Source organism: Triticum aestivum, chromosome 1B (assembly GCF_018294505.1).
Source record: "Triticum aestivum cultivar Chinese Spring chromosome 1B, IWGSC CS RefSeq v2.1, whole genome shotgun sequence".
Classification (NCBI taxonomy): Eukaryota; Viridiplantae; Streptophyta; class Magnoliopsida; order Poales; family Poaceae; genus Triticum; species Triticum aestivum.
The window spans coordinates 666,699,036-666,771,124 of record NC_057795.1 but is presented as its reverse complement, the minus strand read 5'-3'; the positions used below and the strand labels follow the sequence as shown (position 1 = coordinate 666,771,124).

General features: G+C 46.7%; 1 protein-coding gene and 6 non-coding genes across 7 annotated transcripts; all 7 read right to left on the bottom strand.

Moving 5' to 3' along the window:
* Nucleotides 1-13,290: 13,290 nt before the first annotated feature.
* LOC123150604 (U2 spliceosomal RNA) lies at nt 13,291-13,481 on the bottom strand. Its single transcript, XR_006475235.1, has one exon. It is a non-coding gene; the product is annotated as a U2 spliceosomal RNA (small nuclear RNA).
* A 3,080-nt stretch (nt 13,482-16,561) lies between these two features.
* On the bottom strand, nt 16,562-16,758 carry LOC123150576 (U2 spliceosomal RNA). Its single transcript, XR_006475222.1, has one exon. It is a non-coding gene; the product is annotated as a U2 spliceosomal RNA (small nuclear RNA).
* A 2,831-nt stretch (nt 16,759-19,589) lies between these two features.
* Nucleotides 19,590-19,786, bottom strand: LOC123150557 (U2 spliceosomal RNA). The gene has a single exon (XR_006475192.1). It is a non-coding gene; the product is annotated as a U2 spliceosomal RNA (small nuclear RNA).
* Nucleotides 19,787-22,260: 2,474 nt separating this feature from the next.
* On the bottom strand, nt 22,261-22,457 carry LOC123150561 (U2 spliceosomal RNA). Its single transcript, XR_006475195.1, has one exon. It is a non-coding gene; the product is annotated as a U2 spliceosomal RNA (small nuclear RNA).
* A 3,062-nt stretch (nt 22,458-25,519) lies between these two features.
* On the bottom strand, nt 25,520-25,716 carry LOC123150567 (U2 spliceosomal RNA). Its single transcript, XR_006475198.1, has one exon. It is a non-coding gene; the product is annotated as a U2 spliceosomal RNA (small nuclear RNA).
* A 2,756-nt stretch (nt 25,717-28,472) lies between these two features.
* On the bottom strand, nt 28,473-28,669 carry LOC123150579 (U2 spliceosomal RNA). Its single transcript, XR_006475230.1, has one exon. It is a non-coding gene; the product is annotated as a U2 spliceosomal RNA (small nuclear RNA).
* Nucleotides 28,670-28,837: 168 nt separating this feature from the next.
* Nucleotides 28,838-33,460, bottom strand: LOC123099360 (sugar transporter ERD6-like 4). Its single transcript, XM_044521534.1, has 17 exons — nt 32,991-33,460; nt 32,786-32,875; nt 32,461-32,520; nt 32,313-32,378; nt 32,003-32,068; nt 31,849-31,924; nt 31,474-31,538; nt 31,296-31,388; nt 31,046-31,126; nt 30,871-30,955; nt 30,388-30,434; nt 30,238-30,300; nt 30,002-30,061; nt 29,773-29,838; nt 29,626-29,685; nt 29,347-29,461; nt 28,838-29,227 (listed from the first exon to the last, which is right to left on the bottom strand). The coding sequence occupies exons 1-17, from the start codon at nt 33,273-33,275 to the stop codon at nt 29,115-29,117; spliced, it is 1,491 nt and encodes a 496-aa protein (XP_044377469.1). The 5' UTR covers nt 33,276-33,460; the 3' UTR covers nt 28,838-29,114.
* Nucleotides 33,461-72,089: the final 38,629 nt, after the last annotated feature.

Below are 72,089 nucleotides of genomic sequence, written 5' to 3'. Positions count from 1 at the left end.
TGGAAGCGGAACTGCCCCAAATACTTAGCAGACAAGAAGGCCTGCAACACTAAAGGTATATTTGATATACATGTAATTGATGTGTACCTTACCAGTACTCGTAGTAACTCCTGGGTATTTGATACCGGTGTCGTTGCTCATATATGTAACTCATAGCAGGAGCTGCGGAATAAATGGAGACTGGCAAAGGACGAGGTGACGATGCGCGTCGGGAATGGTTCCAAGGTCGATGTGATCGCCGTCGGCACGCTACCTCTACATTTACCTACGGGATTAGTTTTAAACCTCAGTAATTGTTATTTAGTACCAAGTTTGAGCATGAACATTGTATCAGAATCTCGTTTAATACGAGATGGCTACTCATTTAAATCTGAGAATAATGGTTGTTCTATTTATATGAGAGAAATGTTTTATGGTCATGCTCCGATGGTCAATGGTTTATTCTTAATGAATCTCGAACGTAATGTTACACATGTTCATACTGTGAATACCAAAAGATGTAAAGTTGATAACGATAGTCCCACGTACTTGTGGCACTGCCGCCTTGGTCACATTGGTGTCAAGCGCATGAAGAAGCTCCATGCTGATGGACTTTTAGAGTCTCTCTATTATGAATCATTTGACACATGCGAACCATGCCTTATGGGCAAAATGACCAAGACTCTGTTCTCCGGAACAATGGAGCGAGCAACCAACTTATTGGAAATCATACATACCGATGTGTGCGGTCCAATGAGTGTTGAGGCTCGCGGAGGATATCGTTATGTTCTCACTCTCACTGATGACTTGAGTAGGTATGGGTATGTCTACTTGATGAAACACAAGTCTGAGACCTTTGAAAAGTTCAAGGAATTTCAGAATGAAGTAGAGAATCAACGTGACCGAAAGATAAAATTCTTGTGATCAGATCGTGGGGGAGAATATTTAAGTCACGACTTTGGTACACACTTAAGGAAATGTGGAATCGTTTCACAACTCACGCCGCCTGGAACACCTCAGCGTAACGGTGTGTCTGAACGTCGTAATCGCACTCTATTGGATATGGTGCGATCTATGATGTCTCTTACTGATTTACCGCTATCATTTTGGGGATACGCTCTAGAGACAGCTACATTCACTTTAAATAGGGCACCGTCTAAATCCGTTGAGACGACACCGTATGAATTATGGTTTGGGAAGAAACCTAAGCTGTCGTTTCTAAAAGTTTGGGGATGTGAAGCTTATGTCAAGAAACTTCAACCTGAAAAGCTCGAACCCAAGTCGGAAAAATGCGTCTTCATAGGATACCCTAAGGAAACCATTGGGTATACCTTCTACCTTAGATCCGAAGGCTAGATCTTTGTTGCCAAGAACGGATCCTTTCTGGAAAAAGAGTTTCTCTCGAAAGGAGTAAGTGGGAGGAAAGTAGAACTCGATGAAGTGCTACCTCTTGAACCGGAAAGTAGTGCAGCTCAGGAAAATGTTCCTGTGGTGCCTACATCGACTGGAGAGGAAATTAATGATGATGATCAAGGTACTTCGGATCAAGTTGCTGCTGAACTTCATAGGTCCACTAGGACACGTTCCGCACCAGAGTGGTACGGCAACCCTGTCTTGGAAATCATGTTGTTAGACAACGGTGAACCTTCGAACTATGAAGAAGCGATGGCGGGCCCAGATTCCAACAAATGGCTTGAAGCCATGCAATCCGAGATAGGATCCATGTATGAAAACAAAGTATGGACTTTGACAGACTTGCCCGATGATCGACGAGTGATAGAAAACAAATGGATCTTTAAGAAGAAGACGGACGCGGATGGTAATGTTACCATCTATAAAGCTGGACTTGTCGCTAAGGGTTATCGACAAGTTCAAGGGATTGACTACGATGAGACTTTTTCTCCGGTAGCGAAGCTTAAGTCCGTCCGAATCATGTTAGCAATTGCCGCATACTATGATTATGAGATATGGCAGATGGACGTCAAAACGGCATTCCTTAACGGTTACCTTAAGGAAGAGCTGTATATGATGCAGCCGGAAGGTTTTGTCGATCCTAAGAATGCTAACAAGGTATGCAAGCTCCAGCGATCCATTTATGGACTGGTGCAAGCATCTCGGAGTTGGAACATTCGCTTTGATGAGATGATCAAAGCGTTTGGGTTTATGCAGACTTATGGAGAAGCCTGTGTTTACAAGAAAGTGAGTGGGACCTCTGTAGCATTTCTCATATTATATGTAGATGACATACTTCTAATGGGAAATGATATAGAACTTTTGGACAGCATTAAGGCATACTTGAATAAGAGTTTTTCAATGAAGGACCTTGGAGAAGCTGCTTACATATTAGGCATCAAAATCTATAGGGACAGATCGAGACGCCTCATAGGTCTTTCACAAAGCACATACCTTGATAAGATTTTGAAGAAGTTCAAAATGGATCAGTCCAAGAAAGGGTTCTTGCCTGTTTTGCAAGGTGTGAAATTGAGCTCAGCTCAATGCCCGACCACGGCAAAAGATAAAGAAGAGATGAGTGTCATCCCCTATGCCTCAGCAATAGGATCTATTATGTATGCCATGCTGTGTACCAGACCTGATGTAAACATTGCCGTAAGTTTGGTAGGAAGGTACCAAAGTAATCCCGGCAAGGAACACTGGACAGCGGTCAAGAATATCCTGAAGTACCTGAAAAGGACAAAGGACATGTTTCTCGTTTATGGAGGTGACGAAGAGCTCGTCGTAAAGGCTTACGTCGATGCTAGCTTCGACACAGATCTGGATGACTCAAAGTCACAAACCGGATACGTGTATATATTGAATGGTGGAGCTGGTGCAGCTGCAAGTAGAGCGTCGTGGCGGGATCTACATGTGAAGCGGAGTACATGGCAGCCTCGGAGGCAGCGCATGAAGCAATTTGGGTGAAGGAGTTCATCACCGACCTAGGAGTCATACCCAATGCGTCGGAGCCGATCAAACTCTTCTGTGACAACACTGGAGCTATTGCACTTGCCAAGGAGCCCATGTTTCACAAGAAGACCAGGCACATCAAGCGTCGCTTCAACTTCATTCGTGAAAATGTTCAAGATGGGGACATAGAAATTTGCAAAGTGCATACGGATCTGAATGTCGCAGATCCTTTGACTAAACCTCTTCTGCGAGCAAAACATGATCAACACCAGAACTCTATGGGTGTTCGATTCATCACAATGTAACTAGATTATTGACTCTAGTGCAAGTGAGAGACTGTTGGAAATATGCCCTAGAGGCAATAATAAAAGTATTATTATTATATTTCCTTGTTCATGATAATTGTCTTTTATTCATGCTATAATTGTATTATCCGGAAATCGTAATACACGTGTGAATACATAGACCATAATATGTCCCTAGTGAGCCTCTAGTTGACTAGCTCGTTGATCAACAGATAGTCATGGTTTCCTGACTATGGACATTGGATGTCATTGATAACGGGATCACATCATTAGGAGAATGATGTGATGGACAAGACCCAATCCTAAGCATAGCACAAGATCGTGTAGTTTGTTTTGCTAGAGCTTTTACAATGTCAAGTATCTCTTCCTTAGACCATGAGATCGTGTAACTCCCGGATACCGTAGGAGTGCTTTGGGTGTACCAAACGTCACAACGTAACTGGGTGACTATAAAGGTGCACTATAGGTATCTCCGAAAGTGTCTGTTGGGTTGACACGGATCGAGACTGGGATTTGTCACTCCGTATGACGGAGAGGTATCACTGGGCCCACTCGGTAGTGCATCATCATAATGAGCTCAAAGTGACCAAGTGTTTGGTCACGGGATCATGCATTACGGTACGAGTAAAGTGACTTGCCGGTAACGAGATTGAACGAGGTATTGGGATACCGACGATCGAATCTCGGGCAAGTAAAATACCGATTGACAAAGGGAATTGTATACGGGGTTGTTTGAATCCTCGACATCGTGGTTCATCCGATGAGATCATCGGGAGCATGTGGGAGCCAACATGGGTATCCAGATTCCGCTATTGGTTATTGCCCGAGAGCCGTCTCGGTCATGTCTGCATGTCTCCCGAACCCGTAGGGTCTACACACTTAAGGTTCGGTGACGCTAGGGTTGTATGAATATGAGTATGCAGCAAACTGAATGTTGTTCGGAGTCCCGGATGAGATCCCGTACGTCACGAGGAGTTCCGGAATGGTCCGGAGGTAAAGATTTATATATGGGAAGTCTTATTTTGGTCGCCGGAAAAGTTTCGGGCATTATCGGTATTGTACCGGGAGTGCCGGAAGGGGTCCGGGGGTCCACCAGGGGGTCCACCAGCCCCGGGGGGGGCCACATGGGCTGTAGGGGGTGCGCCTTGGCCTATATGGGCCAAGGGCACCAGCCCCAAGAGGCCCATGCGCCTAGAGATAAGAGAGAAGGGAGAGTCCTAAAGGGGGAAGGCACCTCCGAGGTGCCTTTGGGAGGATGGACTCTTCCCCCCTCTTGGCCGCACCCTTCCTTGGAGGAAGGGGCAAGGCTGCGCCCTCCCCCTCTCTCTTGCACCTATATAAAGGGAGGGGAGGGAGGGGTGGCCGCACCCTGAAAGCCTGGCGCCCCCTCCTCCCTGCAACACCTCCTCTTCCTCCCGTAGTTGCTTAGCGAAGCCCTGCCGGAGTTCTGCTGCATCCACCACCATGTCGTCGTGCTGCTAGATCATCATCAACCTCTCCTTCCCCCTTGCTGGATCAAGAAGGAGGAGATGTCATCCGCTCCGTACGTGTCTTGAACGCGGAGGTGCTGTCCGTTCGGCACTAGGTCATCAGTGATCTGAATCACAGCGAGTACGACTCCATCATCCCCGTTCCATTGAACGCTTCCGCACGCGATCTACAAGTGGTATGTAGATGCAATCACTCTCCCATGACTCGTTGCTAGATGAACTCATAGATGGATCTTGGTGAAACCGTAGGTAAAATTTTAATTTTCTGCAACGTTCCCCAACAGATAAGGCGTGAGCTCAAGCATTCTGGCCAGTACTGGATCTGTTGAGCCTTCAGGAAGGGGGCCCAAACACCTGATCATCTTTGCCTTTTTTACCCAGTCCTGGTCAAAGAGCGACTTTTCAGAATGATGTTGTGATAAATAAAGAGGCAGCATGTCCGATCGAAGAATTACTTACTTGGGTATCTGGATGATTGCAGCTCAGACGCGCATCCTCGGTGGTGTCCGGAAACTTTATTCTTGATCCGAAGAACAATCTGTACATCTCTTCGAGCGTCACGCTGAAGAATTGTAGAATAGCTCGCGGTCCTTCCGGGTTGAACTCCCACATGCGGAGGGGTCGACGTTTGCAAGGCAGGACTCGACGAACTAGCATGACTTGCATTACCTTGACAAGGCTGACATCTCCCTCGAGGAGATCTCGGATGCGACTCTGCAATGTCGGCACATCATTTACTGGCCCCCAGTCCAGCCCCTTGTTGACCCATGACGCCAGTTGTGGCGGGGGGGGCGAGCGGAAGGCAGGGGGGCTACCCACTTAGTACCTCGGGGAGCTGTGATGTAAAACCACTCACGTTGCCATAAGCTGGACATCTCCGGGAAGGAACCCTTTGGCCATGGAACATTGGCGTCTTTGCTTATTATGGCACCTCCGCTCTCTGCATGTCGCCCATTAATTATCTTCGGCTTCACATTAAAGGTCTTGAGCCATAAGCCGAAGTGTGGGGTGACGTGGAGGAAGGCCTCACACACGACAATGAACGACTAGATGTGAAGGATGGAATCCGGGGCCAGATCGTGGAAATCAAGCCCGTAATAGAACATGAGCCCTCTAACAAAGGGATCTAGACTAAAGCCTAGCCCTCGGAGGAAGTGGGAGACGAATACGACACTCTCGTTGGGCTCGGGAGTGGGGACGACCTGCCCTCGAGTAGGTAGCCTATGTGAGATTTCGGCGGTCAGATACCTGGCTTCTCTTAGCTTCTTGATGTCCTCCTCTGTAACGGAGGAGGGCATCCACCGACCTTGAAGGTTGGATCCGGACATGATTGAAGGTCCTAAGCGCCTAGCCTGGGCCTTGGGTGTTGGAACTCAAGGTGGGGGAAGGATTCGATTGAGTGCGAGAAGAAAAAGACAGGCCTTGGCCCCTTTATAAAGAGGGTGAATATCAAGCGTCCTCCGCGTGGCCGTTTGGAACTTGCCTAAAATCGAGGAGTCATACCAATAGGCACGATTGGGTTACCCATACCCGTATTGATGAGAATCCCGTGATAAGGGGGACACGATCTCTGCTTCGACAAGACGTGCCAATAAAACCGCCTCACGAAACATGCAGTGGCAGGCTGGGAGAAACGATTCGGATAATGACTGGACCGTGGTGTGATGTCACGTTATGAAAAGTTGTCAGCATATTAGATTTGTGGAAATATTATTACCTCTACGGTGGTATGTGGAATTTGTTTTGCAGAGCCGGACACTATCCTTGTGTTCAAAATCTTCTACGGAATATTCGGAGGAGGAACCCTCTTTGCAATGCCGAAGACAATCTGCGCGCCGGACTCATCGTCATTGAAGCCTGGTTCAGGGGCTACTGAGGGAGTCCTGGATTAGGGGGGTCCTCGGACAGCCAGACTATATACTATAGCCGGACTGTTGGACTATGAAGATACAAGATTGAAGACTTCGTCCCGTGTCCGGATGGGACTCTCCTTGGCATGGAAGGCAAGCTTGGGACACTAGTAGAAAAGGGGGCAAAGGTCCAGGCTGGGTCAGCCCATTAGTCCCGGTTCAGTCCAAAACCGGGACCCATGGGGGCATTGGACCCGGTTCGTGAGCCCCGGGGGCCGGCCAGGCCACGTGGGCCATTGGTCCCGGTTCCTCTGGACCTTTTGGTCACGGTTGGTGGGACGAATCGGGACCAATGGGCCTCGCTCCTGGCCCACCACCATTGGTCCCGGTTGGTGGCTTGAACCAGGACCAACTTTTGTTACAAACTTTAATAGCAAAAAGAATTATCATAAAAGAAAATAAATAAGTAATTAGAATTTTGTTCAAAACATTAAAAGCAAAAAGAATTATCATAAAAGAAAATAAATAAGTAATTAGAATTTTGTTACAAACTTTAATAGCAAAAAGAATTATCATAAAAGAAAATAAATAAGTAATTGGAATTCTGTTCAAAACATTAATAGCAAAAAGAATTATCATAAAAGAAAATAAATAAGTAATTAGAATTCTGTTCAAAACATTAAAAGCAAAAAGAATTATCATAAAAGAAAATAAATAAGTAATTAGAATTTTGTTACAAACTTTAATAGCAAAAAGAATTATCATAAAAGAAAATAAATAAGTAATTAGAATTCTGTTCAAAACATTAAAAGAAAAAATAATTATCATCAAAGAAAATAAATAAGTAATTAGAATTTTGTTACAAACTTTATAGCAAAAAGAATTATCATAAAAGAAAGTAAATAAGTAATTAGAATTCTGTTCAAAACATTAAAAGCAAAAAGAATTATCATAAAAGAAAATAAATAAGTAATTTGAATTTTGTTACAAACTTTAATAGCAAAAAGAATTATCATAAAAGAAAATAAATAAGTAATTAGAATTTTGTTACAAACTTTAATAGCAAAAAGAAAATAAATAAGTAACTAGAAACAAAAAAGAAAGCAAAAAAATTGGGAAAAATTAAAAAAAGTGCCACGTACAGGGCCACCACGGCCTGCATACGACTAGAAACCCATTACTAGGGCTAGGATGCAGGCCCGCAGTAGGCCCAATAGGCCCACAAGCACATAGAGTGATTTTAGGCCCGTAAGCCAGCAGTAGAGAGGAGCTCGAAGTGGTTGGTTCGGCAGTGCTTATAAACCACTCCGAGCCCCTCTCGGCTAGCGAGGTGGGACTAAACATAGCACCGCACCGCGCCAGTTCCAGCACACGACCTTTGGTCCCGGTTGGTGGCTAGAACCGGGACTAAAGGGCGCATTGGTCCCGGTTGGTGGCTAGAACCGGGGCAAATGCCCACCTTTAGTCCCGGTTGGTGCCACCAACCGGGACTAAAGGCCTTCGTTTACCGCCCTTTGGGCTCCTGAAAAGAGGTCTTTGGTCCCGGTTGGTGCCACCAACCGGGACTAAAGGGGGGCATTGGTCCCGGTTGGTGGCATGAATCGGGACCACTGCTCTGCCTATATAAGCGGCACTCGTGAAAATTTGGTTCAGTTCCTTCTTCCCCGCCGCCCGACGCGTCCAGGCTGCCCGTTCGTCTCCGCCTCGCCGTCGCCGTCGTCGCCCCGCGCCGTCCCGCACCGTCCCGCGCCGCCCTGACGCCGTCGCCGCCCCCCGCCCCGCGCCCCATGCCCCGCCGGCCCCTGCCCGTCGCCGCCCCGCCGCGGCCCGCGCCGCACCGCCGCCTCACCGTCGACCGTCGCCGTCCCCGACACCGTCGCCGTGAGCAACTAATTTAGATGTGTAGTAATTTTTTTGTAGTTTCATAGATTTTTTTGTTAGATGTGTAGTAATTTAGATGTGTAGTTCATAGATTTTTCTTTCAGATTTTTTTTCAAATTGTGTAATTAATTTGTTCATATTGTGTTAGATTTTTTTTGGTTAATAGATTTTTTTTATGCAAAGATGTTTGTATGTTCATATATATGCATGTTTGTATGTTCATATATATGCAAAGATCGAATATGTCAAATTTTTATGATTTTTTTCTGTTCATAGAATTTTTATGATTTTTTTCTGTTCATAGAATTTTTCTGATTTTTTTCTATTCATAGAATTTTTATGATTTTTTTCTGTTCATAGAATTTTTATGATTTTTTTCTGTTGTAGTTTTGTACATAGAATTTTAATGATTTTTTTGTTCATAGTATTTTCTTTGTCAATTTATTGTGTATGTATAGGAAAATTGTGAATGATAGAAGTCATTTATGAATATGTTCATATTTAGAATAGAGGAAAAAGGAAAAAAATAAGAAGAGAAAGTGTTTAATATAATTAGTTAGAAAAATAATAGAACTATAGTTAAACTAGTTTATTTTTAGTAAGTACTACTTTATTTTATTTGTAGTAAGTGCTTCATATATAGTTGAACTAGCTATAGTTGATTTAATAAACTACTTTGTTTTACTATATATAGAAGTAGTTTGTTTTTAGTAAGTACTACTTTATTTATTTATGGTAAGTGCTTAGTAGTTGAACTAGTTGATTTAATTAATAAAACTACTTTATTTAACTATATATAGAAGTAGTTCCCGCATCGACGTCGGCGATGCCTATCCCGCATCCTCGTCGTCGTCAACTCGGCGGTGGAGGCCTGCTTGATCAGGGCCATGTTCGGGACTGGGCTCCGCCGGGCTGGTATTGGGAGGTGCTACCTTCCGGGGGACGTAGGTTGGTGAGGAGGCAGCCCGTTGTTGACCCGATCCTTGTTTGGTGGCGGTCGCGTGGGCCAGTGACGGTGCCGAGACTTCCGGACACCACGGAGATGGTACGTCACCGTGTCAGCGAGGAGGACGAGCACGTGCGTCGCTACATGGTTGCATTGGAGGGCAGGTTCGACAATACCTGGCAGGTTCTTCAGGGATCTCACTAGAGCTATGATCCTGTGATGGTTCCTTATCTTTGGGTGTCCACCGCCCGCGAGGATACCCGTCGGGCGCTACGGTTCTAGCTGTATTAGTGATGCTATATGTATGATAGTATTCGAGAAGTATTAGTGATAATATTCAACGATGTACGGACACAAGAGATGATGTACTTTTGCTTATAATTGAATGCATGCATGCTAATTTGAATACTACTTTATTTTATGATTTGGTTTTGCTTATTGAATGCTCATATTGGAAAAGTACTCCTACTTTGAATGCTAAAATTGGAGAGAACTATGAAGAAATCTAGGAGCCCCCTCCATCATCCACGCCGTCGTGGGGGTAGCTTCTCCTTCATTCCCGCGTGCTAGACAATTTGGTGTAATAATGCACTCGGGAATGAAAGGAGGAGCTATGTACCATCACCGATAGTCAATCCGTGATTAATAATAATGATCTAATTTAGGTTTTTTAGTACATATATTTAATTCTACAAGTTTAATATTTGAATTATGAACATAGGCCGGAAATGTCGTACTCAGACGACGAAAACCGCCCAGGGGAGTGCGACTGGTGCCACGACGACCGAGGTATGTGCGACAGGTTCATTGAGCTGGACGAAGATCGGCGCTTCAGCATTAAGCTCGAGGAAACCTTCGATGTTCATACGGTATGCAACGACGACAGTAGTTTTTTTTGTAATTAAGCAGGACTTCAACTATTTTAACGTGTATTTTTCATATTTTCCAATTCGACTAGCTTATCCCGTGCTATGCAAGACCCTATGTCTTGGATAGGATGGGTTTTGAAGACCATGAAAGTATGGAAACCAAAAAATTTCTTCTAAGGACCCATCATGGTGTGGATTTTCAAGTAAAGCTGTACAATGCTGAGAGTTTAACCCATTTTGGTTGCAAAAATTGGGAAGCACTTTGCAAGATGCATGGTTTTGATGAGGGTATGCTTGTCACCATGGATCTTGGTGATCCTACAATCGAGCAAGACAATATGGAGATTTGGGTCCTTGTGGATACACCTCCAATTCTTCCCCCATGTGAGCTTAACTTAGTTATTAAGTAATTTATATTGTTTATTTCAAAATAGTTGACAGCTTATTTCCATTGACAGCTTATTTTCATTCTTTAAAGAATGTGCGGAAGATGGTAGACAAAACCCACTACACCGATGGCTCCGAATTAACTTATAAGGAGAAAAATCATCTGATCGCATTTTGTACTGATCTTGAGAATTACAATGTCTACAATCGAACTCCTCAACATTATGGTCAATACATGCCACTAGTGCACGTGTTGAACTACGGTAACTATCATGGAGATACCCTGGTAAGATCTTTTACTATTAAGACATCCGTGCATCTTTTTGTATACTTCTAAAACTAGTACATCATTGCTAACTACGAAGTTATTACTATGTTTTTCAACAGATAATCCCGAATGATTGTGTGCCTCATCTGATGTATACGCACGGTAGCCTTCATGTTTTGAACATACAACCAGGTCGTCCTACGAATCTCAACTGTCCATACCGGATTTCTAAAAGAAGTGAAGACATGACAATCAAAGAATGGAAAAAATGTATGGACAGTCGTAAGGAGCTTCTTGTAAGCAAAAGGAAGCGAAGCGCAAGAATTGGAGACAGGATCTCCATTCTTCATAATGGAGAGTCAGGGTCTATATTGTTTTATGCTATTTTACCTTAAGGGTGTTTAGGTCCTACCTGATACTGATGATCATGTGCTAAGAACAATTATGTATGGTTGGGTTCGATGACTATGAGGATGATGATCGTATGACTTATTATTAATAACGAGTAGAAGTTGTATGATGATGCATGATTAGTAGGACTTGTTATTATATATGATGATGTATGATGCGAGCATGCATGAGTTATTATATATTAGCGGGTGAAATGAACATAGCAGTAGCGTTGGTAAACCAATAAGGACGAAGATATAAGAGAGGACACTTCTCTCTATTAGCTAGCTAATAACAACCTAAAAATAACCCCCAAAACCCCTAAACCAGCCACTTTTTAAAATAAAAAAAACCTCAGCTCCAGCCAGCTGCTGACGCGTGGAAGCCTTTTGGTCCCAGTTTATGTCACCAACCGGGACCAAAGGCCCCCCTGCCTGGGCTGCCCGCAGCGGCCACGTGGATGCCCATCTGTCCCGGTTCGTGTAAGAACCGGGACTAAAGTGGGGAGGTATTAGTAACGACCCATTAGTCCCGGTTCATGAACCGGGACTAAAGGCCCTTACGAACCGTGACTAAAGGCCCTTACGAACCGGGACAAATGCCCTGTTTTCTACTAGTGGCAATACGGATATGTAGATCTCCTTCCTTGTAACCGACTCTGTGTAACCCTAGCCCTCTCCCGTGTCTATATAAACAGGAGGGTTTAGTCCGTAGGACGATAACAATCAGACCATAGGCTAGCTTCTAGGGTTTAGTCTCTACGATCTCGTGGTAGATCAACTCTTGTAATACTCATGTCATCAAGATCAATCAAGCAGGAAGTAGGGTATTACCTCCATCGAGAGGGCCCGAACCTGGGTAAACATCGTGTCCCTCGCCTCCTGTTACCATCCGCCTTAGACGGATAGTTCGGGACCCCCTACCCGAGATCCGCCGGTTTTGACACCGACAGCTTCCCTCTCACTCGTGTGGGCGATGATGGGGTAGCATCAGGTGGCTTGGGGTCGTCCTATGTCGTTGATAGTGGCGACGCCCAGATCCAGATTTGGGAGTCGTGGTTGTCCTAGTGACCTCGTGTGACATGGTTGAGCTACCGAGCGAAAACTTCCCGCTTTGCGCCGACAGCGGTGACGCTTGCGGGCGCCGCTCTCTTTTTTAAGATGGTGTTGTGGTTCTCCTCTCCATGTCAGGGTTCTGTGTGATAGCTCATGTCCACTTTGGACATGTCAGCGGCGACTCTTGACGTTGTCTTCCCTCCTAAGGGCTTTATCATGGAGCTTAGGTGTGCTAGGGCGTAGCATGGTGTTGTACCTAGTCCTCCTTGTGTTCTCCTTCGTAGCGTAGTTGTGTGCGTTCTGCGTGATCCAGTTATCCCGGGATCTGCTTGGTAAGAGGTAGAGGGCTACCTCTCCACCTTGTATTAAAGCGGGGGAAAGCATGTTTCGAGAGTTCGAACTTCGGAGTTAATCATACTTGGTTTGTAATGACCTTGACCCCATCATGAGCCATTTTGGAGGCAGGTAAGTTTGATCATACTCGGTTTGTAATGACCTTGAGCCTATCATGAGCCATTTTGGAGGCAGATAAGATAAAGTTGTGTGTGTTTTTGTGGTGGTTGGGGGGGGGGGGGGGGTGGAACAAAAAAATTCTCGCACATATCAAAATTCAGTCAATTTTTCCTAATTATAAAGGTAACACTTTGTTATGATTTGGTCGAATCCCCCTTATTCCTTAGTAGCTCATTGATCTTGGGCCATTGCCTAGCAACATAAAAAAATCGAAGGGAGGGGGGATGTGGCGAAATTTCACGATCTTTTAAATTGCAACTGATTTGTTTTCAATCCAAAGCAGCAGCAAATTTTGCTCTACGTACCAAAAGTAACATAGCTAACATAGTCCATCCAACTTCCAAGCTATATGTCGGGGTCAAATTTAGCCTGTCACCATAAACACTGATTTCTCAATTCATTTACTTTGAAATTTGAACAGATTTGGAAGTTAAAAGCTTATTTTCGTTTTGGTTGGGGTGCACCACACCCAGGCTATAGTGCAATGCCCGGGGAACACACGAGGACCCAAGTGGCAAGCCAATGAATCCTTCCCCATAAAAATTAATTTAATATCATTGTGGACTTGTAGTCCACGTATCAGATATTAAACTGATAAGAACAGATACTACACTTGATCTTAGCCAAAAGGCCGAGAAAGGTATGAGTTGAAACGGAGCCTTACCCCTGCTCTTATACCCGTCCGACAGGTTCTGCCGAGCTCCGCAAGCGAGGTGGGACTAATCTGACCTTGAGGGTTTGTGTTTGCAGTTTATTAACGTTTTGACGCAGAAGCCCAGCAGTGCGACAGAAAGCCTCAAAGCCCGTAGGTTTAAAAGCCCACCAATACGGCCTTGTAGTTTGTTGCCCTGAAAATTTGTACAGTATTTTTTAGCTTGCGACTTGTGTCTTACAAAAGATAGGATAGAAAGGAAAGAAAAAACATGACTTGGTGGGAATTAGCTTGAACATTCTCAGGGCCAAGATTTCCGGTCTGCGCAAACCAACTCTTGCACACCAATATGCTATGACCAGGCACCGAGGCTCGAAATCCCTCACTGGAACGACCTTCCCTTGGACTCCGGCACCCGAAGCACGGCGAACACGAGGATGAACGCTCTCACGACCATGTAAGACGTGAATCTCCATGCATGCAGAGATTGTTCAAAGAAAGACATGTGAATTTGCTTCAGGTTCCATTGTTCAGAATGAATCTTTCTTGGTCAGGCTGGCGAGAGGGGGGGCACAAGGGCAAGGGCCGAGCAGTCACGTGATAGCTCCATCCTAAACTTCGATTTAACGAAGTCCTTCTGAACTGAAACTCCTGATGCCAACTGGGAGGATCTGAAAATGTTGATTCAGCCAGAGTTGGAACTGACGAATTCAGAGTACATCGCTAATGCATCGGTTGCGTAATTAGAATACTTGCTCTGAAGTTTGAACTATAGCATTATTAACCAGTGGGGAAGGGCTGCAGAACATGTCCAAATTAAGGCCATCATCCACGACATCACGTGTTGCACAGCTATAGAAAATGTGCAGAAAATAAAATTATACTAGGCTGAAAATACTTCAGAAGGATTTCCAGGTCAATAAGAGGAAAACAAAAAACAGAGTGCAAGTGCTTGCCTTTATATCATTCACTTCCGTTGTGATGTCAGTCTCGAAACCCCTCAAAACTTGCAGAGAAGTCTTGAAATCTTCCATCAAGTTCATCTTCCCCTGGAGACGGATGCGTAAAAAGAATGCCATTACAGATTTCAGAATGATGCTCTGTTTCTAATATAGAACTTGAGCATATAACCACCAACCATCTTGGAGGCTCTGGAATAAAGAATATGCCAGGAATCAACAATGTGCAAGGCAAGGTTCCCGAAAGACTCCAGTGGTGGCGCATTCAGGCAGTGGCCGGTGTGCCAGGGCTCCTACGGTGGCACTGCTGTTACGGTTGGTCGCCGGATCTAGGCGGCTAGATCTGGGGCTTTGAAGGCGGTCGAGACAGTGCACAAGTTGTCGGGTGGATGTCTTGGGACGGATCCGAGTGAAAACTTGGTCTTCGGTCGTTGGCCGGAGCCGGTGATGACGATGCCCTTATCATCGTTTCCTTCATGAAGGCATCATCGAGGTACAAATCCCAAACCCACCCAATACCTCCGGGGTAAACCCGGATGACGGCGGCATTCATGTGTCGTTATCCCCTTGGGGGCGGCATTCTTGGAGATGCACTCGGGTTCGAGGGACCAGTGGATGGCTTCTTCGGTGGAGCGGTGTTTCTTTCTACATATTCATGGCGGCGGCCCTTGGCGGCATGGAGCAGCGGAGGCTTAGCGTCAGAATGGATCCATTCTTGGTCAGGCTGGCGAGAGGGGAGGGGAGAGCACAAGGGCCGAGCCGTCACTTGATAGCTGCATCCTAAACTTCAAATGAACGAAGTCCGTTCTGAACTGAAACTCTTGATGCCCACTGGGAGGATCTGAAAATGTTCTTTCAGAGTTGGGAACTGAAGAATTCATAGTACTTCGCTAATGCATCGGTTGCGTATTATTAACAACGGGGGAAGGGCGGCAGAACTTGTCCAAAGTAAGGAAATAAAATTATATTAGCCCCCTTGCTCTCAACTATAGTATTATTAACGACGGGAGAAGGGCTGCATAAATCATAGACAGACAAGGAAATAAAATTATTCAAGGCTGAAAATACTACTTCAGAAGGATTTCCAGGTCAATAAGAGCAAAAGAAAAAACAGAGTGCAAGTGCTTGCCTTTATATCATTCACTTCTTGTGATGCCGGTTTCAAAACCCCTCAAAACTTGCAGAGAAGTTTCGAAATCTTCCATCAAGTTCATCTTTGCCTCGAGACAGATGCATAAAAGAATGTCATTACAGATTTCAGAATGATGCTCTGTTTCATATATCGAACTTGAGCATATACACACTAGCCATCTTGGAGACATTGAGATGAGGAATATACCAGGAATTAACAACGCACGGGCAAGGTTCCTGAAAGACTGGATACCAGAGATTTGCATCAGAAACCGGGTGTCATAAATTAACCGAAAAATCTCACAAAAAAGAGGGAATGAACTGCAAATTGGTAGCGGCAAGAGCAAACTTCAGTAATATGATAGGTGTTTACTTGCATTACCTAGTACTGCCAGCAAGCTCCAAGGAACAGACATGCCTAGCACATAGGCCAAGCGGATACCAAGGGTGACAGATAACTTGCAATCTGCACAAGAGCAATCAAAAAGTTCAAATCACTCCTTCCACATGTGTGTTTCCCGCTAGCGCAACAAGAACCAAGTATTTCTATAGCCGGTAGACCAATGAATTTATTTTATCCGATGCTGATGATTTCCTTTTCCATTCCAAAACATGAAAGTAGGGATATAAACGGCTTGAATTCGAGTGACCTAGACTAAACTTGGCTCAACTTGTATTATGTATTATAAAACCTGTAAGCGAGCTCATTTTGACTTTAGCTAGAGTTCAAGTTGCAAACTTGTATTATGTAACGACCTGGTTGATCTTGGGCCTTTGCCTATAAAAAATCAAAGGGAGGGGGGATGGGGCAAAATTTCACGATCTATTAAAATGCAACTGATTTGTTTACAATCCAACTTCCAAGCTATATGTCGGAGTCAAATTTAGCCTGTCCCTTGCTTAAACACTGATTTAATAATTCATTTAATTTGAAATTTGAACAATAAGATTTAGTCAAGTTAAAAGGTTATTTTAGTTTTGGTTGGGGTGCGCCACACCGGGGCTATAGTGCAACGCCCGGGGAACACGCGAGGACCCGAGTGGCAAGCCACTATGATGAATCCTCCCTCATAAAAAATAAATTTAATATCATTGTGGATATATAGTCCACATATCAGATATTAAACTGATAAGAACAGATACTACACTTGATCTTAGCCAAAAGGCCGAGAAAGGTATGAGTTGTAACACAGCCTTGCCCCTGCTTTTATACCCATCCGACCACCTATGCTGAGCTACGTAAGCCGTGTGGGACTAATCTAACCGGAAGGTTTTCTGTCTAATTTCAACTAGCTTGATTACCGTTTGGGCCCAAAAAGCCATCTATGATAGAAAGCCTCAAAGCCCACAGGTTCAAAGGCCCAACAATACGGCTTCTGCATGGTAGACGACAATTTTGGCATATTTTCTCCTTCATCATGAAAATAGGTTTTAGGTTTCTGCGTATGACGGACCACTGTATCTCCTCCAGGTTGCTCTCATAATCCCATTTGTCTCCGGCACCCGAAGAACCACCACCATGTACGACGTGGTAGTACCTGTAGAAATTATCTGTAAAGATGATGAACATGTGAATTTGCGTCTGGTTTCATGGTTCAGAATTAGTCCTTGGTCAGAAACTCAGAACCTCGACTGAACGAAGTCCTTCTGAACTGAAATCGTACCGAAAGGCCTCCAGCTGAGCGGCAGGTTCACCATCATCGTCTTCGTGAAGGAAGTGGGCATGGTGGCGAGCGTCGCCGTCACGAAGCTCCCCGCGAAACTCTTGATGCAGACAGGAAGGATCTGAAAATGTTTGTTCAGAGTTGGAACTGAATAATTCGGAGTACTTCGCTAATGCATCGGTTGTGTAATTCAAATGCTTGTTCTGAATTATAGTAGTATTATTAACGAGGGGGGAAAGTCTGAAGAAAATGTCCAAATGAAGGCCATCCACGGCATCACGTGCTAGACAGCCATACAAAATGTCCAAAATGTCTTGCGTGACCAGCGATCTGATCAGGCTTAGATGCGGCAACGGCCTGGCGATGACAAGGTCGCTTCATTCCACATGCGCATTGCCTGGTTAGCGCGAGAAGAACCATGTTTTTCTATAAATGGTGGACCATTTTTATACGACGTTGACAATTTATTTTTGTTCATTCCAAAACATGAAAGTAGGGATGCAAACGGGTTGAATTTGATTGACCAATCTAAACTTGGCTCAACTTGTATTATAAAACAAGCGAGCTCAGTTTGACTTGAGCTAGAGTTCGAATGCAAACAGAGAAGGCTTGGAGCTAGGGTTCGTGCTCGGGCGGGACAGATCTATGCCCAAGGCGGATCGGAGCTGGACAGCTGGTGCTTGGGGTAGGTGAGGTTGGGCTCGGCGCGGGATGTGCTCGCGAGTGGCGTCTTCCTCTCGCTGGTGCAGTGGGAGTTGGTGGTGGGTGTGGCATCGCTACTTGTGTTGTCGGATCGCCGCCGAAGGCCAAGGACATGGCGTTGTGCGTGCTCACCTGGGCCAAGGCCGGAGGGCTAGGGTTACGACTTGCTCGACAACGGACATTGGTTGTCCTCGATTCGTGCCTCCTTGTCCACCGGGGCTGGCTGGAGATGCAGGTGTGGGCACTTCCTACGGTGGAGGCGCTAACCCAGAATCGATGGCTGATGCAAGGCTAGGAGTGGATGGAGGTGTCCACTCTTCCAACTGTGGTGGGTGTGCTGTGAAGTGGACGGATGGCGGTGTTTCAGACCTGCAGGTACTATGGCGACGGTGGTGGCTTCCCTCTTGGTCGTGTGGGCGGCGAGGGGGCAGCGTCAGGTGGCTCAGGCTCGTCGTCTGTCGTTGCCAGTGGCGACGCCCAAATCCGGATTTGGGAGTCTGGGATCGTCACAGTTATCGTGGTGTGACACGGTTGAGCTACCGAGCGGAAGCTCCACGCTTTGTGCCGATTGTGGCGACGCTCACGGGCACCACTCTCTTCTTAATTAAAGACGTCGTTGTGGTTCTCCTCTTCGTGTCAGGGTTTCGGGTGAAAGCTCATGTCCGCTTTGGACTCGGCGGCAACGACGCTTCACGCCGTCTTTCCCTCCTGAGGGCTTTGCCGTGGAGCTTAGGTGTGCTGGGGCGTAGCGTGGTGTTGTATCTAGTCCTTCCTATGTTCTCTTCGATAGCGTAGTTGTGTGTGTTCTGTGTGATCAGGTTATCCTGGGGCATGCTTTGTAAGAGGGTTGCCTCTCCATTTTGTCTTGTGTACTTTGTTCGGTTGTTTATTTATATATAAAGCAGGCAAAAGCCTGTTTCAAGAGTTTGAACTCCAGAGTTGGATCATACTCGGTCAGTAACAACCTCGAGCCCATCATGAGTCATTTTCAAGACAAGTAAGATAAACTTGTGTGTGTCTGCGCGGGTATGTGTGTCCGTGTGTGGGGGGAGGGGGAGGGGACAAAAATTCTCGCATGTATAAAAAAGCAACCAAAATTTTCCTAAATACAAAGGCAACATATTGTTATGATTTGGTCCAATCCCCCCCTTATTCCTCAGTAGCTCATTATTTGTACTGAAGATAACATACTACCTACGATGCTAGCTTAACCTATATGTAGTCAAAATTGAGCAAGCTAGACTTGGAGCACCCTCCCTCGGCTCATATTTCAACCGAGATACAAAAAGGAAGTTTGTACCAACTCATTTCTTTTTGAACCAAACCAAAAAAATGAGTCGACCTTATTGGGCGCAAACTTTGAACGGAGCCCTACTCCTTGATAATGTTTCTACAAGTAGGCGCCAGACTTCAAAATGAGTGAATTCTGGATTCTCGAAAAGAAAAGGGAAATCCCTGCAAAAAAAAAGAAGGAAAAACTTACTTATGATCTTTGGGTCGTGATTAGCAATTTGAATCAGGTTCAGCTGCAGCAAGGGCTCAGTTTGACTGAGCGACATTGTTGTTTCACAGCTCATTTTATTTTGAATTAAATGATAAACAAATCAAATTGCAAGTTGAGTCAAATATTTAATTTCGTTTTGCTTGGGGTGCGCCTCACCCGAGCTGTAGTGCAACGCCCAGGGAACACGCGAGGATCCTAGTGGCAAGCCACTATGATGGATCCTCCTCCATAAAAAATAAATTTAATATCGTTGTGGACATGTAGTCCACATATCAGATATTAAACTGATAAGAACAGATACTACACTTGATCTTAGCCAAAAGGCCGAGAAAGGTATGAGTTGAAACAAAGCCTTGCCCCTCATCTTATACCCGCCCGAACAGCTATGCTAATCTGCACAAGCGATGTGGGACTAATCTAACCGGGAGTTTTTTCTATTTGATTAGCTTGATTGCCGTTTGGGCGCAGAAACCAAAAAGAGAAGACTGGGCCTCAAAGCCCGGCCCAGCCGTACAGCATCGGCAGGAAACACACGGCCTTTCTGGGGCTGCTCGTTCCCGCTGAAAATACGATTTTCTGCATTTGTCTTACACAAAAGATACATAACAGAAGAAGAAAATAATGTGACTGGTACTACTGATTCCACTTGGCGGGTACTAGCTGCAAGGTTCCAAGAGCCAAGATCGCTGACCGTGCAAACCAATTCTTGCCTGACATACGTTTTTTACCCTAACTTGAGGAGCTACACACCATATGCGACGACCGGGTGGCACTGCGGATCGAGACCGCTCACCGGAACAACCACTGTATCTGCTCCAGGGTCCTCCCCTTGGTCTCCGGCACCCAAAGCACAACGAACACTAGGGCGAGTGCGCTCACGACCATGTACGACGCGAAGGTCCCTGCATAAATTGTTTATAGAGATGATGAATGAACATGTAAAAGTTCATCAAGTTTCATGGTTCAGAATTAATCCTTGGTCAGGCAAGTGGAGAGAGCAGAGGCGCAGATTAGCAGGTTCGCCGTCATTGTCACCCTGAAGGAAGTGAGCATGTTGGCCAGCGTCGCGAAACTCCCCGCGAAGCTCTTGATGCCGACCGGAAGGATCTGAAATGTTCATTCAAAGTTGGAGCTGAAGAATTCAGAATACTTCGCTTATGCGTCGGTTGTGAAATTCAGATGCTTGCTCTGAATTGTTATTCACATCTCTCTGAATTATGGTTATCTGAATGCTCTTAAGGGCAATGAGAGGCCAGCACATTATGAGCCATGGAATGGTACCCATGCTCAAGGAGAGGCTGAACTAATAACAAGGAATAATTAGGTATAAATCTGTGCGATATCCTGTGACTTCAATTTTTTTTGCCAAAGTGAAACTTGTAACTGTCAGGTTGGTTATGTACCAAGCACCTCTCCTACTATTCCCATCTAATTTAGCAAAGGTATCATAATTCCACCAAAAAGCCGTGCCTCGAACTTGATATGCCTGAACGAGAAAAAAGCACCGGACATAACTCACCTGCACCTCTGAATATTCTACTTGCATAAAACAGTATGCCATTTAATAAATTTTGTAGTACTAGAAGGCCAGTTCATCTCTGCCCAAATGTAGCATAACTATCATTTAAAGAAATCTAGTGGTTTTGGTATGTAATGAACTAAAAAGGTGAAAAAGGGTATGGAAATTACTAGTAAGGGAGTTCGGTACTTCTTTTGATCTAACTCCTTAAAACGGGCCATTGCCTTTTTGTTTGCAGATGCTACGGCTCTCTGCACAACAGCAATCAAAAGTTCAAATCTAAAATCGAAGATGTTGTATCTACAAGAATGGCATACATATTGACATATTTCCAATGTTCAGAAATAATACTAGGCTGAAAATAATTCAGAAGGATATCCAAGTCAATAAAACAAGAGAAACAAAAGTGCAAGTGCTTGCCTTTATATCATTCACTTATGATGTCGGCCTCGAAACCCCTCAAAACTTGTAGAGACCTCTCGCATCTTTGCCTGAAGACAGATTTGTAAAAAGAATGTCATTACAGATTTCAGAATGATGCTCTGTTTCATGTATTGAACTTGAGCATATACACATCAGCCATCTTGGAGACTCCGGAATGAAGAATAGACCAGGAATCAACAATGTATAAGGCAAGATTCCTGAAAGAATGGGTACCAAAGATTTGCATCAGAAATCTGGTAGTCATAAACTGACTGAAAACTCTCACAAAAAGAGGGAAGAAACTGCAAAACGGTGGCAGCAAGACCAAACTTCAGTAAAAAGATTGCATTACCTAGTACTGCAAGCAACCTCCAAGGAACAAACATGCCTAACACATAGGCCAAGAAGATACCAAGGGTGATAGAAAACTACATAACGACCAATTGCACGGTGAGCTTGACATGAACAATCCATATACTTGTGACTGAGAAGATATCTCTGCTATGTATACAGGCACCTCGTTCACGGATCCTCTTGTGCTTTGAGGAGATATTTCTGCTATGTATATAGTTTGATGGCAGCGCATAATTCATATTACCTCTGTCCCAAATTCTTCTCTTCAATTTGTCTAGATACGGACACATTTTTTACTAATTCCGGGTGGAGGGAGTACGTTGGCAGTAAAATAAACTGGAATAAACAATGAACCATTCTGCATCCCGTGTATTCACGTCTTAGAGAACATTCCTTTTTTTTTGTTGCCAAGTTATCTTTCTTTCTAAATATTTTTCAAGCATTGAAGGAAAATACCAAGAACCATGTTTGAAGCCCAAGGAACAAGGCAAGTAAAAAGATTAATTTAGTTTTGGTTGGGGTGCGCCACACCCGGGCTGTAGTGCAACGCCCGAGGAACACCTGAGGACCCTAATGGCAAGCCATTATGATGGATCCTCCCCCATAAAAAATAAATTTAATATCGCTGTGGACATGTAGTCCACATATCAGATATTAAACTGATAAGAACAGATACTACACTTGATCTTAGCCAAAAGGCCGAGAAAGGTATGAGTTTTAGCGGAGCCTTGCACCTCCTCTTATACATGTCTAATCGGTTCCTCTAAGCTGCGCAGGCAGTGTGGGACTAATCTAACCTTGAGGACTCTGTTTCATATTATTACTGTTGGGGCGCATAAACCCAACAATAAGAGAGAGCCCATATGTTTAAAGGCCCAGTCGTATGGCCTCAGCGGGACTTCTGGAGCCGGCCCATACGAGGGTGACCGTGCTCACCACCTGTACTACGTCAATATCGCTGCTTCTCTAAAAAAACGTGAATGTCTTGCATGTAGAGATTGTTCAAAGAAAGGAATGTAAAATTTCTTCAGATTTTTGGTCAGGATCATTTATCCAGGCAGGCAAGATAGGAGTGCAGAAGTCGTAACCTCCAGCGCTCCAGCTGAGCAGCAAGTTTTGCCGTCGTCAGTGCCAAGGAAGAGAGCATATGTTGGGCGTGCTGAAGCTCCCCGTGAAACTCTTTATGCCGGCAGGAAGGATCTGATAATGTGCACTCATAGTTGGAACTGAAGATTTCAGAGTACTTCGCTAATGCATCGGTTGTGTAATTCAAATGCTTGCCCTGAACTATAGTATTATGATGAAAAAAATGAATAATTCATTAGTATTGCTCACCTTTATAAAACGTTTGCCCCTGTGTCAGTCCCACGGACAATTGTTCGGACTTGGTAAAGGTTGTTGCAGCACCTGTAGGAGAATAGAGAACTTATGCGGACCAATTTACTATGTTTCCGTCGTTGAAGTTAGTCAAAGAAGCCACGTGGATTGGCCTGGGTCTTCTTCGGCTAATGAGACCTCGATCCCGAATCCTTCGTAGAATCTTTTTGATAGACACCTCTATCTTTTTCTTCACAAAATATATCCAAAATTCAAGGTAATATAAGAAATATAGGACTCTTTATTCAAAAAAAAAGAAATATAGGATCCTTCACTACGTCTTTTGGGGCTAAAAACACTTTTGTCTATTTTAATGGTGTCCCGGCTAGGTGGCATCTCAGCACATCGGCTCCCCGCCTATAATAAAATGCCAACCTTTATCTGCTATTGTGCAATAAAACTCAAGTTTATGGAAACTATAATGTGTTGTTTGCATGTAGAATTGAATTCTTGTTAGATATATATACTCTTCATTGCTTGATCAAGATAAGGATTTAGGTTGTTTCGCAAAAAAGAAGAAGGATTTAGGTATGTTTCGTTCAGAAGGTTCAGGTATAGTATTCATGGTGCAACATGTGAATTTATTGACTCGCAGGAAACCTGAAAGCAACATGCAGCATCATTACATATCATTTATTCATGTATTTAGAAAATACTAAAGTATGGATCATTTTGCAAGCCGATTTTTGGGCAGTGTCTACTTTTTCTGCACGATCCTTTCTTCCCATCAAATATTTGTGCGTGCACGGTCCAGACTGCATACCAGCTACTTCTTGTTTCGGCAACCGTTAACTAGCTCCTTTCCCATGCCGGATGAATCAACGCCTTGTCAATCTGGGAAACAGGCATGTAGAGATTGTCCAAAGTTGGACATGTGGATTCGCTTCTGCAGGTTCCATGGTTCAGAATGAATATATTCTTGGTCAGGCTGGCGAGAAGGGAGGGGAGAGCATAAGGGCCGAGCAGCCACGTGACTTAAACTTCGATTGAACGAAGTCCTTCTGAACTGAAACTCTTGATGCCCACTGGGAGGACCTGAAAATGTTCATTCAGAATTGAGAACTGAAGAATTCAGAGTACTTCGCTGATGCATCGGTTGTGTAATTAAAATACTTGTTCTGAAGTCTGAACTATATTATTATTAACCGGGGGGAAGGGCTGCAGAACATGTCCAAATCAAGGGCATCATCCACGACATCACGTGTTGCACAGCTATAGAAAATGTGCAGAAAATAAAATTATACTACGCTGAAAAATACTTCAGAAGGATTTCCAGGTCAATAAGAGAAAAAAAAACCGAGTGCAAGTGCAAGTGCTTGCCTTTATATAATTCACTTCCGTTGTGATGTCGGCCTCGAAACCCCTCAAAACTTGCAGAGAAGTCTCGAAATCTTCCATCAAGTTCATCTTTGCCTCGAGATAGATGCGTAAAAAGAATGTCATTACAGATTTCAGAATGATGCTCTGTTTCATATATCGAACTTGATCATATACACACCAACCATCTTGGAGGCTCTGGAATAAAGAATATGCCAGGAACCAACAATGTGCAAGGCAAGGTTCCTGAAAGACTGGATACCAGAGATTTGCATCAGAAATCGGGTGTCATAAATTAACCGAAAACTCTCACAAAAAGAGGGAATTAACTGCAAATTGGTAGCAGCAAGAGCAAACTTCAGTAATATGATAGGTGTTTACTTGCATTACCTAGTACTGCCAGCAAGCTCCAAGGAACAGACATGCCTAGCACATAGGCCAAGCTATAAGGCCAAGAAGATACCAAGGGTGATAACTTGCAGATGCTACAGTAATCTGCACAATAGCAACCAAAAAGTTCAAAAAACCTTCTTCCACATGTATGTTGCCCCGCTAGTACAACAAGAACCAAGTATTTCTATAGCCGGTAGACCCAATGAATTTATTTTATCCGATGCTAACGATTTCCTTTTCCATTCCAAAACATGAAAGTAGGGATATAAACGGGTTGAATTTGAGTGACCTAGACAAAACTTGGCTCAACTTGTATTATGTATTATAAAAGCTGTAAGCGAGCTCATTTTGACTTTAGCTAGAGTTCAAGTTGCAAACTTGTATTATGTAACGACCTGGTCGATCTTGGGCCATTGCCTAGCAAGATAAAAAATCGAAGGGAGGGGGTATGGGGCGAAATTTCACGATCATTAAAATGCAACTGATTTGTTTTTCAATCCAAAACAGCAGCAATTTTTACTCTACGTTCCAAAAGTAACATAGCTAACATAGTCCATCCAACTTCCAAGCTATATGTCGGAGTCAAATTTAGCCTGTCACCTTGGCTTAAACACTGATTTCATAAGTCATTTAATCTAAATTTGAACAATATGATTTGGTCAAGTTAAAAGCTTATTTTAGTTTTGGTTGGGGTGCGCCACACCCGGGCTATAGTGCAACGCCCGGGAAACACGCGAGGACCCGAGTGGCAAGCCACTATGATGGATCCTTCCCAATAAAAAATAAATTTAATATCATTGTGGACGTGTAGTCCACATATCAGATATTAAACTGATAAGAACAGATACTACACTTGATCTTAGCCAAAAGGCCGAGAAAGGTATGAGTAAAAACGGTGACTTGCCCCCGCTCTTATACCCGTCCGACCACCTGTGATGAACTGCCTAAGCCGTGTGGGACTATTCTAAGCGGGAGGTTTCTATCTGATTTCAACTAGCTTGATTAACGCTTGGGCCCAGAGACCCAGCTAGAAGACAGAAATCCTCAAAGCCCACATATTCAAAGGCCCAGTAATACGGCTTCGGCATGATACACGACAATCCTGGTTTTTTTTTTTCCTTCATGGAAATACGTTTTAGGTTTCTGCGTATGGCGGACCACTGTATCTCTTCCAGGTTCCTCCCATAATACCATGCAAAAAAAAGGTTCCTCCCATAATCCCATTTGTCTCCGGCACCCGAAGAGTGACCACCATGTACGACGCGGTAGTACCTGTAGAAATTGTTTGCAAAGATGATGAACATGTGAATTTGCGTCTGGTTTCATGGTTCAGAATTAGTCCTTGGTCGACTGAATGAAGTCCTTCTAAACTGAAATCGTACCGTACCGCAAGGGCTCCAGCTGAGCGGCAGTTTCACCATCATCGTCATCGTGAAGGAATTGAGCATGTTGGGGAGCGTCGCCGTCGCGAACCTCCCCGCGAAACTCTTGATGCCAGACAGGGAGGATCTGAAAATGTTGGTTCAAAGTTGGAACTGCATAATTCAGAGTACTTCGCTAATGCATCGGTTGTGTAATTAAAATGCTTGCTCTGAATTATAGTATTATTGACGAGAGGGAAAAGTCTGCAGAAAATGTCCAAATGAAGGCCATCCACGGCATCACGTGTTAGACAGCCATAGAAAATGTCCAATATGTCAGATGCGGCAACAGCCGGGCGATGACAAGGTTGTTTCCTTCCACTGTCACATGCGCATTGCCTGGCTAGCGCAACAAGAATCATGTTTTCCTATACATGGTGGACCATTTTTAGACGACGTTGACAATTTATTTTTGTTCGTTCCAAAACATGAAAGTAGGGATGCAAACGGATTGAAATTTGAATGACCTATCTAAATTTGGCTCGGCTCGTATTATAAAACAAAGCGAGCTCAATTTGACTTGAGCTAGAGTTCGAATGCAAACGGGGAAGGCTTGGAGCTAGGGTTTGTGCTCGTGCGGGCTATATCTTTGCCCGAGGCGGATGAGGATTGGTGCTTTGGGTAGGTGAGGTTGGGCTCGGCCTGGGGTGTGCTCGCGAGCGGCGTCTTCCTCTCGCGGGTGCGGCGTCTTCCTCTCGCGGTGCGGTGGGAGTTGGTGGTGGTCGTGACATCGCTGAACGAAATTGCGCCGATGGAGGCAATGCTACGAGCGCTGCTCTCTTCTTGAACGTCATTGTGGTTCTCCTCTCCGTGCCAGGATTTCGGGTGAAAGCTCATGTTCACTTTGGACTCGGCAATGGCAACGCTTCGCGCCGTCTTCTCTCCTAAGGGCATTGTTGTGGGGCTTAGGTGTGATAGGATGTAGCATGGTGTTGTACCTAGTCCTCCCCATGTTCTCCTTCGGTAGCATACTTGTCTGCGTGATTCTACTATCCCGGGATTTGCTTTCTCAGATGACTAGCACTCCGCTTTGTATCGTTCACTCATTTGCTTTGTTTGTTTGCTGCTTATATATAAAGCGAGGCGAAAGCCTGTTTCGAGTGTTCGAACTCCAGAGTTGGATTATCCTCGGTTTGTAATGACCTCAAGCCCATCATGAGCCATTTCCGAGACAAATAATATAAACTTGTGTGTGACTGTGTGGTGACGGGCCGCGGGGGTAAGGTGGGGGGGGGGCACAAAAATTCTCGCACCTATTAGCTCATTTTGTGTACTGAAGATAACGTACCTATGAGGCAAGCTCAACCTATTTCTAGTCAAATTGAGCGAGCTAGACTTGGATTACCCTCCCTCGGCTCATATTTCAACCGATATACAAAAAAGGATGCTTGTACCAACTCATTTATTTTTGAACCAAACCCAAAAAAAACGAGTTTGACCTCATGGGGTTCACAAACTTTAAACGGAGCCCTACTCCTTGATAATGCTTCACCAGTAGGCACCAGATTTCAAAATACTCCCTCCGTTCCTAAATGTAAGTCTTTGTAGAGTTCCACTATAGACTACATATGAAGAAAAAGAGTGAATCTACACTCTAAAATGCATCTATATACATCTGTATGTGCTTCATAATATAATCTCTACAAAGACATATATTTAGAAACGGACGGAGTACTTGTCTACAAAAAATGATTACGAGTTTCGTAACCAGTGAATATTGGATTCTTAAAAACAAAAGGGAAAACTAACTTATGGAAAATTGCACGGTATCCAGTGAAACAGTGAAATCTTTTCCTTGTAAACCATCAAATCTACTCCCTCCGTCCGGAAATACTTGCCGGACAAATGGATGTATCTAGATGTATTTTAGTTGTAGATACATCTATTTTTACCCATTTCTTCGACAAGTATTTTTGGGACAGAGGGAGTATAACGGACGGCACAAATCAGTACTAATTAGCAGATCACCCCCTCTACTATCCAGCATCAAGGTGGAAAGAGGAAAGTCCTTTTCATGACTGTATTTGTTTGCTGTGGATCTAGGCAAAAAAAATTCTACGGAGGTACCTCTTTGGTTGTGACTGAGAGCTAGGCCATTGTGGTTTCACAACTCATTTCATTTTGAATTAAAAGATTTAATCAAACAATCAAACTGCAAGTTGGGTTAAATCTTTAATTTCACCAACAAAAAAAGGGTTAAATCTTTAATTTGGTTTTGGTTGGGGTGCGCCACACCCGGGCTGTAGTGCAACGCCCGAGGAACACACGAGGACCCTAGTGGCAAGCCACTATGGTGGATCCTCCCCCACAAAAAATAAATTTAATATCGTTGTGGACATGTAATCCACATATCAGATATTAAACTGATAAGAACAAATACTACACTTGATCTTAGCCAAAAGGCCGAGAAAGGTATGAGTTGAAACGGAGCCTTGTCCCTCCTCTTATATCCATACGAGTAGGTATGCTGAGCTGCGCAAGCGGTGTGGGACTAATCTAATCGGGAGGTTTATCTTTTTGATTAGCTTGATTACCGTTTGGGCGCAAAAACCCAAGAACGAAGATAGGAAGCCTCAAAGCCGTATGTTTAAAGGCCCAGTTGTACCAGCCTCGGCAGGAAACGCACGGCCTTTCTGAGGTTGTTCGTTCCCGCTGAAAATATTATTTTCTGCATTTGACTTATAAAAGATACATCACAGAAGAAGAAAATAATGTGACTGGTACTACTGATTCCACTTGGTTCGAAGAGCCAAGATTGCTGACTGTGCAAACCAATTCTTGCCTGACACACGGCTTTTACCCTAACTTGAAGAGCTACACACCATATGCGACGACCGGGGGGCACCGCGGATCAAGACCACTCACCGGAACGACCACTGTATCTCCTCCAGGGTCCTCCCCTTGGTCTCCGGCACCCAAAGTATAACGAACACGAGGGCGAACGCGCTCACGACCATGTACGACGCGAAAGTCCCTGCATAAATTATTTATAGAGATGATGAATGAACATGTAAAAGTCATCAAGTTTCATGGTTCAGAATTAATCCTTGGCAAGGCAAGAGGGCACAACAGAGGCGCCGAGCATTCACGTACCGCCAGCGCTCCAGCTCAGCAGCAGGTTCGCCGTCATTGTCACCCCGAAGGAAGTGAGCATGTTGGCCAGCGTCGCGAAGCTCCCTGCGAAGCTCTTGATGCCCACCGGAAGGATCTGAAAATTGTTCGTTCAAAATTGGAACTGAAGAATTCAGAATATTTCGCCCATGCATCGGTGGTGCAATTCAGATGCTTGCTTTGAATTGTTATTCATGGCATCTCTCTGAATTTGGGTTATCTGAATGTTCTCGAGGGCTATGAGAGGCCAGAAGCTCTTACCTCGGACATTATGAGCCATGGAATGGCACCCATGCCGAAGGAGAAGGTGATGATATAAGCCTGAAGAAAAGATCCAGGTTAAGAAGATTTTTCGCACAGGGTTCGACACACACGTCACGCGACGAAATGATCTAACTGCAGACATACCACAAGAGCCACCAAGGACACCATGCTTAAGATGTAGTCCGAGTGAGAGTCATGTGGTAGATTGTCCTGTAACAAATAACCATCACAATCATATATGATAAGACCAGAGTGGCTTGGCAAAATGGACCCATCTCAGTGATAAATAGTGTTGCCGCTCAGCATCGTAAAAAGCAATGTAGCAGTAGAACTTTTTTATATCAGAATCAAAGGCTGAGAGACCTGTATATACCTTGAGGAAAAATGCAACAGAAACTGCAAGAAGGCTTAGAGTCGTCCCGGCAGTGGAGATCTGAAATTTGAAGTGTGAAATAGATTACAGTTACATACAGCTTACATTTTACAAAATACATACAGCTTACAAACTACTACTCCCTCCGATCCAAAATAAGTGTCGCAGTTTTGAACTACGGTTAGTTTAGTTCAAAACTATAGACACTTATTATGGATCGGAGAGAGTGGACTTACAATAAGGAGCATCCGTCGGCCAGCTTTATCTAGTAGCGATGTTGTAACTCCAGTAGCGAGAACCTAATTAAGGTGATGCTGTCAGCGAGACGAGATCGAACCCTGCTAAAAAGATAACTTGATGGCCACAAAACATGTTACATATCATACCTGAATAGCTCCAAGTGCACATGTGGCCAGGTCACTGTTTGTGAACCCTGAAGAACTTTGCATGTCAAATTTACAAGCCAAAGTATCACAATTGTACTTAAGCAAAATCGCTTTGTACTTCAGAGTTCAGAGTAGATGAAAAGTACTTACGAAAGACCAATCATTTTACAGGCAATGAAGTGGCATCTTCCATTGAGGAAGCAGAATGAAATACCATGCCATGAAGTTATTTGTGATATTATCTTTAGGGAAGCTAGCATAATGCTGAACGAATTTTAAGGAATTATTGGGTATAAATCTGTTGTGATATCCTGATTTTTTTGCCAAAGTGAAACTTGTTTGTCACTGTCAGGTTGGTTATGTAGCAAACACCTCTCCTACTATTCCAATTATAATTTACCAAAGGTATCGTAATTCCATTCGAAAAGTCATGCCTAGAACTTGCTATGCCTAAACGATAAAAAGGCACCGGGCATAACTCACCTGCAGCTCTGAATATTCTACTTGCATAGAACAATATGCCATTTATCCCACATAGATTTTGAAGCACTAGAAGGCCAGTTCCTATCTGCCCAAGTGTAGCATAATTATCATTTACAAAATGCAGTAATTTTTGTATGTTATGGATCAAAAAGATGAAAAGGGGTAAGGAAATTACTAGTAAGGGAGTTCGATACTTCTTTTGATTCAGCTCCTGAAAACGGACCGTAGCCTTTTTGTTTGCAGATGCTACAGCTCTCTGCACAACAGCAATCAAAAAGTTCAAATCTAAAATCGACGATGTTACTTCTAGAAGAGTGAAACACATATAGACATATTTCCGATTTTAAGGAAATTATACTAGAGCAAAAATACTTCAGAAGGATTTCCAAGTCAATAGGAGGGAGAAAAAGAGTGCAAGTGTTTGCCTTTATATCGTTCACTTCGGCTGTGATGTCGGTCTCGAAACCCCTCAAAACTTGCAGAGAAGTCTCGAAATCATCCGTCAAGTTCATCTTTGCCTGAAGACAGATGCATAAAAAGAGTGTCATTACAGATTTCAGAGTGATGCTCTGCTTCATATATCGAACTTGAGCATGTACACACCAGCCATCTTGGAGACTCCGGGATGAAGAATAGACCAGGAATCAACAGTGTACAAGGCAAGGTTCCTGAAAGAGTGGATGAGAGAGATTTGCATCAAAACCGGGTGTCAGAAGTTAACTGAAAACTCTTACAAAAGCACAGTATCAGAAATTAACTGCAAAATGCTAGCAGCAAGACCAAACTTCAGTAATATGATACTCCCTCCGTTCCTAAATATTTTTTTTAGAGATTCCAAATGGACTACCACAGACGGATATATATAGACATGTTTTAGAGTGTAGATTCACTCATTTTGCTCCGTATGTAGTCATTCGTTTAAATCTCTAGAAAGACAAATATTTAGGAACGGAGGGAGTAGGTGTTTAGTTGCATTACCTAGTACTGCAAGCAGCCTCCAAGGAACAAACATGCCTAGCACATAGGCCAAGAAGATACCAAGGGTGATAGATAACTACATAACGATCAATTGCACGGTGAGCTTGACATGAACGATCCATGTACTTGTGACTAGTGAGAATAGGCGGCGTACCTGGTTCACGGAGCCAAGCGCTCCTCTTGTGCTCTGAGGGGATATCTCTGCTATGTATACAGGCACCTGGTATGATGGCATCACATAATTCATACATACTAACAGTTAGTGTTATAACTATTAACTAGTCCAATAATGCATCGGCAGTAATATAAATTTTGTATAAACTATTGAAGATTCTGCATCGAATATATCGACATATCAGTTGATCTTTCTTTCCTGAACATTCTTTTAACCAGGTGAGTACTCAAAATCTGAAAGCATGTCCAAGGCACAAAATAAGCAAGCACCGAAGATGCTCTATACGAACCGTGTAGGATATGACACCAACACCAAATCCTTCGAGCAACCGTCCCATATAGAGAAATGACGAGTCCTGTAGATGAAACATAAGCATGAAGGAAAAGGTTGTGGAAATAAGCTTGGAAAACATGTGGGTGCGTCATGTCATGTCATACATTGGCAAAGGAGATGGCGAGCCAACCGATGATGTTCGGAATCGCCGCGATCATCAACGACTGAAAATTCAGTCAGATGCAAGCACATTATTATTAGAGTATATAAAAGAATGTAACTTCAGTTCAGTGTAGTAAAACAGAAGCCTGAACCTTTTCCACTATATACTTCATCTGCAAAAAAATTGCAACACCTACTCCTAATTCAGGGTGCCACACGCAAGTAATTAAGTAGCTCACGAGATTCGAGACTAATTGTACAAGGTCAACTCATAACTCTGGCTTAAGTAGTAGTCAAAGGGAGAAAAAAATGGTCGAAACTTCTCACCCCTTTGCGGCCAATGTGCTCGGCCATCTGCCCGCTGGCGATGGCGCCCACCATGGCGCCGACGTTGGTCAGCGAGCCGAACGCCGAGAACTGCATCAGGCGCACACACGGAGGAGCTAATCAACATTTTTAGTCCAAGAAGTAGAGGTCAAAACAGAGCCAGCATGGAGGTTCCAGGCACAGCCGTGGGGAAAGGAGAAGGGACCTGGGAGATGGAGAGGCCGAGGTCGCGGATCATGGCGTCCTGGGTGGGCGAGGAGAAGCCGCAGGTGAAGCCGAACTGGATGGGGCCGAGGGCGACGATGAGCGTGCAGAGGAGCGCGGAGACGTGGGACTCGCGCAGCACGGCCATGGACGAGGCGCCGACCATCTGCCGCGACGACGACCCCACCATCCTGTACCAGCTCCCCGTGTTCTTGAGCAGCAGCGGCTTCCGCGTCCCGCTCCCCTCATGGTCGCTGCCGCTCTCATCGCCCCCGCCGCCGTTCATCGCCAAGCCAAACCAACTAACCAAGCTACAACCGCGAGGGGATAGTGGCGACAAGATCGGAGGGAGACGACGAGAGTGGGAAGAGCGACAGTGGGGAGAAGAGGTCAGCCGGAAGTTGGTGGCGGATTTGGGACATGCCGTGTCCGAGCTGGAGAATAATCCAGTTTTGTCCGAGGCCAACAGAAAAAAAGGAGCCAGATTTGTCTCTCCTGCTGTTTCTGGGTACCCAGCCGGTTCATAGGCGCATCGACGTTAGAATACTACGTGTCCACATCACGCGCTTGCTTGAACAACTGCACCGCATGTGTTGAGCATCAACTTGTAAACCTTATGCCTGTATTGTATTGTAATTTGCATGTGGTAAGCAATTTAAATTGCATGTGGTTAGCGATCTGATCTGTGCAATTTAAATCTTCTCCAACTGCACTATACGGAGCGTAGATCTGGGTTTTTTTTCAAGAGTACGCCCAGGCATATATACCATAGCTTTATAGAAGGCAGAATTTCAGTTACAAGAAACTACACTCACTGCGAACAACGAGAGTGGCGCAAACACCACACGAAAGACAAGCAAACACCGCAAAGCAAACTACAACATGGAAGAGCCTACCCAATTTGGAACACAATACCGCGTCTCGACCAACGCCGAGCACCTCCGAAGACCACCAACTTCCGCAGAACTTCACTTGTCGAAGCACCATCCACTCTTATTGCCTAAGAGGAAGTGGCAACTGGGTGGCAGGACTCGATCTGCTCCCAGAAAGCCGCCGTCTTGGACACACCGGCGACGGGCGTACATAGCGTCGTCATGGAACAAAGAGGATAGCGGCAAACACCAGAGGAGATCGTCAAGGAACTTGTCTCCACACACAATGCTCCCGGCAGAGGAATGACATCGAGGACGCCGCCATTGTGTCGATCCAACACCGAATCGAGGCATTCGCCTGGAGACAGCCACAACTCCTAGTGAGCAAGGGACGTGACGAACACGCCTCAACGACGCCTCCAATGAGGGGATGACATCCACGGGTGCCATCGCCGCATGCCCGACGGAAGTCGAGCAAGATTTTCATCCGCGTGTCGCACCTCACCACGCCCCCTAGAATTGGGTAACACCATCCCAGAAGCTTCACACCGCCGCCACCGCAGCACTTCACCAATGCAGCTGCAAGCCGAGGGTCAACAATCGAAAGCACATCAAGGAGAACACCGGCCGCACCATCGACACCCAGCCTGGACAGGAACCATAGCCATCCCGCACCATCGGCAAGGTCCAGGACCACCTGCAATAGCCATCGCCCACTCCGAGGGACAACCTAGCAATGGTCGGACCCGCATCTCCACGAGGAACCAGGGAAAGCCTCGCCGTTCACCACACAACACAAAGGTGGCCGACTGCTAGCTCGCTGCTCACCAAGACTCCATCTTGGCCGAGCCATCGCAGCACCGCCGCCACTCGTCTGGCGATGGACTTGCACGCTGCCTCCGGAGTGCGCCACCGGCACACGCGCTCGCCATAACGCCCGCCGCTACACAAGCCCCCCTGACGAGCTCCGGCCGCCAGCCCCCACTCCGCCGCGCGCAGATCTGACCGACCCAAGCTTCGTCCAGAAGAAACGCCGCGCCGCCACCAACCCGCGCGCTCCACCGTGCCGCGCCACCATGCGGCAGCCAACCACTACGCCGCCCACCGCCACCTGCCTGCGCGCCCCGCCTGACGTGCCGGCCTTTGAGCTCCGCCATTGGTCGACGAAGAGAGCCCCCCCACGGCCCCGCACCAGGAGAGGGCAAATGAGATCCCACCGCCGCCAACACCGCGCGGGCTTTGCCGGGTGGTGCCCGTCGGCGACAGGGGGGAGGAGGGGGGATGGGGCGGCGGCTAGGGTTCGAGCGCGGGGGGAGGGGGGGGGGGGGGGCGACACGGGGCCCGCAACCGCAAGAAATCTAATGGTTCTGTAGATCTGGTTTGATGCATGGGAAAACCAAATCAATGTTCGTCTATTTTCACATGGTACTAGAGGCAAGACGTCACCATCTACCGCTTTCAACACCGTCCTCGCCCTCGGGCAGTAAAACTCTAGCATGACACCCAACACTGCCATCTACTCCCTCCGTTTCAAAATAGATGACCCAAATTTATATATAAAGTTTTGGAACTATTTTATATATAAAGTTGGGTCATCTATTTTGGAACGGAGGGAGTAGATATTTGCGGGATCCTCTGCATGTGGCTACATCGCGATCTTGGCGATGGTGTGGATGGTCACTGTCAAGATAAGTTGTGGTAACCATCTTCCATGGAAAGCATAAGTTGTCCCCATCATTCGCGGCCACCAGCTCCTTGGCTATGTTGATGGATTGTTCCCTGCACTAGCAAAGATCGTACGTGAATCAGACGCAAATAGAGCTCCAATGGTGGCCAGCTCCGCCTACATGATGTAGCGCATACATAGGTAGGACCAACTAGTACGTCTTGAGTTGTTTTGGTCCAAAAGACGTGTTTTTCTCAAGTACAATCCAATCCAATTCACGATGCATACGTCCAACGAAAATGTCCTCTAGTCGGTCGTCTGTTTGATGCACCAGAAAACCATACCATCATCCCATCTATTTTCACACTAAACACCACCAAGGAAGGACAATGAGTGACACGCACGGCGACACAGTTAACCACCGATTAGTAAAAGAGTGGAACTTTAGCCTAGTTAATTATTGGTTGGTCGCAACGCAAGTGACATGAACAAAATGGTTGGATTTTCTTCATAAACGTTCGTAATGATTGTATTTTTAACAGAACGAAAACTCTTATTTTTTTTGAAGGTTATCTTCAAGGTCATAAGTAGGTATGTGATCGTTACATCCCGGGGAGGAGGAAACGACGGGAGATGGTCAGTCAAAACTTATTCAACCGACTTGGTTGATGGCTTCGTAGTAGGAATTGTGAAGCACCGGGCTCATTTTTCTATTTTTCTTTGCCCTTTGGGTAGCCATATGTTGCATTATATTTTTTGAACTCTACAGGACTGAGCTCGGGTAATGAACTTTGTAATAATAATTAATTAATAGTATGTCATGTGCATCACTCAATGCAATGGCCAAGGACGTTCTCCTGTTTTTTTCTTTTGAAATAAGAAAACATGAAAACACTTCACCTACACTTTTTTTTAAAAGCATCAGATCTATTATTAAGGTTCATGGGGAATACAAATCACCTCAAACATAATAAAAATTACATCGAGCTTCATATACCACCAAACGATCATTGCCGCCGCCAGAACGAGCCACCGACGCGCTGCTGTCATCGTTTCCATACCAGAGCCAGTCTGACCTTATCGATTACAGCCGGGAAGTCTTCATGCACGTGCCCCTAAGGACCAGCGCCCCGAGCCGCAGTCATCGCCTTTGAATCCTTGAATCAATCTGAAGAACATGGTGTTGGCGATATACATAACAGGTAGGCCCACGAAGGGTCGAAATATCATGAAGCATGGGGTCCACACAACATGTGGGTCCAGGTCAATTTCATACAGACACACTATCCACTCGGACAAGCAGCATACTATCCACTCGACCAAGCAACATACCATCCACTCGGATGACGGTTCACCACTCGACCGTACGACTCACTCGGATATACGAAGACCAGCAGGCAGCAAGGCAGTCGGCATCTTTCTAATAGTGAGGGCTTAATAGCGGGCTGGCATTATGGCATTCATACCCCACTTTGTAACATAGGAGGTGAGGGGGTGGCGCACTCTATATAAGCCACCCCCCACCACTAGACTCAGGGGTTTTTTTTCTTCCACCTCTCTCTCTTTTCACCATTAGTCTCAGGACTTAGCTCAGGCATGGGGATCCGTTCCTCTCTCTCACACACACATTGTAATCTCCGGATATATACTCAGATAAAACAAAGCCTCTCCGGAGCACGAGACGTAGGGTTGTTATCTCCACCGTGAGAGGCCCGAACTCGCTAAAACCACCGTGTCACCCATATGCATCTCGATAGATCATGCTCCGTTATCCTACCCCTCTCTTACTGTTGGAGTCGTTCCCACGACAGTTGGCGCCCACCGTGGGGCGTGGCGTCTATCGAGCCATGATGCAAATGGTTTTTCCTTCAAACTTCAACAGCGAATCAATTAACATCGCGAGAGAAATTGGCCGCTACAGCTCTGGTCATCGCTCCATTCGTACAAATAAAAAGATCAGGGAGTCCCATACCATTCTATTTTGTTCTTTACAATCGATCTTTAATCTAACAATGGTTGTTTTTCCTTCTGTATGTACATGCGCGAGCGCGGGCAATAGCTGCAGCGCGGCCGTGCCACCAAGCATCGTTCTGACGAGCGCCATGGAGGCCGAGCTCATGGCCAGTCCGCCGTCGCCCGTCTTCTTCGTCGTCGACCACCGACGCCTCCGCCAAGTCAACCGCCGCCCGTCCGGCTTCGCTGACCTCTGGCGCATCCATCCGCGCCGGAACCATACCTCCAGCGATGTTCCCGGATCCCGCCTCCGGCCTGATGCCGATGTGGTCTCGATGATGGAGGCGCACCTACCGCTGGCGTCGCAGGCGCGCTGCACTCCTCCCTCATCAGCTTCTCCAGCGTGGTCGCCGCGGCGTGCGCGCGGGTCCGGCGCGGCGCGGCAGTAGGAAGCCCGTCGCTCCTCCGGGCGCGGCGATTCTTCCCTCCGTCCCCGGCTGCTGGCCATGGTTTTCTTTTTCCCTTCAGCCATGCAAGGAAACGGAAGGACGTCTTCAACACCGGATTAATTAGCTGCGCCATGCAAGCTAACGGGAGGACGTCTTCAACACCGGATTAATTAGCTGCACCATGCAAGCTTTGCAATTAATCTGGCTTTGGTCCATGTTTTGGAAAGCCACAGGCACCAGGCTCCAGCGCACACACACCCTGCGTTGCTTACAAGCCAGCCCAGACGCTCCGCTACTCCGAGCCGATACTCTTGTACAGTCGGACAGGCATAAGTCTACACTCGAACAGGTATGGCTCTGTTACTCGGATAAGTACGCCTCTGACTTACTCGGGCAGATTCGTTCATTCGGATAGATGCTACACTCGGCATGCCTCGTTTACTTGGAGACACGTCCAGGTTCATCCAGATACATTTTTCATGAAATCTGCATTCAGACGACTAACGTGCAGGCACTTGATCATTCGTGTGTTCTCACTCGGTCGGACGCTTCCTTGACGACATGCTCAACTCGACCGTCCCATGCCGTGCCACTCGGTTGGACGCGTCCTCGACACTCGGCCACCCCGCGCATCGCTACTCCGCGGGACGGGTCTACTTCACTCGGCCACCCCGCGCACCGCTACTCCGCGGGACGGGTCTACTTCACTCGGCCACCCCGCGCACCGCTACTCCGCGGGACGGGTCTACTTCACTCGGCCACCCCGCGCACCGCTACTCCACGGGACGGGTCTACTTCACTCGGACGCCCCGCGCGTCACCACTCCGCGGGACGGGTCTACTTCACTCGACCACCCCGCGCATCGCTACTCCGCGGCAAGCATCTTCATCACTCGGCCGCCCCGCGCGTCGCCACTTGGTTGGTCACCTCATCACCACTCGACCGTCCCGTGTGTCGCCAATCGGTTAGTCACCTCATCACCACTCGGTCACGCCGCGACACAGTTTTTACAATCTCATAAATGATTGTTATTCTTTTTTATATGCTCTAAATCCCCCAGTGGGTGACTTAGTTGCGAATCCGTCTCGCCTAAGTTTAAAAAGTTCCTACCGAGTGGAGAGCAACCCTCCCACTCGGGGGCTTAACTGCAGTCCAGTACTCGCCTAAGTTTCAAAAAATCCTACCGAGTGGAGAGCAACCCTCCCACTCGGGGGCTTAGCTGCAGTCCAGTACTCGCCTAAGTTTCAAAAAAATCCTACCGAGTGGAGAGCAACCCTCCCACTCGGGGGCTTAGCTGCAGTCCAGTACTCGCCTAAGTTTCAAAAAATCCTACCGAGTGGAGAGCAATCCTCCCACTCGGAGGCTTAGCTGCAGTCCAGTACTCGCCTAAGTTTCGAAAAAAAATCTACCGGGTGGAGAGCAACCCTCCCACTCGGGGGCTTAGCTGCAGTCCAGTACTCGCCTAAGTTTCAAAAAATCCTACCGAGTGGAGAGCAACCCTCCCACTCAGGGGCTTAGCTGCAGTCCAGTACTCGCCTAAGTTTCAAAAAATCCTACCGAGTGGAGAGCAATCCTCCCACTCGGAGGCTTAGCTGCAGTCCAGTACTCGCCTAAGTTTCAAAAAAAAATTCTACCGGGTGGAGAGCAACCCTCCCACTCGGGGGCTTATCTGCAGTCCAGTACTCGCCTAAGTTTCAAAAAATCCTACCGAGTGGAGAGCAACCCTCCCACTCGGAGACTTAGATGCAGTCCAGTACTCGCCTAAGTTTAAAAACACGATACAGGTTGGTCACCTCATAACCACTCGGCCGCCCCGCGCGTCGCCATCGGTTGGTCACCTCATAACCACTCGGCCGCCCCGCGCGTCGCCACAGGTTGGTCACCTCATAACCACTCGGCCGCCCCGTGCGTCGCCACCAGGTTGGTCACCTCATAACCACTCGGCCGCCCCGCGCGTCGCCACGTTGGTCACCTCATAACCACTCGGCCGCCCCGTGCGTCGCCACCAGGTTGGTCACCTCATAACCACTCGGCCGCCCCGTGCGTCGCCACCAGGTTGGTCACCTCATAACCACTCGGCCGCCCCGCGCGTCGTCATCGGTTGGTCACCTCATAACCACTCGGCCGCCCCGTGCGTCGCCATCAGGTTGGTCACCTCATAACCACTCGGCCGCCCCGCGCGTCGCCACCAGGTTGGTCACCTCATAACCACTCGGCCGCCCCCCGCGTCGCCACAGGTTGGTCACCTCATAACCACTCGGCCGCCCCGGGCGTCGCCACCAGGTTGGTCACCTCATAACCACTCGGCCGCCCCGTGCGTCGCCACCAGGTTGGTCACCTCATAACCACTCGGCCGCCCCGCGCGTCGCCACATGTTGGTCACCTCATAACCACTCGGTCGCCCCGCGCGTCGCCACAGGTTGGTCACCTCATAACCACTCGGCCGCCCCGTGCGTCGCCACCAGGTTGGTCACCTCATAACCACTCGGCCGCCCCGTGCGTCACCATCGGTTGGTCACCTCATAACCACTCGGCCGCCCCGCGCGTCGCCACCAGGTTGGTCACCTCATAACCACTCGGCCGCCCCGCGCGTCGCCACCAGGTTGGTCACCTCATAACCACTCGGCCGCCCCGCGTGTCGCCACCAGGTTGGTCACCTCATAACCACTCGGCCGCCCCGCGCGTCGCCATAGGTTGGTCACCTCATAACCACTCGGCCGCCCCGCGCGTCGCCATCTGTTGGTCACCTCATAACCACTCGGCCACCCCGCGCGTCGCCACAGGTTGGTCACCTCATAACCACTCGGCCGCCCCGCGCGTCACCACAGGTTGGTCACCTCATAACCACTCGTCCGCCCCGTGCGTCGCCACCAGGTTGGTCACCTCATAACCACTCGGCCGCCCCGTGCGTCGCCACCAGGTTGGTCACCTCATAACCACCCGGCCGCCCCGTGCGTCGCCACCAGGTTGGTTACCTCATAACCACTCGGCCGCCCCGCGCGTCGCCACAGGTTGGTCACCTCATAACCACTCGGCCGTCCCGTGCGTCGCCACCAGGTTGGTCACCTCATAACCACTCGGCCGCCCCGCGCGTCGCCATCGGTTGGTCACCTCATAACCACTCAGCCGCCCCGTGCGTCGCCACCAGGTTGGTCACCTCATCACCACTCGGCCGCCCCGCGCGTCGCCACCAGGTTGGTCACCTCATAACCACTCGGCCGCCCCGCGCGTCGCCATCGGTTGCTCACCTCATAACCACTCGGCCGCCCCGCGCGTCGCCACAGGTTGGTCACCTCATAACCACTCGGCCGCCCCGCGCGTCGCCACCAGGTTGGTCACCTCATCAGCACTCGGCTGCCCCGTGCGTCGCCAATCGGTTGGTCACCTCATCACCACTTGGCCGCCCCGCGCGTCGCCACTCGGTTGGTCACCTCATCATCACTCGACCGCCCCGCGCGCCTTCAAACAGCTAAGTCATTTTACATTCTGTTATTTTCGTCTTCCCGAGTATTCCATAATTCACACATCACGTTCACTCGGACGCCACACCACCGAGTGTACCCCTATGCTCGACTGCTTATTTTCACATACTTTCTTAGTACTGGTTATGTGACTCCCAAGTCCAACTTCCATTTTTTCGCATATATCATTTACGAACACCATGTGTCGTTCTTCATTTCGAGTTTGCATCGGTCCTCCGGGGCTGCAACTCAGTCGAAACACTACACTTCCGTTTTATTTTAGCCAGTATTCCAACGAGTTCAGTAGCATCTCTCGCTTCGACAAGTGCGGACGAATCCTTCGCTCTTTTAGACTTTTGCTGGTCAACCAACAAGCCCCTTGCACTCCCAGCGGGTGTCTATGGGTGTTATTCACACAAATCATTTCAGCACACATCAAATTTCCTCAAGAAATTATTGTGTTGACTTGTGCCATTTTTTACACAAGTTACGCGATCACTCGACAGCCTTACGCGCCAACTTCATCGCTGCTCGGACTCGGTCACCATACTGATCCTAGCGCACCACAACACTGACCTTGTCCCTCTGTTGACTTCAAACACGTCCGACCAACCCCTCTATGAAATTCTCTTCATTGTATCAATGATATAGACCTCGTCGGGCATGAGACAGATAAGTCCCTTTCATAATTAAACTTCACACTTCACTCTTTTGCGAGTTTGCCTCTTTCGAGCATCACTCGGAAGCTTCTCCTTATCTTTACCCAAATCCAACTCGATGAATTGCAAATCATCCATTCAAGACTATATTTCTCATATTCCGGCATGTCCGTTGTCGAAGCCTGTAGTATGCTCGGGGGCTATGCCGCACTCGGGGGCTGCACCTCATTTGGAATGACACTCGCCTGAGTGGTCGAGTACTTCATCACCAGTCAGATCCTTCACTTCAACAAGTGCATTCGATCCGCCACTTGGACAAGTTTTATAATCACCCAGATGCTCTGCACGCCATCTTCTTTCCTACTCAGACTCAGTTGTCACGCCGGTCTTGTTGCATCGCAACCACACCACACCAAACTCGTCACTACATAAGCTTCGAAAGCATTCGACTAAGTCCTCCGAGGACCATTTTCACCGTCCGGTGACACACGACTTCGCCTTAGCCGCTTCGCGCGCCGCCACTCGGTTGGGCACGTCTTCACCACTCGGCTGCCCGTGCATCTTCACTTGGCTAGATATGTAGTCCTACATTCGACCACTTCACACGTCATCACCATTCGGCCGCCCCACGCGCCGCCACTCGGTTGCGCGCGTCTTCACCACTCGACCGCTCCGTGCATCGTCACTCGGTTGTACACATCATCGCCCCTCTGCCGCCTCGCGCGTCACCATCAGTTGGACATGTCTTTACCTCTACACCCCCAACACGGGAACGGCTAAGTTACTCATATGGTCAAACCTCATATCACACTCTGTAGCAAGTTTACCTCCTTCGAGCATCACTCGGAGGCTACGCACGGCAGTTGGCCATGTCACCCTCAGAGGTTACGCCCATTTGGTCAACCTATTGATCACATCAGGAATATTCTTCTGACCATACATGCTCGGTTCGCCGAAGATCTATAAGTGAAGCACGTCCACTTGGATAAATACCCCTTTCATGCAAAAGGGTAAAAATGAAGCACCATCACTGAATCGTACAGGCTACCTTACTCGTCGAACATCGTTCGTACAACCACCTCGTTACGCATCCATCCGATTGATTCAATTCCAGACAAAGATATTTGCTGTGCCAACTGCCTGGAGGTTTACCGAGAGACTTAAACCCTCTGCCAGACTCATCTAGTCCGACAGAGGCTCGGGGACTACACCCAGTGGGTGCACTCAGTGTGCCCCCACTGGAAGAGAACTCAGAAAGAAACATTTTGCTCGATGCAAACCCATCTCCAGTATTACTCGACCTCCGAGTCAGAGAAGAACAAGTTCGATCAGTACCAGCTAAGAAGAGTTTTAGTTCTCTCATTCCCCCGCCGACTGCCCGCAGTCGACGGTGGTCTCGGGAACTACACCCAGTGGGTGCACTCAGCGTGCCCCCACTGGAGTAATCTCCACTCGGTACGGCCTGACCAGTCCGAGTGATGAACAACAACAAAAAGACAGGCTCTAAGACCCCCGCCGACTGCCCGCAGTCGACGGCAGTCTCGGGGACTACACCCAGTGGGTGCACTCAGCATGCCCCCACTGGAATGGTATCCACTCGGAACGGTCCGCCCAACCCGAGTGACGGCCAAACAACAAAAAAGACACGTTCCAGGCGTGAAGCAATTCCGAGTAATCAGTTACTCGATGTAGGCCCAGCTCCAAATCACTCCAAAAAAATATTCTATAAGGCGAGTTTAACGCTCCTCCATGGACCTGTTTTGAGCCTTCTTCTAGGACTCAAAGTGTGAAACTCACAAGTGTGGATCTGAAACCGACTCGTATTGACGTTCCTCCGGGATAAGAATGGCATCTCTCTAAAAGAGCAGTCCATGTGTCAATCTGGTTGCACGGATTTTATGACACGCCCATACTCAGATCACGAGTTAAACCTCTCCCGAGAGATGAACGAATGTCACCAAGTTGCTCCTCACAGACACATACCGCGATTAGTCGGGAAGCATGGTGCCGGAATCCATTGAGATTTTGTTCAAACCTTGGTTGTCTGAAAGCGCGGCGACATGTACCGAGTATTTCTGTAATCACTCGGACCAAACTGTGTCTTACACCAACTCGTTCTGCAAAATCGCAATCGATTCGGGGGCTAATGTTGGGGATATACATAACAGGTAGGCCCACGAAGGGTCGAAATATCATGAAGCATGGGGTCCACACAACATGTGGGTCCAGGTCAATTTCATACAGACACACTATCCACTCGGACAAGCAGCATACTATCCACTCGACCAAGCAACATACCATCCACTCGGATGACGGTTCACCACTCGACCGTACGACTCACTCGGATATACGAAGACCAGCAGGCAGCAAGGCAGTCGGCATCTTTCTAATAGTGAGGGCTTAATAGCGGGCTGGCATTATGGCATTCATACCCCACTTTGTAACATAGGAGGTGAGGGGGTGGCACACTCTATATAAGCCACCCCCCACCACTAGACTTAGGGGTTTTTTTTCTTCCACCTCTCTCTCTTTTCACCATTAGTCTCAGGACTTAGCTCAGGAATGGGGATCCGTTCCTCTCTCTCACACACACATTGTAATCTCCGGATATATACTCAGATAAAACAAAGCCTCTCCGGAGCACGAGACGTAGGGTTGTTATCTCCACCGTGAGAGGCCCGAACTCGCTAAAACCACCGTGTCACCCATATGCATCTCGATAGATCATGCTCCGTTATCCTACCCCTCTCTTACTGTTGGAGTCGTTCCCACGACACATGGCACCAAGTTTCGTCGTTGCGTACGCACTACGAGAAAGCCTAACATCACCGTCCCAAGGAGTTGGCAAGAATCTACGCCAGAGCTCCGTCTAATCCGTCTGAACGGACGAACTTGAGGAGGATCGGAGCCCGAAAGACTAACTCGAAGAAGGAGCGCCACCATCCGTCCAAATGTCGCCCCTGTGAGGACTAAAATCCTACTTATCTACTAGCAAGAGCCAAGACCAGTGGCGGACCCAGGAAAAAAATGGAGGGTGTGCACACTTCAAGAAAAATCTGCATAATCTAAGTGTCATATCATGTATGGCAAAAGAATAACACAAATAGCTCAATCAAGTCTCACAATATCATGTTTCAGAAAATAATTTCAGATTTGCGAAATTACAATACAAATAGTCTTACATGAAAGGTACACAGAATAACTTCGGTTTGCCCTTCAGCTGCAAACTTCTTTATTTGACCTCATGTTTTCAACAAATGGAGATAATACTCCCAATCCTCTTTGTCTTAAGTTATGCAAGTACAACAAAACAAGAAGTAAGAGTCCTTCAATTACAACAAAACGGTAATGATTGTTTTGTTCAACTGATAAATAGTTTTTATGTCTTTAAACGAACAAGAATGTGGGCTTAAATGGGCTGCAATGTCCTATCTCCACAGCGGGCGGCTGATGCGGGTGATCCATGCATCCAGCTGGTCAATGGAAAGCGTTTCCAGGCGAACGACCGATGGAGGAAGGAAGGGAAGGACCGGGGCGACAAGGCGAGCGGCCGAGCGGAGGGAAGCACGGGGAGAGGCGATGTCCGAAATGCAGACAAGTGTTGAAAATAGCTTTTTCCCCTCTCGCAAGGCAATTAGAGAAAGCCTTCCTCCCCTCGATCTTCACCAGCGAGTCCGTGGATTCGCCTTCTCTCCACCTACCGCTCCGGCAGCCAGTGACGGGGAGGGGATTTCTGGTGTGTCTAATCCGGCTAGTAGATAGGTAGGATTTTAGTCCTCGCATGGGCGGCGTTCAGACGGATGACGACACTTCGAGTCAGTCTTCCGGGCTCTTATTCTCCTCAAGTTCGTTCGTTGGGATGGATTAGACGGAGCTCTGGCGTAGATTCCTGCCAGCTCCTCGGGGCGACGAAGTTAGGGTTTCTCGTCATGCGCACGGAATGGCGATATTTGGTGTCAGGTTCTTCAGATTTATTTAAGGATTCAACGACGACGACTTCGGCTCCGAGGCATTGGTCCTCATGGGCGACTTCCTGGCACGTGCACGAAGACTTTCCGGTTGTCATCGACAAGGTCAGGCTGGCTCCTGTAGGGGAGCGACAACAGCGGCGCGTCGGCGGCACTGGTCGTTCGGTGGTCCATGGGCCTCGATGTAATTTTTATTATGCTTGAGGTGTTTTGTACTTCTAGTGAATATTTATAGTTGATTTGATCCTTTTCGCAAAAAGAAAAACGTTGAAAATATCACGTGATAGAAGTTGTCTCAAAAAATAACGTGGCAGGCCAAATAGTCCTAATATTTTTTTGGTTTTTTCTGTTTGCAATCTACACGAGTCGTCGCTAGAGTTTCCATCGAGTTGATCGATGGATTCATTTTTTTTGGTAACATTGATCTATGGAATTGATCTAGCTAGCTTCTACCGGGCTCATGTATGTGTACAGGAATCTTTGGCTGGACACACATGTAGTGCTGCTAGTAGAAAAAACAGTCGAGATACTTCTATGGTTTGCTAGGTTTGCATGTACGTGTACAGCTTCACGTGAATTAGTTCTAGTATTGTAAACCAACAAAATCAGGAAAAGATGACGTATAGTGAAAAAAAATCCGTAAAATGCTGGGTGTGCCACGGCACACCCGGCACACCCTCTAGGTCCGCCAATGGCCAAGACACCAGGAATCTCCTCCCGGCCACCGGCCGCCGGAGCGGCATGCGGAGGGAAGGCAAATTCCCGGGCTTGCCGGCGAAGATCGAGGGGAGGAAGGCTTTCCCAAGCCTTCTTGGGAGAGAGGAAAGAATTAGTATATGCAATTCGCTATACCTACACATTTTCTTTAATACCAATTCTTCTCCTCTTGCGAACCAATCTGTGGTTGAATGGTTAGGAGGACAGTGGTATCCCGGGTCTATCGGGGTTCAAATCCTAGTGCTCGCAGAATTTATTTCAGGATTCTCGCAGAAATTTTATTTTTTTTCCCCGCAAAAAAAAAAAACAAAAACAACTCCTCTCCTCTTTCCTCAAAAAAAAGAAAAACTCCTCTCCTCTGTCATATCAAATGCCACACAATACTAACTAAGCAACTTACGAGCTGACTTCTTTGTTGAGCTAACTCACGTGCTGACTGATTAAGGTCAACTCCATATTCTTGCCACTGATCCGTATACGGTACCAGCCAGAACGAGAGAAAATGGTCCAAATTTTTCACCACATCTCCCTGCTGGCGATGGCCCCGACGTTGGACAGTGAGCCGATCGGCGAAAACTGCACAGCGTGCGCACAGTCGCACACAAGAAGCTAGCTAGCACTTCCTCCGTTTAGTGTCAAAAACGCTCTTATATTATGGGACGGAGGTAATAGCATTTTAGGCCTGGGAGATGGCCGGGAGGCTAGAGGCCGCGGATCATGGGTTCATGGCGTCCTGGACAGCGAGAAGTCATACACCAACTTTAACCTCCATTCTCTCCTTATTTAATGGATAAGGCAAAATTTATGCCTCTGTTTTGAAAAGAAAAAAGCGGGTGATTGAACCTGCTGTACTCATAGAGAGGAGGCTAACAAAAAAGACAGAGCGGACCATGCATGCATACACGAGGTTAGCTAAAGTTATACCAAACCTATGGTTCAAGTAAGAGTAGCTTTATTAGCTGCATTATTATTCCAAGCCCATCGTCTAAGCAAGAGGAAGACCTTTAGCTGAAAGGAAGTCCCAGACAGACATGCTTGCAGCGTCCATCGTCTTCCTCCTCCATTGTCTCCTGCCTGCCTGAAGCAAAGCAGAGGAGACAAGCCTAAGAAGAAGGAGAAGAAGAAGAATTCTTCCTGGTATGTACGTACGTGGCTACATAAAACAAACAAACTTGTACGCAGTTGTTGTTTTATGCTTATTAATTTTGGTCCTAGCATTGGACAAATTTGCTGTACAAGTAGTAGTACAAAGTTAGATATGAACCTAGCTCACAGTTGGGATGCAATTCTCTGCACACGTTGATTTATGCAAACACAAAGCCCTTCTCTAGCAACAAGAAAGCATGACGAGTAGCTATCAAGTTTGTCTAGTGTTCATTCTAATTACTACTTTGTCTCGCTAGAACGAATATGAGCTCATCTCAAGTTTACTGGCAACTAAATATAGCAGTAGTATTGTAGTCACCTTACATTTGTGCATTGAATTTGCTCTATTTTTTCACACGGCAACGGATGCATGTTTTTTGCATCAAAATTATTAAAGCCGATATACAATGCTCCTGAGCTCACTTTGGTACATTTGTGGCCTTACTATAGCTACATATATGTCTATTTCAGGGTGCATTATGGGTGGCGGTGGAGAAAGAGGCATGAAGCAACCTTCAGGCAATCCGAGTGAGCTGTGGAAGAGCCCTAGGGGAACAGTGATTCGTATTGAGGTGCTTGCATTGGTGGCCATTGCCCTCTCCTTCTTCTTTGTGGCTTTTGGGTCCAGCCGCCGCTGGTCCAACCGCTGGATCATTCAAAAAGGTGTCTTGGCTGCAAATGCATTATCTTTGTCCCTCGGAACATACAGCATTGGTTTGATGCAATCCTCGCCGGTGAAGAGTGAGATGTACCCCATCTGGGCCGTATCCTTGCTCACCCTCTTTGGCAGCATTGACTCAATCAGCGGGTACAGTCTTGACCACAACAGCCAGTTCCTGAAGCTGCTATACCAGCTATGCCCCTACTGTGGATATGTCCTCCTAATTGGTATCTCCACCATCTCCAGTGATGTAGGTAACATTGCAATCGGTGTTCTGTGTGCCATCACTTTCATTAAGGACTTTCACAGATCACTAGCAAGTGTGTTGCCGAGCAGATTGCGGAATGTGAATAAATTGATTGCTGATTACATGGAATATCGTTTTTCACAACTAAATGGTCCTGATGATGTCATCATGAGAGATTACCCTAAGTACGTGGTCGACTGGCCCCTAGACAAGGCCGAGTCTGACCATTTCAAAAAAACAAACAACATATTGGATGGTAGTGAAGTCATCACCATAAACCAGATATGGCATTGCGCCATCGGTTCACCAGGATCAAATGCCAGTTCTTACAAGGATGTTTGCCTCTCCTTCTCTTTATGCCATTTGTTGCAAAGACGTTTCTTCGGGTTCAAATGTGCTGAGTCCAGCTTTGGTGAGGCCCTAGATTTTATCAACAGAGGTTTGTTTGTACAAAGGGGCCGGGTGATGGTGCTGTCGACTGCGAGAGAGCTTTTAAGGTCATCGAGGTTGAGTTAACTTTTCTCTATGATATTATTTTCACCAACAATGCCTTCCTTCATTACTATGAATCAAAAGTTGCTACAATTTGGACATTTGCCTCAATCACCGGCATAATTTTTGTGGGAGTTGTGACTGTCATGCCTGGGACAAGGAGAACACATATTTCCGGCGGCACTATTGTTGTGACTACCACACCGTATGACCTTGTTATCACACTAGTAATATTGGTCTCCATTGCTTTGCTCCAAGTGATGCAGTTGGTACGGTGTTGGACATCCAAGTGGGCTAGAGTTGCCCTTGTGTGTCAGTCTATCAGAAATGGAGACGGGGGATGGAGAATGAGGTTACAAGCATTTATGTGCAGGATTAATTTGTTCGACGGTTATGTCTGGCAGAATAAGCTTGGGCAATATTCATTTGTTGAATCAATCAACACAAGAGAGTGTGTGCTATCCAAGTGCGTGGAACGTACATTCATGGAATGCATCACTTTTGCAAGGATGTTTGGGTTGCGGTACATTGAACAAGTTTATGAGGAAATGTTTGGTGGTCCTACGGGATTAAATCATGTTGTGTTGACCACACATGTGAAGGAAGCCATTGTTGACTCTTATATGCGCATTTGTGTTACGTACAATGATTCTGAACCAACTATAGTTACTTGGTCTTTTGACATAATTGGTCTCTCTTCAGACGGAACATATGGACCGAGAACTGTTATGGCTTGGCACATTGCGACTTGTTACCTGGAAATTGGGCAGTCCAAGAACAAGAAGTGGCTTGAAGAGCACTCTGTAGAAGAGAGAATGGAGCTAGCAGTGTATTTTGATGTTGCCACAACGCTGTCTAAAGTTTACTTGGGCTAATGAGATTGAGCTTTCTGGTAGAAAGTTTACTTGGGCTAATGCGTTGCCAAACCCGACTTATGAAAAGCTTGACCGAGTTCTCACCAGCGTGGAGTGGGAACAGAAGTTCCCCCTGGTGACGGTACAAGCTTTAACGCGGGGAATCTCCGATCACACACCACTGTTTGTCGACTCCGGGGAGTCCAACTATGTGGGAAACAAAAACACCTTCTCTTTCGAGATGGCCTGGTTCGAACGTGAAGGGTTTTTAGACCTCGTTGCCAGGGAATGGGCTAAGGGAGTCGGGGGTATGACGGCGGTCGAGCGTTGGCAGAATAAAATAAGACATCTAAGAAGTTTTTTACGGGGGTGGGCTAAGCACCTAAGTGGGGTGTATAAGATTGAGAAGGATAGACTCCTTTCCCTTATACAGGTCCTCGACACTAAAGCCGAATCTATGATTCTGCTGCCTGCTGAGATCCAGGTTAAACATGAGGCTGAAAAGAGGCTGAAAGAACTTCTCCGTGAGGAAGAGTTGAAGTGGGTGTTGCGAGCCAAGGTCCACAAAGTGGTTCAAGGGGAAGCTAATACTCAATTCTTTCACCTCATTGCTAATGGCAAGCACCGTAAGAAACGAATCTTCCAACTTGAGCAGGATGAGGGTACTATTGTTGGGCAGGATAATCTAAAAACTTACATCACTGAGTATTATAGGCAGTTATTTGGACCACCAGAGGTTAATTGTGTAACTTTGGATGAGTCTCGGACTGAGGACGTTCCTCAACTGTCGGCTGTCGAAAATGATATCTTGCTAGCCCCATTTACGGAGAAGGAAGTGTTTGATGCGATTACTCAAATGGAAAACAACAAGGCTCCCGGTCCGGATGGGTTTCCGGCGGAGTTTTATAAAAGGTGTTGGCAGATTATTAAGGGGGATCTGTTACCTATGTTTCACGATCTTTTCTCTGGACAGCTTCAATTATTTCAGTTGAATTTTGGAACTATCACATTGCTTCCTAAGAAAACGGAGGCTGTGCGAATTGAGCAATTTAGGCCAATTTGCCTTCTCAACGTTAGTTTCAAAATCTTCACCAAGGTCGGGACAAACAGGCTCTCACAGATTGCGCTTTCTGTGGTACAGCAATCCCAAACTGCTTTCATGCCGGACAGAAACATCCTCGAAGGAGTAGTTGTCCTTCATGAAACGCTCCATGAAATTCACTCTAAAAAATTAGATGGGGTAATTTTTAAGGTGGATTTTGAGAAGGCGTATGACAAGGTCAAGTGGCCGTTCCTTCAACAGGCATTGCGTATGAAAGGTTTTGATGAGGCTTGGTGCCATCAGGTTGAATCTTTTACGCAAAAAGGGAGTGTGGGTATTAAAGTCAATGACGATATCGGTCATTACTTCCAGACACATAAGGGCCTCAGGCAAGGCGACCCAATGTCCCCCATTTTGTTTAACATCGTGGTGGATATGTTAGCAATATTGATCGAAAGGGCTAAAGACCATGGTCAAGTGGGTGGTTTAGTACCTCATCTGGTGGATGGAGGTGTATCCATTCTTCAATACGCTGATGATACAATCATCTTTATGGAGCATGACTTGGCCAAGGCGAGAAATATGAAGTTGTTGTTATGCCTCTTTGAACAATTATCGGGATTAAAGATTAATTTTCATAAGAGCGAATTGTTCTGCTTTGGGAGGGCTAAAGATGAACAGGACTCTTATAGGCAACTGTTTGGGTGCGAGTTGGGAAGTCTGCCCTTTTCCTACCTTGGCATTCCGATTCATCATCGTAGGCTAACAAACAGAGAGTGGAAGTGTATCGAGGATCGATTTGAAAAGAAACTGAGCTGCTGGAAGGGTAAGCTCATGTCATATGGAGGCCGGTTAGTTTTGATAAACTCGGTACTCACGAGCATGCCTATGTTCCTCTTATCGTTCTTTGAAGTTCCAGTGGGAGTGAGGAAAAGACTGGACTTCTATCGATCACGCTTCTTTTGGCAGGGTGATGAGCTTAAAAGAAAATACCGGCTTGCTAAGTGGGACATCATCTGTCGACCCAAAGACCAAGGCGGGCTTGGCATTGAGAATCTTGAGGTTAAGAACAGATGCCTTCTTAGTAAGTGGTTGTGGAAGCTCGCTAGCGGTTCGGAAGCTATGTGGGCGCAAATCATCCGCAGCAAGTATCTCCAGACTAGGACTCTGTCCCAGGTAACAGTTAGGCCGATGGATTCGCCTTTCTGGAAAGGGCTCATGAAAGTCAAGCAATTAATGTTCAATAGGACAAAAGTTGTCATTGGCAATGGGGCCACTACACGTTTCTGGGAGGACGCTTGGCTGGGTGACTCACCACTGGCCATTCAGTATCCTTCTTTATATCGCATTGCTCAACGACGTGAGGTGCTCGTGGCAACGGTGTTTCAATCTATCCCCCTTAATATTCAGTTTAGACGGTCATTAGCGGGCAATCGTTGGGAGGTTTGGCTCCAGTTAGTTAGGAGACTAATGGAGGTTCAGCTTTCTGACCAACCGGATAAATTACGCTGGAAGTTGACTACGTCTGGGGTATTTACAGTTAGGTCTATGTATACTGATGTTATTAATACAAGCTCCATTCCAACTTCCAAGAGTGTCTGGGATGTCAAAGTACCTTTGAAAATAAAAGTGTTTATGTGGTTTGTTCATAAACAAGTTATTCTAACAAAGGACAACTTAATAAAGCGTAATTGGACAGGACCTACTAGGTGTAGTTTCTGCGATCGAGATGAGACAATTAAACATCTCTTTTTTGATTGCCCGCTGGCCAAGGTTCTATGGCAGACGGTCCACATTGCTTTTAATATAACTCCACCGAATACTGTTAATGCTTTATTTGGGAATTGGCTATATGGGTTTGACTCTACAATAGCAAGACATATTCGGGTTGGAGTCTGCGCTTTAATATGGACCATCTGGCTGTGCAGAAATGATTTGGTTTTTAACAGATCACCACGAATTCATTTTTTGCAGGTTATCTTCCGAGCTACGGCGCTGATCCGTTCATGGTCATTACTCACTCCGATGGAGGCCAGGGAGCATTTGGTTACTGGGTCTACCCGGTGGGAGATGGTTGCTCGGGATATCTTCAACCGGTTTGGATGGCGGTTATGTAATAGGATAGGCAATTAGTTTCCCTATCTATATAGCCAGCCGGGTGTGGCTCCTTTATTGGCTAGTTAGTGTCTCTAGCCTTCTGCGCTATGTGTGGGCTGCTTTTTATTGTTTTCAGTTAGAGACCATGGAATTTTGTATGCACTTTTTGTTGCTTCTTTAATAAGATGGCTGTATGCATCATTCCTGATGCAGAGGCCGGGGAATCCCCCCTTTTCCAAAAAAAAAAACAACGCTGTCTAAATACTATGCATATTTGATTGTCTCCGCGCCAGAGTTGCTTCCTCCGAACCCCTATGAAATGAAATCTGTTAACAATGCAGCTGCATGAGAAGCGAGGCGATTACTGCGTGGGGCGAAAGACAAATATGAGGCAATGAGACTTCTAGACTTAACAACGGTGAATGGGGATGAAGGAGAATCAGTTTTTCGGATGGGCGTGGATCTAGGGAGGCATCTCGAAAACCGGCCCGTGTTTGTTCTGTGGAAGGAGCTGGCGGAATTCTGGGCAGACAGGTTGATTTGTGCCGTACCGTCCGACAATGTGAAGGAGCACATTGAACGTCTCTCGCGGGGTGGTGAGTTCATCACCCATCTATGGGCTCTGCTGTTTCATGCCGGCCGAGTCGATATCGACGAGTCATCAGAAAGCGATTAATTACTTAATTGTTTAAGTCTCATGTAGCGAACTACTATGCCTGCCTCATACTTTTTTTTTTCTGAAAAAAAAAAGTATGAGGCCTGCCTCATACTTATATCTGTGTAGTTTGATGTGCAAAAAACTACTTCCTTCATTCTAAAATAAGTGACTCAACTTTGTACTAACTTTGTACTGAGGGAGTAGTACCATATTTTGGTGGTGGCAAACTCTAGCTTATTCCCGTGACTTCTCTTGGAACCACCAAATTTAATTTATGTGCACCGCTGGTGGATAGATTGCTCAGATCGTAGTATCATGCAATGTAATGCAGCCTGGGGTTATACCGAGTACCCATGGATATTGTGAGCCAAAAGTTTTTTTCCCTCTAGCTAGGGTTTCCTTCTCCCGGTGGCGATCTCACGCCACCGTCGAGTATTCACCTTCCCTCCTCCGATCTCTCCTGTAGGGCGGATTCGAGTCGATCAAGGGGAGTTCCCATCACTCCCTGGCCTTGATTCACCTCCTCGCAGGGGAAGGAGAGCTAGGGTTAGTTCACAAGGCCCGATTGTTTTCAATCACGGGCTAGGGTTCAAGTGTTTGCGGCGATGGGATCAAGGACCAACGAGGCTTCTGGTTCCAGCTCCGCGTCAGATGTGGAGAAGATGATGGCTGAGTTGGGGCTCCGCGAGGAAGACCTCGATGATGTCGTCTTTGACGAAAAAGATGCACCACCAGAGGCTGCTAGGTGGATGGCGGTGGCTAGAGTTCACATAGACAAGCCATACAGTCAATATTGGTTCTTCAAGAACATGCGGGCTGCGTGGGATCTGGCTCATGATGTCAAGTTCCGCCCGCTTGAGGACAATCTCTATACTTTGCAGTTCTTTTGCCTTGGTGATTGGGAACGGGTGATGCAAGAAGGGCCATGGAACTTCAGAGGGAATGCCGTCATTATCACACCATATGACGGCATCACCAAGCCAACTGAGGAGAATCTTGACACTCTTGATATATTGATACAGATCCATGATGTAGCCGATCTATATGCACATCTAGTTCGGCCCTTAGCTGCAAAAGTCGGTGAAGTTTTGTTCACTGAGACGATGACTCAAGACTTTGCTGGAAATTTCTATCGTGTCTGGGTAAAGATCAATGTCCATAAACCACTGAAGAACTCTGTTGGAGATATTACTACTGGCGTAAACCGGCCAGGACAGGCCGGGTTAACTTCATCAGTAGTCAAGTATGCTTGAAGCCCGTGAAGATATTCTATAAGGGCCCAAGGCCCAGAACCGGTTTAAGGCTTGTAGCCGTGAACCGGCATTAGTATGTAACTTGTGTTGTAAGTTAGAAATACTAGAGACCGAACCGGACACGTCTATGAGCCGGTCTCGGGACTCTGCATACCGACGGGCGTCACCCGTGTATATAAGGGGACGACCCGGCGGCGGTTCAGGACAACAGACAACAACTCGAGACTTAGGCGAAGCTTGTTTGCTTCCTAGTCATCGAAACCCACATCAATTCCATCACAACTAGACGTAAGCTTTTACCTTCATCGAAGGGGCCAAACTAGTATAAAACTCTCTTGCGTCCTTGTGTCCGCTTTAACCCCTTCAAGCTAACTCGTAGCGATGGCTCCACGACTAGCACCCAAATCACACAAGGCATGAAACTCATAATTTTTAATTTTAATCTTAATAGTAGGTTCCCACTCATCATAGAGCTTTCTAGGGATAGAGACTTTCAACTCAAGTTTTTCTTCATAAGATTGCATCAAGGCATCAACAATATGTTCGGTAAAGGCCTTATTTTGACTATAAGCATGAGGAGAATTTAGCACGGATTGCAACAAGGAAATACAATCAATTAAAGAGCAATTTTCATAATTAAATTCCTTGAGATCCAATATAGTGGGTTTAGCAACATCTAGGTTTTTATTTCTTTCAATCCCACTTTCATCAATTTCATCATCAAGGTCTAAAAACTTCGAATTCTTAGAACGCCTTCTAGGTAAAGGAAGATCATATTCAGTTTCATCAAGATTCATATTGCAAAACAAAGATTTAATGGGGGACACATCAATAACTTTTAGATCTTCATCTTGATTTTCATAGGAATTCGGTTTAGCGGCATCTTATTGACTAAGGTAGCCTGCATATCCGAAATTTCAGCGGTCAACTTTTCAAGACGAGCAATTTGGGATCTTATACCATCAAATTCTTTAGACATATCATCGAGCTCTTTATTCATATAACTCATAAAACCTTTTTGTTCCTTAAGCTCATTTCTAAAGAAATTATTATGCTCAAATTGCAGAACCATAAACTTCCTGACATTGGTTTCGATCTCCTCTAACCTTTTAAGGTGAAGATCACTGAATCTAGGTAGAGCCATCGCGACAAACAAACAATCCAACACACGAGCAAACAAAAGGCAAGCGAGAAAAGGCGAACGGAGAAAGAGATGAGGAGATTGGGAAAGAGAGGGCGAATAAAACGGCAAGGGTGAAGTGGGGGAGAGGAAAATGAGAGGCAAATGGCAAATAATGTAATGCGAGAGATAGAGATTGTGATGGGTACTTGGTATGTTGACTTTTGCGCAGACTCCCCGGCAACGGCGCCAGAAATTCTTCTTGCTACCTCTTGAGCACTGCGTTGGATTTCCCCAAAGAGGAGAGGATGATGCAGCAAAGTAGCGTAAGTATTTCCCTCAGTTTTTGAGAACCAAGGTATCAATCCAGTAGGAGGCCACTCACAAGTCCCTCGTACCTGCACAAAATAATAGCTACTCGCAACCAACGTGATTAGGGGTTGTCAATCCCTTCAAGGTCACTTAGTTATGAGAGTGAGATCTGATAGAGATGATAAATAATATTTTTGGTATTTTTGATATAGAGATGCAAAGTGAAAAGTAAAAGGCAAAGTAAAAACAAAGCAAGTATTAAAGTGATGGAGATTGATATGATGAAAATAGACCCCGGGGCCATAGGTTTCACTAGTGGCTTCTCTCAAGAGCATAAGTATTCTACGGTGGGTGAACAAATTACTATTGAGCAATTGACAGAATTGAGCATAGTTATGAGTTTATCTAGGTATGATCATGTATATAGGCATCAGGTCCGAGACAAGTAGACCGACTCCTGCCTGCATCTACTACTATTACTCCACTCATCGACCGCTATCCAGCATGCATCTAGAGTATTAAGTTAAAAACAGAGTAACGCCTTAAGCAAGATGACATGATGTAGAGGGATAAATTCATGCAATATGATAAAAAACTCATCTTGTTATCCTCGATGGCAACAATATAATACGTGCCTTGCTGCCCCTTCTGTCACTAGGAAAGGACACCGCAAGATTGAACCCAAAGCTAAGCACTTCTCCCATTGCAAGAACTACCAATCTAGTTGGCCAAACCAAATGGATAATTCGAAGAGACTTGCAAAGATAACTCAATCATACATAAAAGAATTCAGAGAAGATTCAAATATTATTCATAGATAAACTCGATCATAAACCCACAATTCATCGGTCTCAACAAACACTCCGCAAAAAGAAGATTACATCGAATAGATCTCCACAAGAGAGGGGGAGAACATTGTATTGAGATCGGAAAAGAGAGAAGAAGCCATCTAGCTACTAACTATGGACCCGAAGGTCTGAGGTAAACTACTCACACTACATCGGAGAGGCTATGATGATGTAGAAGCCCTCCGTGATGGCGGCCCTCTCCGGCGGAGCTCCGGAACAGGCCCCAAGATGGGATCTCGTGGATACAGAAAGTTGCGGCGGTGGAATTAGGTTTTTGGCTCCGTATTTGATCTATCGGGGGTACGTAGGTATATATAGGAGGAAGGAGTACATCGGTGGAGCAACAGGGGGCCCACGAGGTAGAGGGGCGCGCCCAGGGGGGCGCGCCCCCACCCTCGTGACCGCCTCTTTTGTTCCTTGGAGTAGGGTCCAAGTCTCCTGGATCACGTTCGGTGAGGAAATCGCGTTCCCAAAGGTTTCATTCCGTTTGGACTCCGTTTGATATTCCGTTTCTTCGGAACACTAAAATAGGCAAAAAACAACAATTCTGGGCTGGGCCTCCGGTTAATAGGTTAGTCCCAAAAATAATATAAAAGTGGAAAATAAAGCCCAATATAGTCCAAAATAGTAGATAAAGTAGCATGGAGCAATCAAAATTATAGATACGTTGGAGACGTATCACACCCTCGATTCAATCGTACACTAATCATACACGCAAATGTGTACGATGAAGATCAATGACTCACGGAAAGATATCACAACACAACTCTAGACACAAATTAAAATAATACAAGCTTTATATTACAAGCCAGGGGCCTCGAGGACTCGAATACATAAGCTCGAATATACAAGAGTCAGCGAAAGCAACAATATCTGAGTACAGACATAGGTTAGACAAGTTTGCCTTAAGAAGGCTAGCACAAAAGCAACATTGATCGAAAAGGCAAGGCCTCCTGCCTGGTAGCCTCCTAACTACTCCTGGTCGTCGGCGGCCTCCGTGTAGTAGTAGTCACCCTCGGGGTAGTAGTAGTCGTTGGTGGTGTCGTCTGGCTCCTGGGCTCCACCTTCTGGTTGCAGCATCCGAGAAGAATGGAAAGAGGTGGAAAAAGGGGAGCAAAGCAAGCGTGAGTACTCATCCAAAGTACTCGCAAGCAAGGATATACACTACATATGCAACATTATCAAAGGAAGGTTGTATATGTGGACTGGGCTGCAGAAATGCCAGAATAGAGAGAAGGCCTAGTCCTATCAAAGACTAGCATCTTCTGGAAACCACCATCTTGCAGCAAACAGGAGGGAGTAGAGTAGCATAAAGTAAAGTAGTAGTGGTGTTATCAACCTCGGCCAAAGACCCTTTCTCGACTCCCTGCGAGAAAGCAATCCATGAGCCATACTATCCATTTCTCATCACAATCCATTTCTCATCATAATCCATTTCTCATCACAATCCATTTCTCATCATAATCCATTTCTCATCACAAGTATCCAGTTCTAGTTGTATCGATCGGGATACAACTCCAAGTGTCCGTTACCGTAGGACAGGCTATCGATAGATGCTTTCTTCCCTGCAAGGGTGCACCAACTTACCCACCACGCTCGATTAACTCTGGCCGGACACACTTTCCTGGGTCATGCCCGGCCTCGGCCAAACAACACGCCACAACCCGACCTTGACTTAATAGAGAGGTCAGCATGCCGGACTAAACCTATGCCCCCAGGGGTCATGGGCCATCGCCCCGGGAACTCCTGCACGTTGCGAACGCGGCTGGTGAGCAGACCTAGCTACCTCCTTAAAAAAGGTAGGTGCTTACCAGTCCAACCCGGCGCGCGCTGCTCAGTCGCTGATGTCTATTAAGCTTCGGTTGATGCATATGACGCAGAAACCCATACAATGCCCACGTGATGGTTAGTGCTATCAGGCCAGAGGCCCCTCGGATCAAATATCCAAATCGTAGTGGATTAGGAATGCGCGTAACAAGCAGAGACTCACGAAAGATGTGACCCCGTTGCCCCGTCTCGAGGACTTGCGGCAAGGACTAAGAATGCCCGGCCACGCCTTGTAATTATCTCGCGGGCACCCTCCAGGTCAACCCGTCTCCACATCACTCGCGGGTACCCCTCAAGGTCGACCCGCCTTTCCAAGTAACAGTGGTAAAGTCCAAGTATCCGTGTGTCCAAACATCAAGGGGAAAACCCGAGGAATCACCCCCGGTGAATTCCACTCGATGTAATCATCAAGGTGAACGTAAGAGGAACCACCCCCGAGGTTCACACTTGAGGGGTTGCACGACAGAGTCGTATCAGAAGTGGTTAAGGCGGAATCACCCTCGATGACCACGACCAAATAGCTACACTACAGGGTTAACATCAAAAGTGATGTAGAGGTCTCACCCTCGGCACTTGATAGTAACCTAGTAGTGTCGAGCAACTCAGGGTAAAGTGATGTGCGGTGCCGGGGCCTGGTCTTCGATCCCATTGATTGGGTCTTCCGATAATCCAACAGGGCAGTCGGGACAAAGTGGGGGGGGGGTCTCTGATGGGTCTCTACCCAAGCTATACTAAACAGTTTAGGATAAGCAGGTAGGTAACAATAAGCAGGTTACAAAAGCAGGCTATGCATCAGAATAGGAGCCAACAATAACATTAGAAAAATCTAATGCAAGCATGAGAGAATGGAATGGGCGATATCGGGATGATCAAAGGGGGGGCTTTCCTGGAAGCTCTGTTGAATAGGAAGAAGTGTCATCATCGACGTAGTCGATCACAGGGGCAGCATCGGTCTCGAGGTCTACCAGAGAGAAGAGGGAGAAGAAACAGTAAATATAAAGCAATCATAGCATCACAGAGAATAACATGGCAATATGCTGTGCCGAGTGTGACCTTACGTATGGCTACATGATATAGGTGAAGGGAGAATTCAACCGGGAATGTTTTCCCGGTTCCGGACCTGTGTCAGACAGATGACCGGAGGGGGAATGTTCCATGTTCAGATAGTTAGAGGCATCTGACAGGTAAACGGACCGTGAATTCGGATTTGCCTCGTCGTTCTGAGCAATTTTCAGGTAGAAAACATTTTCATCCGAGTTACGGTTTTATTTTCTATGGTTTTCTAAAGGTTTAAACATTTTCTGGAATTAAATAAATTATCAGAAGAATTACTACGTCAGCTTGACATCACTATGACGTCAGCAGTCAACAGGACGGCTAACCAGGTCAAACTGACCAGTGGGTCCCACCTGTTAGCCTCTGTTAATTAACAGAGTTTATATATTAAACTAATCTTAGGTTAAACAGCTACTGGGCCCCACGTGTCAATGGATAATTAGGTTAACTAATTAAGTTTATTTACGAAATGATTTAATTTACTAATTAAGCGGTGGGGCCCGCACGTCAGTGGCATAGGGGTGCCCAGTCAGCTGTTGACTTGGTCAAACCAGTCAACAGGGGCTCGCGGGGCCCGCTGGCAGTGACCCTGGGGTGGCCCCAGGTGTGCCACATCGGCGGTGGCCGGCGGCTTGACGTCGGCGATGCCAAAACGCGGCGGAGGGCCTCGGGCCTCGTCGGATTTCGCCTACGGGCGACCGTTTCGCGCGCGCTTGGGCGCGTTCGAACGAGCGGAGCAGCACGCGTCGATCTGCGGCGGCGGTTTGACCGAAAACGGCTGGAGACGGCGACGGCAAGCGGTGGATAGGACGCCGGAGTTCGGGCGTCGACGGATCCAGCGCTAGGGGGGTACGGGGAGCACGGGCTCATGCTCGTTGGGCTCCTAGGAGCACCAGGAGTTCGACCGTGGCCTCAGGCGACGGGGACATCGACCACAGCGACGGCCACAAGCTCGTCGGCGGCGAGCCAAGCACGGACGCGGCGGCAGCTAGCTACGACATGCGAAGAGGTTAACGGAGGGGAGCAGGAGACGGAGAAGCTCAGCGTGCGGCACGCAAGATGGCCCTTGGGAGATTAGGAGCAGCAGAGCGTCCCCGGGGATGAAGGGGATCACCAGCGACCCAAGGAAGACGACAACGTGTTCGGCGATGCAGAGCTCCTCGGCTCCCTCCTACGGCTCCAGAGGATGCGGCAGTCCACGGCTATGCCGACGAGCACGGCCAGGCCGTGTAGAAGGCACGGTGGCCACGGAGATGACGGAGACGCGGCGACGATGGTGCTCGGAGGTGGATGGGGAACAAGGGGGAGAGGCGACGAGTAGGCAGAAAGGGCAAGGGGAGTGGGTGGAGGTAGGTGGGGGAGGACCCGAGGAGCCGGAGGGGGGCTCTTATCCACCCGCGGCGTTGCCGACGAGGTGGTCGGGCGGCGACGAGTGTGACGCCCGGGTAATTAAGCTACAGTGATCCTCTACTAGTGATGTCACGTCACCACGATTATCGTTGTTAATCTTGCGATGATTCAAATTCCGTTCAAATTTCAATTTTTAAAATCAAGTCAAACAATTAAAGTTTTCAAAGGTCAAAACTAAAATGTTCTTAATATGACAATTACTTCATAAGACATATTGGTGGAGAAACCAACTCTTTACCAAATGTTTAAATGCACTAAACTAATTAAATCATTAGCTAAAACCATTAATTAAATTATTTTGGGTTGAAACCTTTTGTGGTTGTGACATAAGTTGTAACATCAATTTAGGTGCCACTTTGGTATTTTATTAATACTAAGATAATTAGGAACTAAATGAAAACAGTAAAGGAAAAATACATAAAAGGGGAAAAATTCAAAACCAAAAACAAAAGAGAGTAAAAGCGCCCTCCCCTCGGCTGGGCTTCGGCCCACCCGGCCGGCCCACCCCACAACCCCCTGGCCTATATGGCCTCACACCTGAAACCCTAGCCCCCACGCACCACTCCCCCGTCGCCCCCCCCACGCGCTCCCCCACGTTCCCCCTCTTGCTCCTCGCTCCTTCCCCCCCCCCCCCACGAACGGATCTGGATCGGGGGGCAACCGACGCCCTCGATCCCCCCGCTACCATCGCGCACCATGGCGCCTCCGCCCTTGTCGCCGAACCCCGACGCCGCCCGGTTCTGCCCCGCCGCTCGCTGGAGCCGCTCCACGTCACCTCGCCTCCTCATCGGCTCCGTCAAGCCTTGCCGGACGTCCTCATTCGCTCCATCATCGGACCACCCCAACCTTCCCCGAGCCCGCTGCCCGTGCCCTACTCCCCCCCTGTGAGCACCCCCTCTCCTCGTCCGTCGCCGCGGTCACCGCACTCTGCGCACGCCCCTGGCCATCGCCCTGTACGTGCGCCGCCCGTGCTCACCGCGGCCTCGTCTCGCCCGGCGTGCACCAGGACTAAGTTCATGATAAATTAAAGTTCAATTAATCATATTACTTAAGAACTCTCACTTAGACAGACATCCCTCTAGTCATCTAAGTGATTACGTGATCCAAATCAACTAAACCATGACCGATCATCACGTGAGATGGAGTAGTTTTCAATGGTGAACATCACTATGTTGATCATATCTACTATATGATTCACGCTCGACCTTTCGGTCTCCGTGTTCCGAGGCCATATCTACATATGCTTGGCTCGTCAAGTTTAACCTGAGTATTCCGCGTGTGCAAAACTGGCTTGCACCCGTTGTAGATGGACGTAGAGCTTATCACACCCGATCATCACGTGGTGTCTGGGCACGACGAACTTTGGCAACGGTGCATACTCAGGGCGAACACTTCTTGATAATTAGTGAGAGATCATCTTAAAATTCTACCGTCAATCAAAGCAGAATAAGATGTATAACAGATAAACATCATATGCAATCAAAATATGTGACATGATATGGCCATGATCATCTTGCGCCTTTGATCTCCATCTCCAAAGTACTGTCATGATCTCTATCGTTACCGGCATGACACCATGATCTTCATCATCTTGATCTATATCAATGTGTCATCACATGGTCGTCTCGTCAACTATTGCTCTCGCAACTATTGCTATCACATAGCGATAAAATAAAGCAATTATTTGGCACTTGCATCTTTATGCAACAAAGAGACAACCATAGGGCTTCTGCCAGTTGCCGATAACTTCAATAAAAACATGATCATCTCATACAACAACTTATATCTCATCATGTCTTGACCATATCACATCACAACATGCCCTGCAAAAACAAGTTAGACGTCCTCTACTTTGTTGTTGCAAGTTTTACGTGGCTGCTACGGGCTGAGCAAGAACCGTTCTTACCTACGCATCAAAACCACAACGATAGTTCGTCAAGTTAGTGCTGTTTTAACCTTCACAAGGACCGGGCGTAGCCACACTCGGTTCAACTAAAGTTGGAGAAACAGACACCCGCCAGCCACCTGTGTGCAAAGCACGTCGGTAGAACCAGTCTCGCGTAAGCGTACGCGTAATGTCGGTCCGGGCCGCTTCATCCAACAATACCGCCGAACCAAAGTATGACATGCTGGTAAGCAGTATGACTTGTATCGCCCACAACTCACTTGTGTTCTACTCGTGCATATAACATCAACGCATAAAACCTAGGCTCGGATGCCACTGTTGGGGAACGTAGTAATTTCAAAAAAAATCTACGCACACGCAAGATCATGGTGATGCATAGCAACGAGAGGGGAGAGTAATGTCCTCGTACCCTCATAGACCGTAAGCGGAAGCGTTATGACAACGCGGTTGATGTAGTCGTACGTCTTCACGATCCGACCGATCCAAGTACCGAACGTACGGCACCTCCGAGTTCAGCACACGTTTAGCTCGATGACGATCCCCGGACTCCGATCCAGCTAAGTGTTGGGGATAAGTTCCGTCAGCACGACGGCGTGGTGACGATGTTGATGTTCTACCGTCGCAGGGCTTCGCCTAAGCACCGCTACAATATTATCGAGGTGGACTATGGTGGAGGGGGCACCGCACACGGCTAAGGAACGATCACGAAGATCAACTTGTGTGTCTATGGGGTGCCCCCTGCCCCCGTATATAAAGGAGCAAGGGAGGAGGAGGCCGGCCCTAGGAGGGGCGCACCAAGTGTGGAGTCCTACTAGGACTCCCTAGTCCTAGTAGGATTCCACCTCCCATATGGAATAGGAAAAGAGGAAGGGAAAAGGAGAAGGAAGGAAGGGGGCGCCCCCCCTTCCCTAGTCCAATTCGGACCAGACCAAGGGGAGGGGTGCGGCCACCTTGAGGCCCTTTTCCTTCTTTCCCGTATGGCCCAATAAGGCACAATACGTATTCCCGTAACTCCCCGGTACTCCGAAAAATACCTGAATCACTCGGAACCTTTCCGATGTCCGAATATAGTCGTCCAATATATCGATCTTTACGTCTCGACCATTTCGAGACTCCTCGTCATGTCCCCGATCTCATCCGGGACTCTGAACTCCTTCGGTACATTAAAACGCATAAACTCATAATATAACTGTCATCAAAACCTTAAGCGTGCGGATCCTACGGGTTCGAGAACTATGTAGACATGACCTAGAACTATTCTTGGTCAATAACCAATAGCGGAACCTGGATGCTCATATTGGCTCCTACATATTCTACGAAGATCTTTATCGGTCAAACCGCATAACAACATACGTTGTTCCCTTTGTCATCGGTATGTTACTTGCCCGAGATTTGATCGTCGGTATCCAATACCTAGTTCAATCTCGTTACTGGCAAGTCCCTTTACTCGTTACGTAATGCATCATTCCGTAACTAACTCATTAGCTACATTGCTTGCAAGGCTTATAGTGATGTGCATTACCGAGAGGGCCCAGACATACCTCTCCGACAATCGGAGTGACAAAACCTAATCTCAAAATACGCCAACCCAACATGTACCTTTGGAGACACCTATAGTACTCCTTTATAATCACCCAGTTACGTTGTGACGTTTGGTAGCACCCAAAGTGTTCCTCCGGTAAACGGGAGTTGCATAATCTCATAGTTACAGGAACATGTATAAGTCATGAAGAAATCAATAGCAATATACTAAACGATCAAGTGCTAGGCTAACGGAATGGGTCATGTCAATCACATCATTCTCCTAATGATGTGATCCCATTAATCAAATAACAACACATGTCTATGGTTAGGAAACATAACCATCTTTGATTAATGAGTTAGTCAAGTAGAGGCATACTAGTGACTATATGTTTGTCTATGTATTCACACATGTATCATGTTTCTGGTTAATACAATTCTAGCATGAATAATAAACATTTATCATGATATAAGGAAATAAATAATAACTTTACTATTGCCTCTAGGGCATATTTCCTTCAAAAAGTGTGTCCGGTCAAATGGGATCGAGCGTGTCAGGTAATGTGGTGCACCCCTGCAGGGAAGTTAATCTATTCGAATAGCCGTGATCTTCGGTAAGAGGACGACTTGGAGTTGTACCTTGACCTTATGACAACTAGAACCGGATACTTAATAAAACACACCCTTCCAAGTGCCAGATACAACTCGGTGGTCGCTCTCTAACAGGGCTACGAGGAGAGGATCGCCGGGTAGGATTATGCTATGCGATGCTACTTGGAGGACTTCAGTCTACTCTCTTCTACATGCTGCAAGACGGAGGCTGCCAGAAGCATAGTCTTCGACAGGATTAGCTATCCCCCTCTTATTCTGGCATTCTGCAGTTCAGTCCACCGATATGGCCCTTTACACATATACCCATGCATATGTAGTGTAGCTCCTTGCTTGCGAGTACTTTGGATAAATACTCACGGTTGCTTTCTCCCCCCCCCTTTTTCCCCCTTTCCTTTCTACCTGGTTGTCGCAACCAGATGTCGGAGCCCAGAAGCCAGACGCCACCGTCGATGACGACTACTACACTGGAGGTGCCTACTACTACGTGCAGCCCGCTGACGACGACCAGGAGTAGTTAGGAGGATCCCAGGCAGGAGGCCTGCGCCTCTTTCGATCTGTATCCCAGTTGTGCTAGCCTTCTTAAGGAAAACTTGTTTAACTTATGTCTGTACTCAGATATTGTTGCTTCCGCTGACTCGTCTATGATCGAGCACTTGTATTCGAGCCCTCGAGGCCCCTGGATTGTATTATGATGCTTGTATGACTTATTTATGTTTTAGAGTTGTGTTGTGATATCTTCCCGTGAGTCCCTGATCTTGATCGTACACGTTTGCGTGCATGATTAGTGTACGATTGAATCGGGGGCATCACAAGTTGGTATCAGAGCCGACTGCCTGTAGGAATCCCTCTTCCAACTCCTTGGCCGAAGTCGAGTCTAGACTTTACAAAACTTTTACTAATATGGCTGTGCGGCCCATGGGCCCACGTCGCCATTGGGTGGTATTAGGATCTTTTACTCCTCGTATATACTCTGGGACTCTGATCTCTCTTCTATTCGGGTTTAATGAATTTACTAAAATCTAACTTTAGGATCTCGTTACTACTTCCTCCCGGAGAACCCCTCACTCCAGATGATTACTCCGTGAAACAGAAGAATTCGAAGTTACTCTCCGATATTCTCTCGAGACCTTATGCCTGTCGCTTTTTGCAATTCCCTACCACCGAAACATCCCTATGGATAAATACTTACACCTGTCGTTCTTACTTTTATTCCCAGTTGATCTTGTTATTACAAGATACCTTGAAATTCTCTCTAGTGTTCCGAGAATCCTTTTGTGCCTACTGCCTTGCAGTTCCTTGTCGCCTGAATACCCCTACGGATAATTTCTCGCACTTACCGAGTATCCACTCATCCCCAGTTGATGCATGTATGTCACGAATCCTCGAAATATCATTTGATCTTTCGATAATCTTGAGCATCCTATTGCTCTTGAAATTCTTGATTGCTTGCATATGGTTAATCCCATAAGTCTAGTAATCTTGTTGACATCCATTGTCATTGACATTTTGAGTCCGTTGATTCGATTTGTTGCGAATGTTTGCAATCCTCAAACAGATCCTAGAATTCATCCTTCCGGCTCAGACGTCGTTTTAATCATGGGCTGGTTCTCGCCAATTAAATTGTCATCGATTGTGCCCCTAAGTATTGAACTTATCCATCCTTGATCAGAGCGTCTGCTTCTGATCCTTCGCTTTGTAAATCATAATTCCTTAGCAATTGCGCTCTAAGTTATTCAGTTATTTCTATAATCCAATGTCTTTGCCTTGCTTCTTCCTCTGGTTGTGTGCCGATACTCACCCCAGATCCTTGTTGGATTTTATCCAACAATGTCCTTCATATTCAATAACCTTGAGACTTTCATAGGATATATACCGCCTTTGGTAAATTGTATCCTCTGCTTTGTCAACCATACTCTGCTATCGAGCTTGTGTTATTTACTCCTGAAGTTTGTGGTATATGTTCCTAAGAGGCCCCGATGGGTTGGACATATGCCTTCTCTAAACTGTGTGACCCCGGAAACTACTACGGGTCATACTCCACTAGTGTTATGTCAGATAAAATTTCAACACACAAATTCGTTGAAGGCGAGAAGTGAATGAAAAGTTATGCATTAAAGAAGTGGGAGTCGACCTTGAACTTTGTGTTCATGCCCATGGACACGATGTAGATCCTATCATAGAAGCTTCTTGTAATAATAACTATTTCCTTGATATGAAATCAGCTGGTATCTATGTATTGATCATTTGCAGTCGTGGTCCCGACCACATTTTCTCTTTGATTCCATTTATCGGACAAGTTAAAGTACTTGCCTTTTGCAGATCAATACGCTTGCCCAACCTCTATTTTTGGTCTTCCTCGAGTATTAACCTCTGGTATCTCGAGAACTATGTTGCTTCCTGCGAGTCTTCATCTAGTATTGCTTCTCACCGATCTCGGATTCCCCCCAGGTTCTGAGTTATTAGTCACTCGAGAACATCGATAAGTGAATCGATTCCGCACTCCGATTCAATAACTCTAAGTAATTCTTGTTTCTTACGAGTTTAATAATCCTTCAAGTCATTCCTAGCCTTATCGGCTATATCATTATCGTGCAAACTCCTAACTGTGCTACCTGGTCCTTCTTCCCGGAGCACAAAATTTTCGACGATGAGCTAAGCTTACGTCGATCTTCCTCGTCCTATCAGTTCGCCTTGAACAACAATCTTGATTTCAAGTTTGTGTCCTACCCATGGTTCCAATAACCTTCCGCTACCTCATTCCTTTGACTTGATGTCGTCGCTGATTGATTACATCTTATTGAAATCTCTGGACAAATTTGTCGTGGTCATCGTCAACATTTTGACTCCTTCCAGGATACCAATCAAATTCATGATGATGAGTACCACCCTCGTCCCTTGGTAATTTGAGTTACCATCGACAACATCCTTGCCTTCCTTCCGTCACAAACTTATTCCTGTTATGGATGCAACTTGCAATCCAGCTTGTCCTATGTTCTACCTTGAAGTATTATTGTCTCTAATGTCGAGGATGTTGTGAGAATTTCACCACCTCTTAAGAAATTCTTGTTGCAACGATGCGTCTTGCCATCACCATTATTTCTTGGTCTCCGTGTTGGTTCTAACCAGGATACCAATGGATGAACGGTGCTATTTGGATTCTGCCCTTCTAGCAACCCTATTGCTTTGAAGTTAATGGTCGGTCGTTCATTCTTAGACATTTGATTATTGAATCACCATTCCGACGTTGGTTGTGCAACCCATCCCATATTTCGGGTGCACCTTTCAACCAATGTTTAATTGTGTATGTTTTCCTCGAGCATACATCATTATACCATTTGATCTGACAAATGTTATCTCCTTGTTCACATAATTGTGGAAATCCATCTTTTGTTAATCTCAATGAATTGTTGCTGATTCCATCGGCCACCTCCTCATCCTCTCGTTGGTTTACCGATGAACTCTTGTTTCGGAACTGGCTTCCATAGTTCATCTCCCGAGAATCTTCGATGTCATCTCGTCAATTTGTATCACACCTTTTCTCCTCAAGCATCGTGAGTTTGAGGTATCCTAACACCGATCAGATCTGAATCTCGGTCAGATATGATGGTTGGAACATTTTTCCTAGAGTTATAACATTGGTCTTTTATGACCCAGTAAGGTGATGGCATGCCCAGCACACCTGGCCGGATGACCTGCTGTTATAGTTTCCTTATTAGCAAGGTTATCCATTCTTCCATGAGTAAATTGTAAGACTTATTCTATAAGTTGTTCCTGATGGATCCTTTGTGTATCCAAAGTCTGATCTTTGCTCGAAGACCATGTCAGTGCTATCTCGAAGCATGTCTATGGTACTTCGATTTTCAATAAGAACATTTGAAGCACCATGCTAAATGTTTCTTGTTGAAATTACCCAAACACCGTTGTATGGGTAATGTCACGAAATTTCTCTCCCCTACCTAAAAGGTTTTCTACATTATATCCTGTCATGGATATCCTGCTCTGCTTATCATTGGGAAGGATATACCCCTGGAATATCCAATAATCATATTTTCCTTTCCATTATTTGGTTTAACCTTTCTGGTGATCATTATGGTCTAAGCAATATTAATTCCCTGCTTATGTAAACCCCTCGGTGTATAATTCTGTCAGTAAGACCCTGTTACTTTTGTTGATGACATTCCGATAACCACCGATGGACGAGAACCTTGCCTGTTGGTCCGCCTCATTTCAACGAGCAGGAAAATGGTTCTCTTTGTCCCTCGCCCTTGGTATCGATGTTGTTGCCGACATAACTGACAGGCTAACCTCTGACACACCTTACTATCGTGACCGTGCAAGATGTCGGCCCCCTTCCTACTTTCAACCACATGGTGGGCCCATAACCCACAGTTCCACAGGATCGAAACCTGACTCCCATGTACACCCCCTGTTCCCAAGGTTGTTCCTCGCGCGTGACCTTGTATGTAATTCACGAGCCACCTTCAGGTCTGATATCGGACACAATACTTATTCCCGTTGTTTTGACCCTTTCACGCCCTATTACAGGCATCAAACGATTGCCTGCCCGCTCGAAACTTTCCAGGTTACCTCCTTACTTTGCTCTCGATAATTTCTTAATATTCGATTCGAGAGTTACTTTCCGCCACCTTCCTCGATGTTGTCGACCCGATAGTTAACCTTGCCGACATCCGTTCTCTCGGAATAACCCCGCCTTATTCTATCGTAAGTACGATGGAGATCCCGAAAAAAGGATGCCGACTTCTTCATGATGACCTGAAGCAGAGAAATGATGACATCAACGTAATGGATCGACCTCTTCGAGAAGAGTAGCTAAGACCAAGAAGATTCGTTAGAATTTCGTAACCAGGCCTTTCCCCCTTAGTCCCCCTCTTAAATCTCGGGACGAGATTTCTTGTAGTGGAGGAGAATTGTGACGCCCGGGTAATTAAGCTACAGTGATCCTCTACTAATGATGTCACGTCACCACGATTATCGTTGTTAATCTTGCGATGATTCAAATTCCGTTCAAATTTCAATTTTTAAAATCAAGTCAAACAATTAAAGTTTTCAAAGGTCAAAACTAAAATGTTCTTAATATGACAATTACTTTATAAGACATATTGGTGGAGAAACCAACTCTTTACCAAATGTTTAAATGCACTAAACTAATTAAATCATTAGCTAAAACCATTAATTAAATGCCTTTTATGTTTTGAAAATTACTAAACTAAATTATTTTGGGTTGAAACCTTTTGTGGTTGTGACATAAGTTGTAACATCAATTTAGGTGCCACTTTGGTATTTTATTAATACTAAGATAATTAGGAACTAAATGAAAACAGTAAAGGAAAAATACATAAAAGGGGAAAAATTCAAAACCAAAAACAAAATAGAGTAAAAGCGCCCCCCCCCCCGCTGGGCTTCGGCCCACCCGGCCGGCCCACCCCACAACCCCCTGGCCTATATGGCCTCACACCTGAAACCCTAGCCCCCACGCACCACTCCCCCGTCGGCCCCCCACGCTCTCCCCCACGTTCCCCCTCTTGCTCCTCGCTCCTTCCCCCCCCCCCACGAACGGATCTGGATCGGGGGGCAACCGACGCCCCCGACCCCCCCACTGCCGCCGCGCACCATGGCGCCTCCACCCTCGTCGCCAAACCCCGACGCCGCCCGGTTCTGCCCCGCCGCTCGCCGGAGCCGCTCCACGTCGCCTCGCCTCCTCATCGGCTCCGTCAAGCCTCGCGGGACGTCCTCATCCGCTCCGTCGTCGGACCACCCCAACCTTCCCCGAGCCCGCTGCCCGTGCCCTACTCCCCCCCTGTGAGCTCCCCCTCTCCTTGTCCGTCGCCGCGGTCACCGCACTCTGCGCACGCCCCTGGCCATCGCCCTGTACGTGCGCCGCCCGTGCTCACCGCGGCCTCGTCTCGCCCGGCGTGCCGTCACGCCGAGCCGCACCCGCAGTGCTTCTCCTTCCCGGAGCGCTCGCACCTGCCGTGGCCCGCACCACCGCAGCCCCCTGATGCCTCCGACACGACCACCACAGCCCCCCCTTGCACGGTCCCGCGCTCGCATCAACCGCTCACCGTGCCTACCTCCGGCCGCCGGCGCCCGTTGCCGCACCACCCTGCTCCGGCTCGTCGTGGCCGGTGCTCCCCTTCCCTGGTGGGATCTGGTGTGCGGGCACCCCTTCGCCCGCACCCGTTAGCCCACACCCACTAAGGCCCCTAGGGCTAATGACATGTGGAGCCTATCCCCTGAAACGTTAAAAAAAGGAAATAAATTAATAAATAAAA

Excerpts from the sequence above, each read along its gene's own strand:
- LOC123099360 (XM_044521534.1), bottom strand. The coding sequence starts at position 33,275 with ATGAACGGCGGCGGGGGCGATGAGAGCGGCAGCGACCATGAGGGGAGC. Across the intron at positions 31,539-31,848 it reads GAGGCTGCTTGCAGTACTAG|GAACCTTGCCTTGTACACTG; the intron begins GTAATGCAACTA and ends CCACTCTTTCAG. Across the intron at positions 29,462-29,625 it reads CATGGCTCATAATGTCCGAG|ATCCTTCCGGTGGGCATCAA; the intron begins GTAAGAGCTTCT and ends AACAATTTTCAG.